The sequence below is a fragment of the Microcebus murinus genome, chromosome 5, assembly GCF_040939455.1.
Source record: "Microcebus murinus isolate Inina chromosome 5, M.murinus_Inina_mat1.0, whole genome shotgun sequence".
In the NCBI taxonomy this organism is placed as follows: domain Eukaryota; kingdom Metazoa; phylum Chordata; class Mammalia; order Primates; family Cheirogaleidae; genus Microcebus; species Microcebus murinus.
The window spans coordinates 73,502,318-73,574,406 of NC_134108.1; the positions used below are offsets into that span (position 1 = coordinate 73,502,318).

The 72,089-nt window shown below is 37.4% G+C and overlaps 2 protein-coding genes across 2 annotated transcripts; one reads left to right on the forward strand and one right to left on the reverse strand.

The window, feature by feature from the left end:
- Positions 1-5,432: 5,432 nt before the first annotated feature.
- On the forward strand, positions 5,433-37,993 carry ELOVL4 (ELOVL fatty acid elongase 4). The gene is made up of 6 exons (XM_012769128.2): positions 5,433-5,841; positions 25,926-26,113; positions 26,957-27,037; positions 31,007-31,178; positions 33,047-33,174; positions 35,913-37,993. Exons 1-6 carry the CDS (start codon positions 5,742-5,744, stop codon positions 36,186-36,188), a joined length of 945 nt encoding a protein of 314 aa, XP_012624582.1. The 5' UTR covers positions 5,433-5,741; the 3' UTR covers positions 36,189-37,993.
- LOC105873836 (small ribosomal subunit protein eS27-like) lies at positions 14,965-15,269 on the reverse strand. Its single transcript, XM_076003170.1, has one exon. It carries the CDS (start codon positions 15,267-15,269, stop codon positions 15,018-15,020), a length of 252 nt encoding a protein of 83 aa, XP_075859285.1. The 3' UTR covers positions 14,965-15,017.
- Positions 37,994-72,089: the final 34,096 nt, after the last annotated feature.

The following is a 72,089-nucleotide window of genomic DNA, read 5'->3' on the forward strand; positions in this document are numbered from 1 at the left end:
ACAGCCACAAAGAACTCTAACATTCACAGGTCAGAAAGAAGAGGAGAAGTTGGCAAACAGGGATGAGAAAGAGGGACCAGATATATAAGTCATGCTACAGAAGCCACTGTTTTCCCTCAGTTATTATTCACGTTTAGTTTTATGAATGGATTCTTCAGGGTCAAGGTAGTTTCTCCAAGGTCTTAAGGAGGTCATTCATTTTTATGTGGTTCACAATCATCTGCTGAACCCAAAATATTACAGCTCATTTACTGGCAAATTTCTTTAAGTTTATTCACATATAACCATTTTCCTTAAGAAGCATTCCCAGATCACCAGGATGGCTGGTGGATTCAGCTAAACTCTGGCCTAGAACCAACAATCTTCTGATGTCTTCTGAAGTCATTGATGTACAGCTAGTTTCTTTCCTTTATCATGGTGAGTTAATTTCCTTTCAGGGGCTCCTTTTGTCTTCTCCTACGATGAAAGCAAATTGCTCTTCAGAAATGGGAAGATAAGAACATGGTGAAGAGGTATTCCCCTTAATACTTTCAATTTATTATCAGATTTTTCAGTAAGGCTTACATCACTGGTGAAGATGGAGACATACTAGGATGTAGCAAGTGAAGGCAATGGCAACCCAGACACTATTCACTTAAGAGTGACAGAACTTTTCTTGGTATAATAAAGCCAGGAAGAACTGGCAAAGGCACCATGGTTTGGCACTCTTATCACCATGTGCTTGCATGCATGACTAGAATTGTGGTTTATGGCCTTGAAATATAGCTATGTGAAGAAAGATTGGGCCAATGGCTTTGACCTATAAAAGAAAGGATATAGACGGAGTGTACATATTGGGTGATGTGAAAATAATGAATATCCAATGCAAATAATGTGTAGTTGTGATTCTTAGGAAAGGAGTAGCATGTGTACTTTAGAAGTGCACATCAGAACTGCCAGAAGTTGTATGGGAGTTCAAAGTTTGAAAGGCCATTCTGATACATAATTCTGGTAGAGATGGTGGTGAGTAAGTCTAAATTTTTTCCAGCTTCCAATATGCCTAGTTGAAAATTATTATTACATAATAAATCTAGTAAAATATAATAAACTGGGAAAATATATTTGCAACATATACAGCAGATAAACTGTCAATAACTTTATTACATAAAGGTCACTTATAAATAAGAAAAATAGACACAACTACTGGAAAATGTGCAAGGAATGCAAGTAGGCAATTCTTTTTTTTTTTTTTTTTTTTTTTTTGAGACAGAGTCTCACTTTGTTGCCCAGGCTAGAGTGAGTGCCGTGGCGTCAGCCTAGCTCACAGCAACCTCAAACTCCTGGGCTCGAGTGATCCTTCTGCCTCAGCCTCCCAGGTAGCTGGGACTACAGGCATGCGCCACCATGCCCGGCTAATTTTTTTTTTATATATATATCAGTTGGCCAATTAATTTCTTTCTATTTATAGTAGAGACGGGGTCTCGCTCTTGCTCAGGCTGGTTTTGAACTCCTGACCTTGAGCAATCCGCCCGCCTCGGCCTCCCAAGAGCTAGGATTACAGGCGTGAGCCACAGCGCCCGGCCAGCAAGTAGGCAATTCTTAAAGATAAATTCCAATAAAAGTGATAAACTGTTAAGCAACCATGAAATATCAGTATTTACCTATATTAGATTGGTAATGATTACTATTAAAAAGAACAATTAAATTCATTAATGAGAATGAAATGTGGGGAAACATGCACACTTTCATAAATTTTGATGGAATTGTGAATTTGTACATTTCTGGAGGGTAAATGAGCATCATGTATCAAAATCTTTAAATGTAAAATCCTTTGACCCCAAAATTTCCCTTGTAGAAATGTATGCTAAGAATGATTAGACAAGTTCACAAAATTGTGTATACAGGGATACTAACAGCCAAATTAATATAATAGTTCAAATTTAAATTGAAACAATCTAAATGCTCATCTACATAGTAGTGATTAAATAATTATTGTATATCCATATAATAGAATATTAAATAGTTGATATTACCTTGAAAAGTGTGCCTGATATATTAAGCTTTTAAAAAGCAGATTATAAAAAATTATTTCATCTTCTACAGTTGTCTTAAAAAAAAAAAAAAATTATATGGGCCGGGCACGGTGGCTCATGCCTGTAATCCTAGCACTCTGGGAGGCTGAGGCGGGCGGATTGCTCAAAGTCGGGAGTTCGAAACCAGCCTGAGCAAGAGTGAGACCCCATCTCTACTATAAATAGAAAGAAATTAATTGGCCAACTAATACATATATATATATATAGAAAAAATTAGCCAGGCATGGTGGTGCATGCCTGTAGTCCCAGCTACTCGGGAGGCTGAGGCAGGAGGATTGCTTGAGCCCAGGAGTTTGAGGTTGCTGTGAGCTAGGCTGACTTCATGGCACTCACTCTAGCCTGGGCAACAAAGTGAGACTCTGTCTCAAAAAAAAAGTTAAAAAAAATTATATGGTTTATAATGGTTATTATAAAAAATAACCATTTGTGTAAAGAAAAAAAGGCATACATAAGCATGTAAAATTGTTAAGAATGGGAGATGAAATTACGGGGGGATTTCATTTTGTTTTATTGTTATTTTATCAATGCTTATGTATTACTAGGAGAATCTATATCCATTTAATAAAATAAATAATAATTGCATACAAGGTAACAAAAAAGTAAATGTCTTAAATTTAGAATGAAAGATGTCTTATGGCAAAAATTATACTTCCAAATGATCAAGCACCTGTATTATGGATACTACATATTTTTTTATCTTTATAAAGTAGGGGAGGAGTGATAAGTAGAATTTTAAAAAGACTGCGCTTAATAGCAATAAGTATTATCAAAAATTTTCTCCATTTTCTGTAAGTAGTATCCACTTAGCAAAATTTACTGCTAGCAGATTTAAAGTCTTTCTACAAGCTCTTCTTTAATCAGATTTTACTCCTGACTCAACAGGCTCCCGGTTTCACTCTTCTTTGAAAGCACAAGTTGCTGACAATATTGCCAACATGGAAAGGTGGAAACACTAGGAAAAAAATAGCTTGATTTATGTTGTTAACTCTGTATGGGCTGTAAGACATTTAAACATATTTTTCTATTTTACTAAAATATAATTTTTTATTATAATAATGTCCTCTCTTTTAGTTTTGTAGATAACTGTGAGTATCCTATTTATACTCAATCCACACCAAAGAACTCTCTGGCCTCAAAATTTTGCAGATACTATGAATGTTTGTATTTGCTTTTCTTCTGTTATGATGCCACCAAAATCTTAGACGGCTGTCATTCTAGGTAGGTGGACATGCAGGTCTCCTTTCCTTTGGACAACTAGACTAAGCACGCTTTGGTTCTGAGTAGCCACTCGTATTTATAAACCACTCGAGAATTGAGTATTGGACTGTAGTGTTCAGGCCAGGTGACAGGGCTCCAGAGTTCGTAAGTTTTACGGCTCTGGTTCTTGGTGTATATTTGGACAGCTCATAAATGTAAATAAACATTCTACTCTTCCAGGTGGAGTATAGACAAGGTGATACAGGTGTCACCGCATTACTTAGTTATCATCATTTGTCCGCAATTTTCTTATATGTGATTGGCGCCCCCTAGTGAATAGGGACTTAAGTTGGCCACCCCTGTAAAGGAGAGGCTGGGAAGACATCGGAAACTATTTTAACAAGTTCACATTGTACTAAATTAGTAAAGATGCTGAGGTTTTGCATTTGTGAATGGATATAAGGGTGGGAGTTTGCTTTCCCTAGAGAACATCCAGAATGCCACAATATAGAAGTAGTAATCAATTGTTTAGGTGAAGTTCAAACTAATTTGAACTTCGCTAGGTCATCAAGGTAAATGAGTTGATCATTATCCACACCCCAAATGGAAAGACTTGACTGGATACTTTTTATATAGCTACTAGAATCTGTCTGATACACTAATACACATAACTTCAGGGTGAGATTTGAGAAATTATTATTTCAATACAGGAAACTTTAGTTTGGCAAATACATTTGACAAATTAATAAATTACATTTTATTTGGTTAATTTCAAGAATACAGCATTTAAAGCTTGTGGTTGCTTGAGTTATACAACAAATCAGTTAGTTTTAATTACCTTCTTCTTTCCCTCCAGCTTCTGCCGCTTACAATAATCCTTATTATGCTCTGAAAGAAGTATGTGATAATTTTGGCAGCATAAATATTTATTAGTTACTATTTTTAGCACTGGGTCAGATCCTCATCAAGCAACCAAAAATAATTCTTATCCTCTAGGATGATTCCAATATAAAATATAGATAAAGGATATATAACTGGGTCAATTGGAAAATAAATCAAATAAATATGATAAAAGGTAGTATCCACAACAGAGCCAAAGGGCAGAGGCAATTTCACACTTGACTCAACGGCCTTTAAAATGTAGCATCCTAAATCAACAAGTGGAGAAAAGATTAGGAAAGAAATATGTGACAGATTTAAATAATAAATAGGTGAAAAGGTTATTGGACCATTCTCAAAGATACTGTCAAAGAAACTATCAAATTATGAATTTATGTCGTGTATTTTTGCTCCTTTTCAAGGTAGGCTCTCCTACTACATCCCACCTTCTTCTTATCTAAACAATTTTTTTTTAAAATAAAGAAATAGCTTTGTTCTCCTCTCTGGACTATATTGCCCTTTGTCTCCTGAACGATTATCCTTTTAGATTCACCTCAACCCGTTCAGATCCAGGCAGATTTCTCTACCTGGAAGACCCCTCTCTCTTCTCCCTTTTTCTCTAAAGTACTAATGGCCTAATTTAGCATCGTTTTTACCTTTTTGATCTTTCCATGCATAGTAAGATTCTACAGAACACATGCATTCGTTCAATTACACGTTAATTTGTTAATGAGTAGACCTCAAAGCTTATTTTCCATCTCTGTAGCAGGCAAGACAAATATCCTTTCATTTTTTTTTTTATAGGGACAACTCGCTCATATCCCTTCTCACGGTGAGAAGTATGTGCTGGTGAAAGAAACAGAACACACGTGCAATCAAGGTGAGTGACAGGTAAAGACCAAAGCACCTCGCCTACCTCATCTCTGCCCACAAAATACCTATTCTTCCCTGCCTTGTTTCCCAGGACTTATCGGGGCGGATGCGAGGTCACCCGTGGGAAGGCAGCTACTTCTCCGCAGGGGCCTGACGCCGGGGAGGGCGGCGCGGGGAGGATGGGGAGACTCGCGGGGAGAGGTCGCGAGGAGGGGCCAGGTGTCCGGGTCCCGCACCGCGGGAGCAGGGGTGAGGGCTGGGGCTGGGGGCGGCGCGCGCCTGCGCAGGCCGGGCTCGCGTCTCCCGCCCCCCGAGACCGCAGCACCCGTGCGCAGGGAGCACCGGCGCGGGAGGGAGCAGGGCTGCGCCGGCCCCTCCGCCCCCGCGGGCCCACGTGACGCCGGCGGAGGGGATTGGAGCGGCGGCGGCGTGCGGCGGCAGACTGGTGCAGCGCCTCGCGCTCGCGGCGAGACCTCCTCCTCTCGTCGTCGCCCTCCTCCTCCTCCTCCTCCTGGGTGCCTTGACGACACCTCTCGGCCCCGCTCGTCGCCGCCACCGCATCCCCGCCGCCGCGGCGCTCGGAGGAGGAGGGAAGACGGAGCTGGGCCGCCGCCGTTACAGGGGTCCCCGGCTGCCGCCCGTCGCCCCCGAGGTCGACCCTCTGGCGGGGTCCCCGCTTTCTCCCGCCGCCGCCGCCGCCCGCGCCTGCCTGTCGCCGCGATGGGGCTCCTGGACTCGGAGCCGGGCAGCGTCCTGAACGTGGTGTCCACGGCGCTCAACGACACCGTGGAGTTCTACCGCTGGACCTGGTCCATCGCAGGTAAAGGCGCTGGCGTCCGCATCCTCGCCTGGCCCCGCTGGCCGCGGCCTCGCGGGGGGCGCCGGCCGGCCGAGGTGTCCGGGCGCCCGGGCCCCGGCGCGCTCCGGTGTTGGGATGCTGCGGGTCGGCGGGGGTGCGGCGCGGGCGGCCCGGGCGCGCACTGGTTCATCGGATCCCAACGCGGAGGCCTCCCCCGCCGCCCCACCCGCGACGCTCGCAGGGTTTTCCTCTGAGCTTCCACCATCTCCCGTCGGCGGCTCGGATGCGGGAGCTGACATATCAGATGGAGCCTGTTCAGCCCAGAGCTCGTCGCAGGAGCCGCCCCACCCTGTCCTCCTGCCTCTCCCCAGCTCGTCCCACAGTTCCGCCTTGTGCACAGGATTAGCTTTAACATTGAGCAGTATTCTGTAGGAAGACAGGGCCGGGGAGAGTCATGGGGGCTCCAATGGTCGCTGTGTTTTTGCTGCTTTAGCCCCCTGGTTGCTTTGCCCCAATCCTGCTGGTGTTTTCTACTGCCTAGCTCACCCATCTGTCATGTCATTTGGGCTGAATAAACATTGTTTGGCTCCTTGAACGTTGAAGACTGTTAGTTTCTGAGGCGAGTTTCAGCAGCAGATGCGTTTGAAGTGATTGTCTGTAGTGGCTTGGCGCACTGCAGTGCGGTCAGGGGGAGGGGGAGGCTGAAACACCGGGGAAGAAATTAGTCTTTCCGAAGGGGGTCTCTACAGCAGCACCTAGAGGTTGTCCCAGAAGTGTACATATGCACGGTTTTCTTAAAGCAACAAACTTTTCCTTTAACTGTTGGGAGTTCCTTTGGCTGGGCTGTCAATTGGTTGAGTTATGCAGCTTTCCTGGCGCCCGGTTGTGATATTATGATATCTTTACATTTTGCCACTTATTTCTTCATTTGCTTTGTTGCTTTTAAAGCATCTACAAGTTTTTTAAATCGAAAATTAGGTTTAAAGAATTTTAGAGGTGCTCTTAAGAGGTACATTTTTCTAGTCCTTTTGCAGTTTGACACTGCGTCCCATCAGTGGAGGAAATTAACATTCCACGTTGTGACTCTGTCTTCCCTCCTTAGAAATGAAAATGTTTTCCTGTAGTTTTTGTGTTTGTCGTTGTTAGAGTAAATGAACAGTGGCTACAGTGTGAATATAATCGGATACATGGGATATGCGTACGTTTACTGGAATTCTTTTGTGTGAGACAAAATTATTCTTTGACATTGATGCTATGTTCTCACTTCTTTAGAAAGGTATATTGTTTTTCTTAAGATCTCAAATTTGTCACTGGGAAATAAGCCATTTAATAAGTCATTACAACAGTTTTTTATGGAGTTTTTCTTCAAGTTTTTATCCTCTGTACCTGCAAAAACTGGGAAAGATGTGCCCTTCTCTTCATCTGTGTGATTTGAGTTCTTTAAACATTGCATCAGGGCTTCTCATTACACAATGGTGCCAAGCTGAATATCAGGCAAGCTCTTTGCAGGTAATTGCACTTTGCATACTTAGGAGTTTTTGAGGTTCTTCAATCTCCATATAGTCAGAGCCACACCCAGTAGTTCTCAGTCCTGTCTGTCACTCCCATTCTATCTGGGAGCTTTCCCATCTCTAGAGTCTCAGAAAGAAAAATTGAGAGCAAAAGTAGAATATACTTTTCTGTGATGGTTAATTCTTTCCTAATGATGTTTGTGTAAAAAATACCACAGATGAAATAGGAAATTTTGTGCTGTTGCCTCATGTGAAAGCTTGCTACTGGTGAAGGGCATATAAAATAATATAATATTGTGGGCCAACCCTGAGAAGTGAGAGTAGCCACTGGAACACAAGTGACCTCTCAGGAGCAGGTCTGAGGGAAGGTATTTGCCCATGCTCTGACTATCCACTTACGAAACCTGACACTGCTTCCTTGCTTTCTGGAACAAGCTACCTTATGTAGGCAGATGGTATTTCTTAACCAGCAGAGAGGCTTAGTGGATATAGTCTGTTCTGCTTTACTGCTGTGTAAGGAGGAGTATTTTTTAGGCTCATACTTGAAGTCTGTGGTGTCCCATTTCCTTTTACTCCACCCCTTTGTGTGCTCTCCATGTCCCTTTTCTTTGACTCATCACTCTGCTTGGATTCCAAGGGGACATCCTCTCGGCATCATTTCATGAAAATCTGGGTTGGGGGAGCCAAAGTAGAAAAGTAGCTTATTAGATGAGGTTGAAGAAAGGTTGGTGAATCAGGGGGGAAACAGAAATGGGCAGGAGAGAAAGATGGTCTTGCGAAAATAGTGGTGAGTGTGGTGAAAGGGTGCAAATTATTGGGGGAGAGCGAGAAGTAAGCTAGGCTCCGTGCCCTTGAGTGTTTTCATTCCTAGGGCTGTAAGTTCTTTTTTTCTCTTCTATTAGTTCATTAAATGTTTTTCTCCATTGAGGTTTCCACTTGAGTGCAAGTAAACTATATCTGCTTTGCACTCTCATAAAGGAATAGTTATAAATTTGTAAAGTATATTTGATGGTCCAAGAGATTTTTGCCCTAGGCAAGCAGTTTCTGGAAAAATGTTATTTTGTGCTTTGGATACAGCATATCCAAAGCAATGTGTTAAAACTGGGTTTCTCAAAGGCACATATCTAGCAAATACAGAATATGGTGCATAATGCATTAACATGGAAAATGTTATTTTTACTATATCTTTAACACTTTGGACATTGGAATTGAAAGTTTGAAAAAGCTGTACTTTTAGAAAACAGCAAAAACAATTTTTAACTTTTCTATATTATAGTTTGATATATTTTAACAAGGAAGTTAATAGTGGTTTATGTTAGAGGAAAGTGTAGACTGATGTGGGACTTTAAACCAGTTGAGGGTATTGAATAGGTACTCTGATTGTTTTTTTCCTTCTCTTCTTTCACTTCATGGGTGCATTAAAATTATTAGGACTAGTATCCTAGACTCAAACTGTATGTCTAATTAAGAAAAGTTGTATATACATTTTTTTAAACAGATGAATCTAAATATTCTCCAGTCTATAAATACCCAAATTATCTACATTTTCCACTGCATTAATTTATTATTCTTTTAATAAGTGTATGTTATATCTTTTTATGTACCTGACCTTTAGCATAGAAACATCCTGGAAAGTTAGTAAGAATGCCTGCAATAAAGCCAGGTGTCTCCTGAGCTGCTACATTTCTTTTTGACCACATTTTTAAAAATAGCTGTTGTTCATAGGGTATGAGTACACATGTCTGTTGGATCAGGGAGGGGTTGGCATTGCCCCTCTTTCTGTTCACAGGTACAGTTCCCAAAATTTGGGTGAAAAAAATCATGTCTACTTGGTAGTTGAAGTTAGAATATAGAATGCCAGCCTAGTTGAGTCCTTGAATTCACTTAGGGGCAGGAAGAAGAAGGGATGAGTGGCACAGGAAGAGGGAGGACTCTTGCAGGATGATGACAAAATTTGGGTGCCAGGCTTAATATTCTCATTCATTCTTTCCATATTCACTTGGCATGTGCAGGCACAGTTCTGGGCTCTGGGGAAAGAAGGAAGATACGTGGTCACTGCCCTCACACAGCTTACAAAGTTTAGGGGGATCACTGTCAATCCCCTTTTCTCGGTATCATGGTCTGAAGGCAGTGTGATCTTTCAGATTCAGGCCTAAGCTAGGGCGTAAGGAAGGTCAGAAAAGTCCTTCTCTGCTCTTCTCAAATCTACTTCTCCCACCTGTACCTCACTTTTGAGTTGTGAAAGGAATATACAAGCTTCATGTTTAGAATATTTTAGCTATTTCACCGCAAGTAATTCACCCCTGCCCTTGAATGAGGAGTTGATGTGGGTACTGTGAGTATTTGGAGAGGGAGACTTAGGGCAAAGAGTGTCAACGTCAAGGAGAACAGCTTGACAGAAAAACCACTGAAACAGGGAATGTGCTCAAGGGCCAGTGAGTCATCCAGGTTTGATGAAACTGGGGCTGGTGGGAGGGGACATTTAACTCAGCTGGAATAAGCTGGAAGGAACATGGGTTTGTCTTAGGGATTGCTAGGCCCCAGAGGAGCTGAGTTTTAAATGCTGTGCAGTATGTTTATGTTAGTTTTCTAGGAGGGTAAACAATGTAGATTCTAAGATTGGTGTCAGGACACAGTTTTATACAGTTAGATTCTTTGGCTTAGGCAAAGATTTAAGAATTGTACCAATAATTATATATCACACAGTGCTTTTGTGATCTTAAGAGCCACAGAGCATTTGGTCATCCTTTTAAAATTCAATTTGTTTTCTTACTTTTTCTCAAGTCTTATGATAATGTCATCTGTGAGTGATTTAACATTATTAACATAAGTATTATTTTTCATTTATTGAGCCACTTATTTTGAATTAGGCATGTATCAGCACACAGAAATGAGCTGTGCAAAGAGTCTGTCTTTTCTCACTTCAGATGGCTTTTTTCCCCTCCTCATTATTAGGACATTTTGCCTGGTAACAAATCAAGGTGCTGTTGTTTTATTTTCCTTTAGAATGAGAATGTATTAGAATACTTATGTTTTTAAATCATACAGCTTTGGACTTTTAAAAAAGAGAGGAGAAGAAATACATGGCCTTTCAAAAACCAGTGTCCAAATTAACTTTTTAACTTGGTCCGTCAGTATTCCCCTGTCTATAGACCTGTAGCTCTCTAGCCAGCTTGGACAGTTAAGTAAAATGTGTGCATGTCCACATTTATGTTTCTCATCACACCATTCCCCTTGCCTTAACTGACCTTTCCCCTGTTTACCTCTTCAGACACCTTTCTTTCACCAGAACTCGGCACAGCAGTCCTCCTTATAAAACCTTTCTTGTCCATGGTACCCTAGAATGGTCTGTTCTCTCACATAAATCCATTGTCTTTAGTAGTTACTCACATGTTTCCTTGTGCCATTCTTTCTGTGACTTTAGTCTTAAACTCTTTAAACCTTCATTATTTTTTACCTTTTCATTTCTCTGCATTTTTCTCCCCAGCACTATCACATGTATTTGTTGATTTGATATGTATGAAGAGATGACCCCCTTAATCTGACATAATTTTGAATTATGATATATTCTGGTTACTAAACACTAATAAAGTTTTAGACCACGCTAAATTACAGAAAGCTTTTTAAAAATGATCTTTATTATCAGTTGGTCATAAATACAGTTAATGTTGAAATTTAATAAGTGAATCAAACCGTTAAATCATTTAGTAGCACAAAACAGAGATATAAAGTGAAGATTTCTAGAGATATAAAATCAGGCATAATTGTTCTTTTTTCTTCTGTGTCTATGTAGAAGTATTGCCGTGTATGTGAATGTGAGGAGGACAGTATGGTATCATGAATGTAAGGAATTCTGGACTGTTCCACAGACTCACTTAATTTTGTTAGAAAAAGAAAAAAGAAGGAAGAAAAAGTAAAAACAAAATGTTAACAAAATTTAAAATTTTTTTTAAAAAATAATAAAAAAAAGAATTCTGGACTGGGATTTATATGACCTAGGCTTTAGTCCTGAATCACTTGCTAATTAGTGTGAGAGTTTGGACAAGTTAAGTTGCTTTTCCAATTTATAATTTTTTTTCATCTGTAAATTAAGAGAGTTGAATTAGGTACTCTCTAAGGTCCTGCCTGGTTCTATAATTCTAGATATAGACACCACTTACTTTATTTTTGGAATAAGTAAAGCAGACTCAAATAAATGTACATGAATCAGGAATTCAAAAACCTCATTCTATACAATAATTCAGATATTTACCAACAAAATTGTTATCAGTATTGCACAAATAGTAAAAATTACAGATATATATTTGGTCCTTTTTTCTTTTTCTTATCTGCTCCGTAAGAAATAGGTAAAGGAATAGAGAAACAACGGATATAGATATTTAAGCATCTCCTTCGAAATAGCACTGTTTGTTGCTATAGCACTATACCTATTTAATTATCCCAATATTTCTCAAATAATCAAGAATTAACTATTTTGTCAGAAACAGTGGCAATAATATTAAAGAATAAAGTTATATCAATTATATATTACATTTATTATGTGATATGCAGCTTCTGAGGATGGCTTATTATGTGTTTTTTGGGTCTCTTATTTCTACCTGTACCATGAGAGGGGTTGAACTATATAATCTTAAGACTACTTTATTGAATCCTCAAAGTATCTCCTAAAATAATGGCTTAGATATAAATTTAAACTCAATCTTATTTAGTTTATATTTTTTCTACAGAAAATGTAAAATGTTGTACATCATTCCAAAAGGTTTTCTGTTGTAGGCACTTTATATATGTGCATTTTTGACTTAAGTTTGGAAATATGGCTTAAAATTTTCATAAAATTACTAAAAGTATATAAAGTCTCATAGAAGAAACGAGAAAATAAAAGAAAATAAATGGTTTTGGTATAAGGATATTTCTTAAATAATCAAAATATTAAGTTTTAAAGTCTTTTGTCATATAGTTTTCTTAATGGAATATTGTCATTTGTAAACAAATAGGTTGGTATAGGTGTTCTATTTATGATTATATTTTAATTAGAATATAAGCCTTGGGATTTGAAAGACAAATGCATTAATCCACTGAAGGAATCAGTTGCTCACTGTCAGGAGTAATCACATAAAAGCATTTGTGATTTTGAACTGCAGCATTCAAATGAATAAACTTTTCTCTTTTCATTTTTATTTGTTTATCAAATTAAAACCTTGGCACAGGCTGGGCACGGTGGCTCACGCTTGTAATCCTACCACTCTGGGAGTCCGAAGCAGGCGGATCGCTCAAAGTCAGGAGTTTGAATCCAGCCTGAGCCAGAGCAAGACCCCACCTCTACTAAAAAATAGAAAGAAATTAATTGGCCAATTAAGAATATATAGAAACAATTAGCTGGGCATGGTACTCAGGAGGCTGAGGCAGAAGGATTGCTTGAGCCCAGGAGTTTGAGGTTGCTGTGAGCTAGGCTGACGTCATGGCACTCTAGCCTGGGCAACAGAGTGAGACTCTGTTTCAAAAAAATAAAAATAAAAAAATAAAACCTTGGCACAGATGTGTGTTATTAAGAATTTCATATATTTTTGCATACTTATGTTCATGGCAGCATTATTCACAATAGCCACAAGGTGGAAATAACCCAAATGCCCATTGATAGATAAATGGATAAACAAAATGTGGTATATACACAAAATGGAATACTATTCAGCCTTAAAAAGGAAGGAATTTTGACATATACCACAACAAAGATGAACTTTGAGGACATTATACTAAATGAAATAATCCAGTCAAAAAAAGATAATTATATATGTGGAATTATGATTCCATTTATATGGACTCTCTAAAGTAGCCAAATTCATAGAGGCACAGGTAGAATAGTGGTTGTCAAGGGTTTGTTTAATGAGTATAGAATATCAGTATTGCAAGACAAAAAAGTTTTGGAGATTGGTTGTACAACGATGTGAATATACTTACTACTACTGGACTATATACTTAAAATGATTAGGATTATAAATTTTGTGGTTTTTACCAAATTAAAGAATTTCATATATAATTAATATAATAGCACATAAAATGAAGAAATGATCTTCAGTGTTTAAAGGTAAAACAGTTGATTATTTTATTCTTTGGAGTTTTTTTAAGCAAAGTAAAATGGTTTTATAAAGAGAATATATAGCTGTTGGCTTTAAAAAGCATCCAAGTGGTTAGAGAGTAGCAAATAACAAGGAAGACAACTTTGGCTATGTACTTTGCTTTACAGTTTTTTTTAAGAACTTCATAACAACCCTGGGAGATAGGCCTTCAAGGCATTATTTACATATATTTAAAAGTCCCTGATATTTATAGAAGTTAAATAACTTGCAGATGATTACTTAGTAGAAATGGGTGTACAGAGGTTGATTTGTCTCTAGCCCAGTGCACTTGTCTTCCCATCACACTAGCCAAGCAGGAAAGAAAGAATCAGGCCTTGACTATGTATCTCTCTTTTTTATTTTTTCTTACACTGCTACCTTATCTACAAAGTATCACCATTTACAATACTGAAAATGAACAAAGTCATACTATTACCAGAGACAGTCTAAAGAAAGACATCTGGGCCCTGCACAGTGGCTCACACCTATAATTCTAGCACTCTGGGAGGCCAAGGAAGGAGGATTGCCGGAGGTCAGGAGTTGGAGATCAGCCTGAGCAAGAGTGAGACCCCGTCTCTACTAAAAAAAGAAAGAAATTAGCTGGATAACTAAAAATATACCTAGAAAAACTTAGCCGGGCATGGTGGTGCATACCTGTAGTCCCAGCTACTCGGGAGGCTGAAGCAGGAGGATTGCTTGAGCCCAGGAGTTTGAGGTTGCTGTGAACATGGCTGATGCCATGGCACTCTAGCCTGGCAACAGAGTGAGACTGTCTCCAAAAAAAAAAAGACATCCGAAATGCTTAAAGGTACCAATAAAGGCTCATATATGACATTAAACTAGAAAGTGATATTTATTAATATTTATATACATTTATATATTTATATACCTGTACTATATGTATGAATATATATATATATAATATAATATAAAAAGTGAGAGGCTGAGAAGATGAAGTTGACTTTTTTAATATGAGGAAGTGTAAAGAAAGTATATTCAAAGTGAATTATGAAAGTGTTTGATAAATTATGTAATACAAGAACTAGAAACTATTGTTAATTAGTGAAAGAGTATTAAATTCAGGACTAATAGCATTTTACCCAGTGGATGTTCAATTTATATAACTGTTAGAGCCAAGAGAAGGTTTTGACCAAAGTTCCTATTAGCATACACGCACAACAGTCTAAAAGTATCTTCAGTCTGTGTTGCTAAAGGGAAATACCATTTCAGTTTTCAAGTTTTGATATCATTGGCAGCACGGAGTGGATATTTGGACTTGGAACTCCCAGACTAATGCAGGCAGGAAGTTTTATGACCACTTTTTTTTCTTTTTTTTTTCTGAGAAGTTCAGCAAAATGCGGGAACAGGAGAGAAGGAAACTACTTACCTGCTTTCCAGTCTTGGCTTTCAAGATATAAGGCATTATTCTTCAGATATCTCTGTTGATATATATTTTATTCCTTGGCATTGTTCCTATCTCCCCTATGAAATGGCTTTTATAAATATGGCATTTTTTAAAATATCCAAAATGTATTTATTGGGATGGTTTCCCATTCATTCAAGCAAGGCACTTTTAGTGCTGCCTCCTTCTGAAGGACCATCCTTCTGTAAGCGTTGCTTTCCCTCCTGTAGGCTGGCAGAGGACAGCGGAACAACCAACACACAAAACTAGCGTTTGTGCATGGCTAAACACCACGGTGATGTTACAGCATCCTGGGCATTTCGCATCCATGAAGTAAGAATTGGGGCTCTGCACCAGGCAATTCTTGCATTTCCTCTTTTCCTCTTCTGGAGGGGGATGAAGGAGATCCTTTGCGAGAGGCATGTTCTTGTGGGAAGGCCATCACCATCGGAAAGGGCAAATATGTCATTTTTTAAAGTCATGAATTCAATACCATCTTCACATGATGAAACTCACTACCATTTAGTGAGCTTCTAGTATAGACTATTATAGACTGAAGATGCTGTAGCAATGCAGTTTATATACCTTACATTTAATCTTCATAGCATCTCTGTAAGTTAGGTATTATTTAACCATCAGTAGATAAAGAAATAGACTTAAAACTACAAAGTTGGAAAAAAATAACAGAGCTGAAGTGGAATCAAGATCTTTCTCCTTCCCAAGACAATAACCTTTTTATAATTCAGGATAGATTACCTATTCATTTAACAAATACTGTTTTATTGACGAGTGATAATAGTGAACATTTATTGGCTGCCTACTAAATGTCAGACACTGTCTAGTATTTTATGTGTAGTATCACATTTAATTCTCATATTCCTTTGAACTGGGTACTGTTATTATTCTCATTTTCCAGGTAAGTAAACTAACTTTCCCTGGATCTGATTCACCTAATACTAACCCTCCCAAATGAAATTTCAGGGTAACCAACCTTCAGCCTGAATCACGTATTGATTCCTTCTCCTCATCTATGTTATTGTCTTTTCCCCTTTACAGCTTCTGAATCCATCCTTATTGGTCTGCTTTCTATAGGAAATTTTATAATTTCTCTCACTTTTTACCATTATTATGATCTCTCTTCAGGCAAACCTACAACCAGAATTGTTTTTTCCTCTGTTTTTTAACTCCTCCCTCCATAATTTCAGTCTGTTGGGTGACTGTTACCCGACTGAGTCAGACAAGGCATCTTTGCCCTGGTGTTTTAGCGCTGTGCTGAACTGCTCTCAGGCGGTCTGCTCCTGCATACCTCAACACACTGCAGCTTTGCCCTCCCTTGCTGGTGAAGCTCTCCGTTCCCTACTGTATGAACATCACACTCTGACCTCTTTGTCATTTTTTTAGCCCAGCCTCTGTCTTGTCTACCTCTGTAATTCTGCAAAAGCTGCCCTTTCCTCACACTCATCCAGGTGCTCTTCCAAATTCAAACCTTCCATCCTCTTTCCTGAGTACATATGGACTTAGAACAGAAGTTTCCCATTAGTCTTTCTGACTAAACAGGAAGTTGATCAGACTGTCCTTCACCTACCACCTTCAAAATCTGTGTTTTATTCCTAGAGTGTATCTCAGCTTGTTCGTTACCTGCTCCATTTTGTCCGGTTGTAGGAAGGCCCTTCTCCTCCAGTTCTGCCTTTTTCACCTCACTGATATGCAGGCTCTTACTGTGTTTCTCCCAAAATAAGACCTACCCATAAAATAAGCCCTAGCAGGATTTCTAAGCATTTGCGCAATATAAGCCCTACCCCGAAAATAAGACCTAGTGATGGGCGTGGCTACACAGCGTATCTGCACAACCCATGCATTTCATTGCAGAGCGGTAAAGAAAATGAGCAGCCCTTCTCATCTGCCCCATGAGAGCTCTATTGCTCAACATGAGAGATTGGGGCCAATTGTTCTAAAGGAAATAGAGTCACAAGAAATTCAGGATGGAATTTGCGGTCTGGAGAGTTATGATGATGTTCCAGAAGAAGATGACTTAACTATATTTGAATAAATGTGTATTATTGTACTGTACTTAAAAAAAATAACACTTCCCCTGAAAATAAGCTCTAGAGTGTCTTCTTGAGGAAAAATAAATACAAGACCCTGTCTTATTTTCAGGGAAACACGGTACTTAGCTTGAGGAATATATTAAGCATTATATTTTACATTTGAAGAAGAGGCCTTAAGGTGTTATTTAGTTTACTTTCTATCTAGAAATAAGATTTTTCTCAGTTTCTTTTTTACCACAGTCATCTACATTTTTTGTTAAGAATTTCTTTTAACAAATGTTTGAGGACTTTCATATCAGGCATTGTTATAGTGGTACAGCAGGAGATAGAGCTGTGGCCTTGGCCTTCATGCCATTTGTAATAAATGGAGGAAGACATCGACTATCTCCTTAAGACAAAGACCACAATTTCCCTTTGGGGTGCTTTTAGTGTACAAGGTGACATTACGTTATACTATTGGGTAACCTTTATTTTTGTATAGTTAGTAAATGGAAAAGGATTTTTAACAATATCACTTAGTATACTAGTGGTGATTAGTAGCCAGATATTAAAAAGGAGTTAATTTGCAACCGTTGCTTTTAATTTATTAAAGAAGGATGAATAGAGTAGTAACATATAGTACAGACTTCTTTCTTTTTTCTCTTCTTCCAACTTAGAATTATGTACAGTGTAGATTTCTGGATATCTTGGATATACTACTGAAGCTACTCAGTATTTAGGGTTTGTTACACATATGTTCTTTAGTTTATGGTAGATTAAACACATGGGATTCTGTTACAAGAAAAGGAATTGGCTGATTTATTTATGTAGAATCTAGGGACAAACCAAGCAAACTTTTATGTAACTTTTGATTACATGTTATATAAAGTAGGTTCACATTTCCGAGTAGACCTGGGCAGTACTTCTTTACTCTGTTAAGTCACTGTAGAATCTTGTTACAATGCAGATTCTGGTTCAGTAGTTCTGGGGTGAAGCCTGAGATTCTGCATTTCTTAGAAGCTTCTAGGTGATGCTTTTCTGCTGGTGCATGGACCACACTTTGAATAGCAAGGGAATAGAGTATTCCTAATTTCTTTAACAATCTACTTCTACTTACTATTAATATTATAGAAAAAGAAGAATTTTTAAATGTGCTTAAGTTATTAATTTAAAAACCAAATTAGGGCATATATTGTTATAGAACATTTAGTTGTTTTTTACCCTAACAGGGACTTTATATATATTCTAAAACCATATTATATTGATCAGTAACTAACTGTTGCTCATTTTACCTGGATCAAAAGGGCAATGATTTAGACAATCTTATTGTCATCCCTATTATGCATATGAGGAAGTGGTGGCTCAGAGTTTCAGGTTCATAGTCATAGGGCTAAAAAATGACAGAGCTAGTCCATGAAGTAGTTGTTTCCCCATTAAAAAGAAAGAGCAGAACAGTTGATTCTCCAGCCATAGATTCTGTTTTGCCCATCCTCTCCTTTTGAAAATGTCTTGCTCTCTTGGTCTCTGTGACATCATTTTCTGTTTTTCTCCCTCTCTGGCTGATTTGCTGCCATTTCACCCACTCTGTCTCAAGTGTCCCTGGTTCAATCCTTTTTCACATTGTCCTCTCTCCATGCTATTTCCCCTGTGATGTCAAACTCCAATGTGTTCTTCACTGTCACTACTTCCTCTGTATGTCCACAGCCCTGCAGCTCCCGAGCCTACTGGATGCCTCCACCTCAGTGTCCTACAGGTGGCTCAAACCTGAGACGGTTAATATCCACTGATCATTTCCTCTCAGTCCTGCTCCTCTTCCTTCATGCTCTGTCCTGGATCATGATGTACTATATGTGCTGCCAGCTAGGCCAGAAAGCTGGGACTAATCTTGAACTTTTCTTTTACTCTCACCTTTCACATCCATAAAAGTCACAAAGTCTATAGACTTCACCCTCGGAACCTTCATATCTGCCTCTCCTGTCTGTTGCCACTGCAGCCCCCAAATCCAGATTTCCATCATTCCTCACATTATAGTGAACTCTAAGTCTTGCTACCTATCAGAATCACTGGGGGAACTTCGAGATCACAGTGCCAGGCCTCACCTCTGCACAAAATCACCCGCAGCGATTTTGATTCAGCAGATCTGGGGTGGAGTCTGGGAATCTATATTTTTAAAAAGCATGTGATTCTTAATGGGCAGTCTGGATCCAACTGGTTTTCCTGCCTCTTGACATATCCCTTTCCCCTTCAGTCCACCCCACTGCCTCCACCATGATCTTTTAAAAGCCAAAATAAATCAAATATCTCCTCATTATTTACATGATAAATTCCATAGTTTGTAAGACCCCCTAAGGAATCCTCACAGTCATTTTCTGCCCTCTTGCCTTGTATATATCCTCTACTACAGGCCTGCTTAGTTTACAAAATAAGTGTTTAATTTCTTGCTTCTGGACTGATTATACATTCAGTTCTCTCAGAGTACTCAGATATTCTCATTTGCCTATCTCTTGTCATTCTACTAAGGGAACTTTTGTAGGTCTCTCTAATGTTGCTCTCTGGAAAAAGAATGCTTTTCTTCCTACCTGTCTACTTGGCAGATTCCTCCTCTTTGGAAAAAAGTTCACATGTCTCTTGTTGAAGCTTGCCTTGTTCCCTTTTCTGGTCCTACCACTGTACTAAGGACACTCCTCTGATATTGCTCTCATTATACTACATAGCAATTGAGTTATCTTATCTGTCTCTGCCTCTAATAGATAATGAGCTAAAGAGGTTAGAGACCACCATAACCTCCCCAAATCACTTAGCTGCAAAGGAGTAGAGTGTCTGACTTCAAAGTCTGTTCTATTCACTATACTGTGTGATCTTAAGATACAAATCAGACTAAGAATAAAAACTTGTTGGTGATATTTGTTCAAGGGAAAACCCATTTTAGATAGACCATCCTCCCGCGCCCCCATTAATTTACTCCTTTTAGTGAAGTTTGTGAGTTTTGACAAACACAGTTGTGTAACTATTATATGGCCTCTTAATATACATAAACTTGTATTATTGCTGACCAAATTTATGTTTGTAAACAAATCAGTCCCACTTGGCATGTACATTATGAATCAGTCAAAATATTCTCATTGGAAACTATTTCCTGAGAAAGTTAACCCTTAAGTGTCTGGAAAGGTTAAAATAACGTGTCTTAGTAATTCTCATTATTAAAATAAAATCTTTTTCCAAGCTTGATTTGCTATAATATTTGGCTTTATGTTTGCTTAAATTTAGTTTATAGGCTGGGTGCAGTGGCTCATACCTGTAGTCCTAGCACTCTTGAGAGGCCAAAGCAGCAGGATTACTTGAGGTCAAGAGTTCGAGACCAGCCTGAGCAATAGTGAGGCCCCCCCCCCCCCACAAAACAGAAAACTTAATAGGGCGTGGTGGCACATGCTTGTAGTCCCGGTTACCCAGGAGGCTGAGGCAAGAGGATCGCTTGAGCTCAGGAGTTTGAGGTTGCTGTGAGCTATGATGATGCCAGTGTATTCTAGCCAGCGTGACAAAGTGAGAATCTGTCTCTATAAAAAAAATAAATAAATTAGTTTAAAACTAGAATAGGGAAACTATTACCAAAGGAGACAGCTCCTTCTACATATAGAAGGAAAGCCAGTGGTTAGAAATTTTCTGATTTTAGGTGAAATTTACTCTCTGTATAACTTCTTCTCATTGGTTCTCATTCTACTCTCTGAAAATAAAGAATAAATCTGATTTCTCATAAGTTCTTTTAGTATTTGATGAGGCCTCTTTCTCTTTTCGAGGCCAGACATCTTTGGCTTTTTCCCCTCAGTCTGTGTCATAACTTCCAAAGCATCCATGATCCCGGCCCAGGTCTACCCAAAGCAGCACCCAGTGAACTGCGAGACTTGCTCATTTGAGTATCTCTTGTCATTTTTTCTACTGGGGGAACTCTTGAAGCTCTTTCAGGTTTTCTTTACCTTGAAGGAACAGTCTTAAAATATAACATTTGTACCTGTAATTCAGAAAGAAATTGATGGGAAATTTTCCCACTTACAATTCAAGTACATGCTGACTGAGGAGTACTAGAATAGCTGCCACTGTACAAGGGGCTCTTGCTTTACCTGCTGTGGCAAGTCTTTTAATCTCTCTGAATCTCACTTTTCAGATAAAGGGATCATTTATAAATCTAAAATTTTACAAATCTAGTTTAGACAAAGGCTTACATGATAACATGAAAGGCTTAAATGTGTTATTGTAATAACTGGGCTCAAAATAACAGCAAAAACATTAAGGCTTGAAGGTATAAACATCATGTTAATAAACATATTCATAGTATAAACTATAAAAGCAAGACAGACAAGTTTATAAATTGACAAGTCAATTTATATTTGTGCCATTTTTGATACCGCCAACAAATGCTTTCCAAAGAGGAAATTCCCAAGAATATTATTTAAAACACATTTGGATCTTTATACTCTCTGATGACAGAATTGACTTCACTGGCAGCTGGAGGGGTAGGGTTTCAATAGAATTTTTCCAGTTCTTTTCCCCTAAAAAATTCCATGGCATGAAATCCCACCAATAACTGTAGGATTAGGATATTGACAATATACTAAAAATATATTATCTTCTGTCACTCTAATATGTTTAATCTACATTTGGATTCAATGTACAGTAACCCAAATGAATTAGAGGATTTAATTTAGCTTTAAAATGTGTTTATTTAAACATTTGAGTTAATGAAACTATAGAGAATTTATTATTTTAATATATTCAAAGTTTACATAAAATACATGAAGCTTCAACATTCATGATTTCCCTTTACCGTTTTAGTTTCCCGGCATTTTTTTGGTTCTTGTTGGTAATGGTGAACTTTCATATCATTTTATGGCACTATTGTGACACAGTCAGTCCTCTTTAGAGGAAAGGAAACAAGTGTAGAATATGTAAATCTCACCAGAAGCACTAAAGGAAATGTTAATGCAAATAAATTCAGAAAGATGCATATAACTATTATAATAACAGGTCAAGACATGGAGGAATTTCATGCAAATATTAGGACATGAGTTGTTATGCTATAGTTTTGGTGCTGACAATTATTAATACTATAATTTATGTAATCATAGGAGATGAAATTTTTGAGAGCTCTCTGACTCTTGTGAACTGGAAGGGCTAATTCGAGAAGGGTATGGTGTGAAATGTGGCCTTTTATAGGATGAAAATGGGGATGTGCTAGTGGTTGTTGAATGAAGGCATGACTTGCATTGTTGGGCAAAGAAGTGAGGGCATTGCTTTTTCCCCTGGAATAAGCAATGAAATAAAAGGACATTGAGTTTTATAGTGTACACATATACTTGCTAAATACTGAGCTGAAGTGTTGTTGACTCGAAGTTAAAGTATTATGCTGACACAAAGAAGGATCTGGGAAGAGCTGTAGGGAAGGGGTAGCTGGACACTGAAGAAATCTTGAGTTTTGGTAAATGTACTGTTGGATTTGGCAGAAAGGATAGAGAATAATGGAGTAATATGAAAAAATTATCCAATTTTGATTCATCAAATAAATTTTAGGCACCTTGTTAGGCCTTGTGGTACAAGAATGAAAGACCCAGCCCCTGGCTTCAGGGAGATTACAGTTTAAAGGAAGGTCACTGGGACAGCACCATGGGTGCTGTGATGGAACAGAAACATGGGCAGAAGCTCTGGCAGTGCAAAAGGTCCTCCGACCAGTTAACATTTTATTGATCTAGTTTTTCTCATCTTTCAGCCATTCTTGCTCATAATCATTTTAAAAAGTAACAATTTTCAGAAGTTAACAGTAAACCTAAGGGATCATCTAGTTTCTTACTACTCCAAGAGCGAGATCTGTGGAATAATGGTATAGCATCAGTTGATGCTGCCTAGAAAATGCAGTGTTCTAGAAGTGGCCATTATGTTGCAAATACTCTATCAGAACTTGCATTTGAACTATGCCCCCCAGGTGATTCTTTTTCTCTGTGAAACTGGAGAAATGCCAATCTAGTTCACCTTCTCCCCCTCAGGATTTATAGGTGAAAGAAATGAAGGGAAATTATGTCCCTAAGGTCCTACACACAATAGCAGAGCTGCCATTAGAACTCAGCCAGCCTATTTACTGGTAGAGTCTTGTATGCTTTTTCTGATACCTCTGTTTTTTACTATCTAAATCCCTCCACATTTTTACTCTTCTGTTGGCCTACATTACTGTTTCATATTGTTAGCTCCTCAGCTTCTTTTTTTTTTTTTTTTTTTTTTGAGACAGAGTCTCCCTTTGTTGTCCAGGCTAGAGTGAGTGCCGTGGCGTCAGCCTAGCTCACAGCAACCTCAAACTCCTGGGCTCGAGTGATCCTTCTGCCTCAGCCTCCCGAGTAGCTGGGACTACAGGCATGCGCCACCATGCCCGGCTAATTTTTCATATACATATCAGTTGGCCAATTAATTTCTTTCTATTTATAGTAGAGACGGGGTCTCGCTCTTGCTCAGGCTGGTTTTGAACTCCTGACCTCCAGCAATCCGCCCGCCTCGGCCTCCCAGAGAGCTAGGATTACAGGCATGAGCCACCACGCCCGGCCTCAGCTTCTTATTCATGTCTCTTTCCCTCTCTTTTTGGTAATCTTTTCTTTATTTAAAATTTTTATTATTTATTTATTGGCCAGCCCAACACTCAATCTTGAAGGTAGTCCTGTCTTTAAATTTCTCTGTTGAATGAGAGAACAGTACAGTGTAGCACACTATATATCAAAGTAAATGAGTGTTTTTATTTACTCTTAATTTATGGCAAAGTTTTGGACCTATTTTTGTAATTATTTTCTACTTGCTGCCCAGAACTGTCTTTGAAGTCAATAAGAATTTTATATTGTGTAAGCATGAAATAATCCATGTTGTCAGATGTTAAAATCTCCTCGTAGGTGAATTTGTTGTCCTTTCTTTATTACATAGATTATTCCATTAACAGAGTACTTCTACTCTTTGTATCAGTCTCATGGACAAAACAGTATCTGCCTTATAGTTTGTGGAGAAGAATAGGACACCATAGCAACTCCTCTGTGACCCAGAACTGGGCTTTAGGCTTCAGGGAGTTTGTCTAAATCTTTTCTTCTATAATATAGAAAAATAAAGACCTAAGTAAATAAGCACCACATGTTTTATGGAGTATCTTTGGCATAGAAAGGTCTGGTCATAGAAGGATAATTAACATAGAAGGGCTAAAATGTCATTAAAGAAAAGCTAACCATTATTCATAAGAACATAGTGGCACAATGACTTTAACAAAAGTCAGCCATGCCTTTTTTTTTTTTTTTTTCTTTTTTAAGAGAAAAGGTCTCACTCTGTCACCCAGGCTGGAGTGCAGTGACACGATCATAGCTCACTGTAACCTCAAAATCCTGGGCTCAATGGATCTTCCCACCTCAGCCTCCTGAGTAGCTGGGACTACAAGTGCACAATACCATGCCTGGGTAATTTAAAAAAAATTTGTAGAGATGAGGTCTTGCTATGTTGCCCAGGCTGATCTCTAACACCTAGCCTCAAGCGATCTTCCTCCCTCAGCCTCTCAAAGTGCTTTGCCATCTTTTAAGTCACTTTCTTCTTGTGAGAGGTTTACTCTCTGTCCTGTCTTTCAGATATTTTACTTTAACTCTGGAATGTGTTTCATTTGAGTAATATAACTATAACCTCTATGAATGGTAGACCTACTTTGTAAACTATGAAATAAAATTAGTTTTTCTGTTTTCCTTGTTCCCATATGTGTTTTTCTTTCAAGTCACCATCTGACCTTTTTAACAACTCTGATTTCATTGAAACCAGAGTTAATGATGTCACTTCTTGACTTTGGAGATATTCAATTAAATGTTATGTTTTATGTCTTGTATCTTATTTTCTATTGACAGTATACAGAAACAGATTAATTTGTTTTTAAGTAATGTATTTTAATACCTACTTATCTAATCTAGAGCCATTTTGCATATATAGCTTTAGTAAAAATGACAGTTTAAATAGGGGGTTATTGTAAGCAGCAATTAAGTTAAATTCATTTAGGCTGGGTTTAGGAACTTGTATTTTCTTTAACTATTTTAAAAATACATTATTTTCCTCAAAATAGAACATAAAAATGTTTTTCATTGCCAAGAATAAACTAGACATTAGATTTGTAACCTTTAAATATTTAGCTTTTAGAAATGTAAAAATTAATATTAATATCTTTCTATAATATATTAAAAGATGAATTGTTATTAATTTCATTATCATGCTTGTCTTAGAAATGTTTTCCTTGTGGGAACATTCTATTATAAAATTGATTCATGGTTGCATATTTTAATATTATGGGCAATCAATTCATTTTAAATGTAATGTGTTGCATTATATATATTTACACATATGTAAGTTAAGTGATTTATAGCTTTAGAGAAAAGCACACAAATTGATTATTCATGGAGAATAAAATAGATGCATGCTCTGGATAAGAAAGAAAAATGTCTTGAATATGATTACCATTTAAATAAATGATAGAATTGTAATGAATGCTACTTAATCTCTCATGTAGAATCATCTTCTTGCCTTCAGTATCTGGTGATATTAGCAGTCGGCTTCCATTGCCCCACACTTGTCAGTCTAATTCTCGCCTGCTTTAGGAATGGACATACAGACAGCTTCCAGGCTGCACTGATAAATTTCACATGTTTAAAATGGAAAACAAGGGTTTCCTTAAATATTTATTTTCTGTCTATGAAGTCTTTCATTAACTTTTTATCCTAAGCTTAACTCCTCTATTTTTGGTGAGCTTTATTTCTTTTCTTTGTTCTCTAGTTTCTCTATAAAACATAATGTGTGACATAGGTAATGAAAGTTAATTTTCAAAAGCTACTTACAGGAGTCAGTATTGTTTCTTTGCTTTTTATACCATGTATTTTTGTTGAGACTCAAAGGATAGTGATCTGTATTTGGTCAAATAGGGAAATTTAGTGGAAACATTTTGATCCCTAAAAGTTTATTTTATAAAACATTACTATTTAATTAATTTTATGTTATTTTGTTTTTTCTGTAGATAAACGTGTGGAAAATTGGCCTCTGATGCAGTCTCCATGGCCTACCCTAAGTATAAGTACCCTTTATCTCCTGTTTGTGTGGCTGGGTCCAAAATGGATGAAGGATCGAGAACCTTTTCAGATGCGCTTAGTGCTCATTGTCTATAATTTTGGGATGGTTTTGCTTAACCTTTTTATCTTCAGAGAGGTAGGTTTATTAAGATCATTCTATAATAATTCTCCGAGGTTATTGGAAACTTTAAAAATGAAAATATATAAAACCATCATTGTAATATCATACCCTCAGATAACAGTTACTCTAAAAGTAAATTCTTGACTTAATGTCATTGTATTTTAGGTTTGAACTAAAATGAGTTAGCTGTCATACAACTGTTGCAACTAATCATTGTATGTTTTCCTGGCCACCAGCAAATTCTCCATGACATTTTGAAAGGAAATCCTAAAGGCTAGATTGACACAGCCATTTTTGAAGTTGCAAAAGTATAAGAAATTTGTTTCCTAAGAGACTTATTAAAATTCTAAATGATCCCAGAGAACTGACTGGTGATGCTAGGAAAATAAACAGTAACCGTTTTTAAAAACAAACAAACAAAAAACTTCCCTTAATTAACAACCTAGCCTACAGAATCTTACCTTCATAAAAACTTTAATTTATCTGGATACTTGTACCCAACTTGTTAGGTACAAACTACTCTGGATCAAGAATAGAAACCAGTTAAACTCTTAGATTTTTTTTTTTTAAAACTCTTAGATTTGAGTCATGGCAGTAACAATTTCTCTTGGTACAGTAGATAGAGTTGATATCTCAGTCTAAAAGTTACATTTGATTTTAATTCTAGATTTAAATTATAGAACAAGTTAACACACAGTAACTTTTAGACATTCCAGTGTATTAAATGTTTAATGCATTTGAAATTTTTAAAGAAAATATTGTTTTTGAAATAATTTTGAAGGTTTCATATTATAGCTAGTGTTTTTAATTCTGTATCTACTAAAAATTTACTCCAAATATTATTACTTCTCTTTACAGTTATTCATGGGATCCTATAATGCAGGATATAGCTATATTTGCCAGAGTGTGGATTATTCTAATAATGTTAATGAAGTCAGGGTAAGTACATTAAAAATACTGTTAATCAGTAAAAGTGGTTTAATTTTATAGGTTCTCTGTGAAATACATACTTTAATATAGTAGTGAAATTATACTGGGTTGTTTTGAGTCAATAAAGCTGTGTTGTTGTTTTTTTAATAAAGTACATAACTGATAATCTGTTTTATACCTCCAACATTCTTTTATTTGGTAGTGTGAGAGTGAATATGTATTAGATTACTATAAATAGAATGCAATACTTTAAAAAACAAAGCTCTATGGCTCACGCCTGTAATCCTAGCTCTTGGGAGGCCGAGGCGGGCGGATTGCTCAAGGTCAGGAGTTCGAAACCAGCCTGAGCAAGAGCGAGACCCCGTCTCTACTATAAATAGAAAGAAATTAATTGGCCAACTGATATATATATAAAAAATTAGCCGGGCATGGTGGCGCATGCCTGTAGTCCCAGCTACTCGGGAGGCTGAGGCAGGAGGATCGCTTGAGCCCAGGAGTTTGAGGTTGCTGTGAGCTAGGCTGACGCCACGGCACTCACTCTAGCCTGGACAACAAAGTGAGACTCTGTCTAAAAAAAAAAAAAAAAAAAAAAAAAAAAAAAACAAAGCTCTATGTTTCTTGTAAAGATATTTTAGATTTTTGTTGTTTTTGGTCAAGAATAGAAACTCATAAAGAAAGTCTAACTCAGTTGTTAAGAAAGTCTGAGGAAAGTAAATGTTTTACAATCTATATAAATATTTAGAAAATTAAGCATAGCACAATTTGTATAGATATAAATTCAGTTTACATTATATTTTCAGAAAATAAACCACTAGTAATATGTTATCATATTTTATTTTCAAGTTACCTACATTAGCAAAGTTAACATTTAGCTTAAGTGAAAGAAACAACAAATTATCCTATTCTATTAAGTATCTATTGAACTCCTCTTGTATACTGTGGTTCATATTAAAATTACATATAACATAGTATATAACATGTTTTTATATAACTTTTGTGTTATATGTAGTATATGTAGTAATAATCTAGTATGTAGTAGCTTCCCTAGAGAAAAACAGCTTTCAGGCATGTGGGTTGGACTGTATACATTTCAGTATTCATAAAGACTCAAGACCAAATCGCTCTATCGGACTTACCATTTTGTGTCCATAGCTTCATTTCCTTATTAGAAGACTTAAGGACTGATGAAAAATCACCCCTTTGGTTGTCATGTTGGTTTCATTCATTTGATATGTATCCTGTTTCCCTGAAAATAAGACAGGGTCTTCTATTTATTTTTCTTCATGAAGACACCCCACCCTATGGCTTTTTTTAAGGGGATGTGTTATTTTTCCCTCAAAGCCTCTGCTTACAGAACGCACAGGATGGCCCGGACCTGACAGGGGGAGCCGACCTCGTTGGTGGGGCTGCCCTCACCTTTCCGGTCACCTCTGGGATAGTAGCTGTCACGATGGGGCAGATGAGAAGGGCTGCTCGTCTTCTTTACCGCTCTGGGGCTAAATACATGGGTTGTGCAGATACACTGCATAGCCATGCCCATCAGTAGGTCTTGTTTTCGGGGTAGGGCTTATATTGCCCAAATGCTTAGAAATCTTGCTAGGGCTTATTTTATGGGTAGGTCTTATTTTCGGGGAAACATGGTATGGTATGTATGGAGCATCTACTATGTGCTAATACTGTGAGGGCCTCTGGGGACACCAAATGGAAAGATAAGTGCAGTCCCTTCCTCATGGAGCTGTCATTCTAGTGAGGGTGGGGAGGCAGACAGTAATCATGTCAGCAAAGGGTCAAGAAGAAAATAGACCCTGTCATGTGACTGAGAGAGAGTATTTTTTTGGCAGGGGGAGGGGCGTGCTTTCTTTACATTTTTTGGCTAGGAAATAGGGAAAAATTTTCTTCTGACAACCATTTTGCCAGAGAATCTTCTCAGTTGGGAGCTGACATCTTTGCTTGCTTTGGGGGAAGTGCCAGGGGAGTGTTTGTTTTGCTTTCTTCTTGGGAGTAAACTGAGGAAAACACCTAACATGAGGCAACATATTATTAATTGTAGGATAAAGGTTCAAAAATACCACTGTGGTCATTGTGAACCTATCTTCTTGACGTGTATAAACTTTCAGGTCTTTAAAAAATGAGCTGTTGGCCGGGCGCTGTGGCTCACGCCTGTAATCCTAGCTCTTGGGAGGCCGAGGCGGGCGGATTGCCCAAGGTCAGGAGTTCGAAACCAGCCTGAGCAAGAGCGAGACCCCGTCTCTACTATAAATAGAAAGAAATTAATTGGCCAACTAATATATATAGAAAAAATTAGCTGGGCATGGTGGCGCATGCCTGTAGTCCCAGCTACTTGGGAGGCTGAGGCAGGAGGATTGCTTGAGCCCAGGAGTTTGAGGTTGCTGTGAGCTAGGCTGACGCCACGGCACTCACTCTAGCCTGGGCATCAAGTGAGACTCTGTCTCAAAAAAAAAAAAAAAAAAAATGAGCTGTTATGAGAAGTGTAACCTAGGAGGAGAAAGAACCCAATACTTGCAACAGTTTCCACTTGAAACCTTTCTCCCTTCTCTCTAATAAATCCATGCAGTAGAATGAATGCTTTACCCAGAGATTCGTTGTTTTTTTTTTTTTTGTATTCATTGTTATGTAGCCAAGAAATATCACTTTTCACTTTGGTGTAGACTATTTAAAGATATCAAATGCATTTTGCAAATGATGAAGAAGAATTATTATTATATGTGAATTGTGGCAAATTTAAAAGCTCAGGGAGAAAAACTAAGACATTGTCTCTTTCCTTGTAGATTAAGGTTAAGGTGCCAAAATGGTGATAGTTACTTTATTTTAATAGTGAACATTAACTATAGTATACTATTTCAAGCCTATTTTCAACCAATTTTTTTTATCATTTTCAACAATAGTATTACTCAAGAAAATTCAATAAAATAATTCTCAACCTATAAATACAAGAAGTTATTTTTACATGACCTTTCTCTTTCCTCTTTCCCCAAACTTTAAAATTATGTTTTTAAAAAAGTGAAAAACAAAAACAAAACAAGAAAAAAACCCGTGACATCCATCAGATGCAGGTATAAAATGAGGAAGGGATCTTTCAACTCTAAAACAACTAAGCCTGTCTATGAATGAACCTGCCAAGCCCCTAACACACAAAGGTTTATAAATAGATTTCAGTATGTACTGCCCTTATTTGTTATTTGTACATAGAATGTTTATCATAGAAAATACTTGACATAAAAATGTTAAATTTTGGTCACTGTTATAGTAGAAGTCTTATAAAATATTATGATACATATATGCAAAGGTCACCTCTCACTGGATCCTTAATCTCAGCATGTAACGTAATCTTTCTGCACCATCTGTTGTCTTAATTAGAGCCCAGGAAAAGAAAAGACTTATTCATGTAAGCAGGATTATATTTATGACCTAGGAAATATTTGTGGGGTTTTTTTGTTCTAGTTTATCATTTTAAACATATTATCACCTAATACAAACTGCTGTGATTGGATATTTACTTTGGTGCACATGTTAAAGTGAGATAGAGACAGACAGACACTGACAGAGACCAGTTGCTGCATAAGCTTGCAAGTTTATCTAAGGTATAATTAGGCTAAGTGTGAGCAACTGAAATATCTTTACAAAGTAAACATCTTAGTTCCTCTACCAAATTGAAAAGCATGGCAACATGAATGTGTTTATAGCTCTGTATTTAGCTGCTTGACACTATGTGACATTCACCTATGTAACAGACTGAAATTGTGTCTGAATTACTGGCATCATGTAGACATAGCTCTGGACTTTCTTTTCTGTTTTTTCCCCATGGATAGATGCTTAGGTTTTAAACCTACTTAGCCATAAATGATTCCATGCCTTGGACATTTTGTGCAATGAAGATTCTTTTGGACTTACAATGAATAGAAACCCATATCATTAGTATCATTCTGGTGTTTATAACATGCTTTTCCTTTTTTATAGATAGCTGCTGCTCTGTGGTGGTACTTTGTGTCTAAAGGAGTGGAGTATTTGGACACTGTGTTTTTTATCCTGAGGAAGAAAAATAACCAAGTTTCTTTCCTTCATGTATATCATCACTGTACTATGTTTACGTTGTGGTGGATTGGAATTAAGTGGGTTGCAGGGGGACAAGGTGAGCATTTTCAGGAATGTATCTGCATGTGTTAAATTACATAAATATGTTGGGTGGAAAGTAATGAAAATCTGGAAAATTTGACTTGTTCTGTCATTTAACTTGATTACAGAGTTAATCATTTCCATATTCATTTCATTTTCTAAAAATTTGAAGACAGTAAAATTTTAGCTTTATAACCATAACTACTTTGATACCCAAAGTCTTAACTCAGAGATGAGCATAAACTAATCATAAATGTAGCAAATAATAGTTATATGGGGAACAGTTCTCAACCAAAGGATATGATGACACAACTGCTCAATCTGAACGTTCCATCTTCAGTTCAAGCCCAGAGCTCACTCCTGCTCTAATGCAGGTTGAACTTCCTTAATTGAAAATCTGAAAGCTGAAGTGCTGCAAAATATGAAACTTTCTGAGCAATGATATGACACCACAAGTGGAAAATTCCCCACCTGACCTCATGCAATGGGTCACAGTCAAAATACAGGCACATACCACACAAATTTACTCAGCATCCCCAAAGGAAAAAGACCCACCTAGCTCCCTTCAGCTGCAGTATCCCTTTTCTGCATACAGCATGATGGTGAGGTCAGACAAGTATAGATTGACCACATGGGTGGCTGAGATAGTGACACCTTTGCTTTCTGATGTTTGAGTGTACATAAACTTTTGTTTCATGCCCCAAATTATTTTAAAATAGTATAGAATTACCTTTAGGCTATGTTTAAAAGGTGTGTATGAAACATAGATGAATTTGGGTTTTAGACTTGAATCTTTTCTGCAAGGTTTTTCATTATGTATATGCAGATATTCCAAAATCTGAAAAAAATCTGAAATCTGAAACATTTCTGGTCCCAAAAATTTGAGAGAAGGGATACTCAACTTGCATAGACCTTAAGTGACCTTGTTGGTTCTTATTCAAAGGAAATATTATATAGCCTTGTTAATGTTTAAGAAGATCTGAATTATAGTTTGGCCAAGATCTGTCTCCAGTTTTTTACAATCCCTATAAATTAAGGATGATTAATATGATTGAGCTAGAAACAGACCATTTCTCTGATGAGGACCCAGGGTATAAGTCATGACAGTATAGTTTACCTTGCTGCTTTCCATTATCATATTATGGTAATTGGCAACTTAGACATTCACATTTATTAAAAATATTATTGAGGGCCCAATTAAAAGCAATACAGTTAAAGTCAACCTCAGTAATTTTAAAAGAAAATTAGTAAATCTGAATTGACCTATTAAATCATTTTGTGACAAAATTCATTATTATTACAACTATACTTTGACTTAATTAGTATTCTGAAAAGAAAGAGCACCATTGATTTAGACTGACTGGAATATAACTGTAGATTTTTATATACTAAATGGATTATTCAATGTGCTTAGTGCACATATTTAAAACTATTTAAAAACCTAAGAAATAAGTATTAGTTTGTTGTAGATGGGTAAATTGTCACATGTAAAAGCAATAATGGAGCATTTACAAATCTACTGGAACACTTAAATGCATTATCATCTTTTTTCCCCAAGAATAGTAGAATTGAAAGTAATATAGGCAATAGTTCTATGTTAGAGCCTATTTAAACTTACTGGAGTACCACTTTGAAAGTCCTTTGCATTTGAACAGCATACATTTTTATTTATATGGCTAAAAAATTCAAATCTAAATTTTAAAAATACCTACTTAATCTAAAGGTAAGGCTTTTCATTAGTACCACTTTATATCTTTTATTCCCAATTTATATTCAAGATTAGATGTTAGAAAACAATGTGGATTGCATTTATTTTATATCTCAATGGTTTTATTGCCTAATAAAATTTTCCATGTGTTGTAATTACCTCTTGTTTTTCTAAAGCATTTTTCGGAGCCCAGATGAATTCTTTTATCCATGTGATTATGTACTCATACTATGGGTTAACTGCATTTGGCCCATGGATTCAAAAGTATCTTTGGTGGAAGCGATACCTGACCATGTTGCAGCTGGTAAGTTAAATGCCTCTAGTTTCTTCTGGTAAAAGATTGAAAATGTTTGAATTTTATTAATGGTAAAGTGCTAAGTTGTTTTAAACAATTTTCTATTTCAAAATTAACTTTCTATCGTCTAGTTATAGCAGTTGAAGCTGTTTAGCTCTAACCTACCAATTCATAGACTATTGGTTACAGTCACTTGCTTTTTATAACATCCTTAAAACAACTAAACATACCATTTATCCTTCTAAGGGAAACATTCTTTAAAAGTATCTGTGGGAAGGATGATTAAGGGTCTAAACACCACACAAAATACATAGATTCGTGTATGACTAGAAAAATATTTTTTCCCCTAGGATGATTTTTTAACTTAAAATTGTCTTGCCTCTCTTCATTCTGTCCTTAAATTTTGTTTTTATTCCATTTTTCAGTCTTTGTTAGCATATCCCATATATTTAGAATATAAAGTTGAAGAGAAGGCATGGAGCCAAGGAAGGGGTGGGGTAAAGGAAGGGAATAAGGACCAGAGAACTCCTCATAATTTTCTAAAACACTGTCCTCAGAGAGCAGAGCCAGGTATTTTCAAATGCTAGGCATTATACTAGACAGTTTTCAACGCATACCCCTAGTAAGACTCCCTGTAGCATCTGGGTACGTCTATCAGTGCAACCTTGAGAGCTAGGCACTAGTCTGCAATCAAATTGAAAATCCAAAACCAACCTGGTAGCTATTCTTCAAGCTTTAGAATATATTATAATTTGTTTTAATCATAGCGTGTGCATAGTTTTATCAGTAGAATCACATTTGGAAATATTATCCATCTCTGCTTTAAGTTGCTAAACAGCTAGCTAACCAAACAGGAAGCACAACTTTTGGGACATGCTTGGTGTGAAGGATTCATCTGTAACCAAAATGCTACAGGAAGCTTCCTCCAGTTTTTGTGTAAAAGCTGTTTATACAGTCTTGTATAATTCATTTCTCTTAGTAAGTAACAAATGGTCTCAAGAAAATGAAGCAGTGTTCCAAACCATGTGAATTATTTATATATATTTTGTTGAAGCCTACACCTGGCTCTCCTTGAGAGATGCTGTACTCAATCACACCCCTATACACACCCTTTTTTGGTAATGCAGATTCTAAAAACTATTGTGAAACCAAAAGTTCTTAAAATTTGGATATTTGCCATGGAAAATTATACAAGTTGCTTAATACAGTATAAATGTCTGACGTATATGGAGTGAATTATTTTAATAATATTTAAAATAATATCAGTTATTTTAACCAATAATTTAATATTTTAAGGATAATATTATTCTTAAAAGAGAAACCATAATTGCCCATTCTAAACAGGATGTTGAGTTTGTATTTCTAAGCCAGAAGCTCTCACAAGAGTTAGTCATGTAAGTTAATTGTGTCAAAAATTAACCCTTGTTAATACCATAGAATTCATAATTCTTATGTCTCAAACCATTCATTCATTGATACATTAGAATTTAAGATTATTTCATTTTAAGCTTTTGGTTTTTCTATTTTTAAAAACTTGAAGTTGAAAGTGATTCTTTTTTTCACTTATTCTCAAATATCTACTGAGTTTTATTAAAATATTCGTTTTTAAAGGACTGTGTTCATTCAAATGCAAATTTACCTGTCTACTATCTGTAAGAAACAAATAGAGACATTTTGATAAGTTTATTTATTTATTTTTGAGGTAGGGTCTCACTTTGTTGCCCCAGCTAGAGTGCAGGAGCATTATCAGCTCGTTGCAACCTCAAACTCCTGGGCTCAAGCAATCTTCCTGCCTCAGCCTCCTGAGTAGCTGGGAATATAAAAGTGTGCTACAACTTCCAGCTAATTTTTTTATTTTGTATAGAGATCAGGTCTCTCTCTTGCTCAGGCTGGTCTTTGAACTCCTGACCTCAGTGGTCCTCCCCACCCCCCTTGGCCTTCCAAAGTGCTAGGATTACAGACATGAGCCACTGTGCCTGGCTGATAAGTTCATTGTTAAAAGTATGTTTATGTGCTTACTAACAATTAGATAGAAAGAAATCAGTCTAAAATGTGAGAGGAAAACAAAGTTGAAGATTCTACAACACTATTGCTTTATACTCTTCTATGCTATTGATTCCCTCATCAGATTACATTATCCAGCAAATATTCATTGAGTCCTGATACTGTGCCAAGGACTCAGGAATCATCAGTGAGCAAGACAGAGCCCTGCCTTCTGGAGTTATAGTCTAGTGTAAAGATAGACAATAAAGAAGTCAACAGAGGCTTATGCCTGTAATCCTAGCACTCTATGAGGCTGAGGTGGGAGGATCGCTTGAGCCCAGGAGTTTGAGGTTGCTGTGAGCTACAATGATCCCACTGCACTCTACCTAAGATGACAGGGCGAGACTATGTCTCAAAAAACAAAAACAAACAAAACCCAACAAAACAAAAAAGAAGTTAACAAATACAAAAGACAATTTCAGGTAGTTATAATTCTTCTCAAAAACAAACATAAACCAAAATCCCTTTGGTTAATGGGATTGAGAGGGTCAGTTGAAGTCATTAGGAAGCCCTTCCTGAGAAAATGGCATTTGAGCTGTAACCTGAGTGAGAAGGAGCCAGCTGTGGGAGCCAGAGTACTATTACACTTTGAATGGTGTATCAAAATTTGGGCCTATCATAGCTAGAAGATTCTGATGTTATTGTTAAAAGTTGTTTACTATTCAGATTGAATGTGTCATGTGCTGCTTTTTTTTGTTTTTCAGATTCAGTTCCATGTCACCATTGGGCACACAGCACTGTCTCTTTATACTGATTGCCCCTTCCCCAAATGGATGCACTGGGCTCTAATTGCTTATGCAATCAGCTTCATATTTCTCTTTCTTAACTTCTACGTTCGGACATACAAAGAGCCTAAGAAACCAAAAACTGGAAAAACAGCTGTGAATGGCATTTCTGCAAATGGTGTGATCAAATCAGAAAAACAGCTAGTGATAGAAAATGGAAAAAAGCAGAAAAATGGAAAAGCAAAAGGAGAGTAAATTGAACTGGGCATTAACTGTTGTTGATGGTGAGAAAACTCCTATGTCATATAAAATTTCAGGGAAAACAAGCAAAGGAGGGCTTGGGGATGGGGAGAAAAGGCAAATGTGCTCTCTCTACTAGTATCCTTTAGACTGAGTAAACTGTAAAGTATAATCCCCAGATGTTTTATTTATGAAGTTTTCATTTTAAACATTTTTTAAATTAGCCTTGATGTTGTTCAGACCAAAGCAATCATTATGTGACTTTGGAGACTTTCGCCCTGTTCACATCCAGTTGTCTAAAGGATGAGAATTTTTTTTACGTATCTTAATATTCACCTGTTCTTCAGTCTGAATTTTAGACGATCACAGAAACATAGTCTTTATGAAGTTTTTTGATAAATTAATTGCTACTGATGGAAATCAGTTACCTTGTATTTTCTTGTTATAACCTGGAAATATGGATACATTTAAATTTGTGCATTTGAATTCATTTGCTGACCAGAATGGTCAAATGTCTTCACCTCTAGTCAGAATATACCATTTTGGTTTCAATTAAATTTTAAAAATCCGCTGATCTCTGTAGAATCTTAGATGCTTGATGATGATGGTTTTGGTGAAAATAAGAAAGAATTACAGTAAAATCCTGTCTGGTAACTCAAAGGTCACCATGACTTGAGGCGCAAATCACTGTGGGGAAACAATTTTTGTGATGAAAAGGCAGCCTTTGAATACTCCTATTGCTAGCAGAAATTTATTATGAAAATTAAGATTATTGTCTGATTAAAACATGAAACAACTCATGTCTTTATTAGTAACATCATAAGATAGTTACATTTACATGCTGTTAGAGGAGAGTATGTTGATTTTTATCAGGCTTTCCTTGTTTTGATTTGTGGCTGTTACTGATTTTTCATATGTGGAAAAATACCTACCTCTTCTGTTGGAAAGAACATATAAAATTAAATAAATTTTAATGAAAAAAATCAAGGAGTCCTCTAATGTAAATTTTAATATTAACTCTCAAATCCACTAGTATTTTTTTTTTTTTTGCTTTTTTCAACAAATGGCATACACCTAACATTTCTGTGGAAACTATCCTTCTCTTTCGATATGTTTAATTTTGGAGTGATATTTTCCTTGTGACTAAGTTGCAAGATCTTATTTATTAACTATATAGAAAGTATAAACCCATTTTGGTGCAATATTCTTGACTCCTTGGTGCTAAAGATTGTTAAATTCAGTGCTTGATGTTACAAGGTGTTAATTGTTAAAATGAGTAAAAGGGAAGTGTAGTCAGAACTATAAAATTAAATTTTCTATTTACAAATGAAATATTTCATGTAATATAAATGAACAACTGGAAATAAAATAGGGAAGGGAACTTATACCATGTTTTATTACATAGGTTAATTTGTTAGGAGATGTTGCACAGGGATCATTATAGAAAGAGAAAATGTGACAAAAAAAGCATGAATATTACTAAGTATCTCACCAACATGTCAAAACTGCATGTGTAGGATGTATGCTGTTTGTACAGGAAAACTATTTCAGAACATTTTGTAAACTATAAAATATTTATTGTGCATTAAAATTATATACTTTTCCCCCAAAGGCATGCAGTCATGAGAATTATAGAAAATTTGCCACACACACAGTAGTTTGGTCTTAGAGGATTCAACACTTTTGTTTTTGCTCCTCAGTGTGTAATGACTAGAGATTTGTAAATCTTTGTGAACAATCTGTACTGGTTCCCAAGAGCTGTTCATTCCCTGCTACCTGATTTCAGCACAATAAATACACTACTGCTGTGGGAAAAATAATTTTTTTGTTAATCAGTTTATTGTAATGTAAGTTGTCTGCTATGAATAGATGTTTATTTGACTCAATTAATACTCTAAATTCTTTTCTGCTGCCAATATCATATGTAAAAAAGAAATCAAATTAGAATTTGGGTGTTTATAATTTCTGGTAAAAAGCTTTTTTTACAGTAGCATATTTTTGCTTTAAAAATTGATTGCCTTTAGAATAGCTTTTACATGCAGACATAAAACATACCATTTTCTTCTAAATTATTCTTATATAAATGTGGAAGCTCCTGTATTCTTACATTTAAATCATTCAGTCCTTACTATAAGTTTCTTTATCAAAGATGATTTTAAGATGTGATAAATAAAGCTTTTTCTAGTAGCTTTCACAATTTCTTTATCATCACAGATAAGTTGCATACCTTGTATCTAAAAATTGGTAAATAAGGATTGTGTCTCCTTTTTGGTAAAACTTTGTTACTAAATAAACATCTTACATAGAAAACAGAGAATTTATTAAATGTTTGTAATAACTAGAAATACCTGAGACGACATTTCCAATATAATCAATGACTATAGCTCTTCTTTCTCTTCTCTGTCACTCTTGACTCTGTTTTGCTGACAGATACTGACCAATGACTAATTTCAGTTTTAACATTATTCATTCATTCTTTTTTCTCCTTTTCGTTCCACACACTCTCTAGACATTCAAAAATATTTTAATACAGATTATTATGTTTGTATCTTAAAAGATGGAATCAATATTACAGAACATGTTCTTAAAAAAAAAAAAAGATGGAATCAAGCAGTGTTTTTAGTTTATTAGGAATATTTTAATTCACAAGTTTGTTTCATATATTCAGCTCAGTTATCCCATAAGTGAGAAAGAGAACCTGGAGGTAGAAGTGATTTTTGCTGTATTATCTATTTGATAATAAAACAATTCAGGCACTATATATTGTCTGTTGGGGCAGAACTTTTGAATCTCACCTCCATTAGAATACACTACCACACTGAACTGTTCACACTCTCAACACTTCCCTTGTTATATCATTAATCTCATCCAGCTGTATTCATAACACTGCCCTTACTGAGAAAAAGGCAACTACAATTATTCAGGATGTCAGCTGGGGTGCTCAGCGCAGACCTGGGTGGCTTAGATTTAGGTGTCCTCCTGAGTGGTAAATAGGGCAGTAGAGTTGAAAGGCACTGTGATGCTGAGCTATACACATAGGAACACAGCATCTGAGTAGCAGCCATCATACCTGCTGCAGGAAATTGGTCACTTGCTACTCAGCATGCAAGTGATTTGGGCAGGTGATCTCAGAAAGCAAATCCTTAATAGGGGTGCATTTTAGGATCCATGCTTAGTCTTTGGTATTCTAGGAAGATAACTTGTGAATGATAAGAATAGTTGTGAAAAGGAATAGAAGTAGAAAGATTCCTTGTTTCAAAACACTGCAAATCATGTAAGTGTTAGAAGTTGGTTTTCCTAATAATAAATTATAGAGGGAAGGCACAGCTATGAATTGAAAGGTGCAACTTTTTTTTTTTAAATTGTTTTTAATAGGAGTTTGTGAATCCTGAAGGAGATTCAAAGACTAAGTTTAAAATAATAGAAATATAGAACCATTACCACATGAGGATGTGAGAGTTTAGAATGTATCACTGAACGAGCCTTGTGACTTATGAAGAAGGTGGTCCCTAGCTGTCTTTAGATGATTAAGTGACAGGACTTTTATGTAGGTAAGGGATGATCTGAGTTACCCCTTGGCGTTCTTTCAGATTTATGTATCTAGTTTGCTATCTCCTTTGCGAAGCTAAACTTTTTTCTACCTAAAAATATAATTTAGGGGTTTTTTTAGTCTTTTTCATTTTACCACATAAAGTTGGGTTTACATAGCCACACATAAGCAATTTCTCTTCATACTGTGCTCTTTGGAGACCCATCTGGTCTTAAATAGAAACTCAACTTAGATGTATTGATTTTTTTTTCCATTCTTACATGGGGTCCTCATAGTGAATGTGTGTATTCTTGAACTATTATCTCCTTTGAGAATAAGTGCATGCTGAAACACATCACTTGATCTCTAACTATAATAATATGCAGCCAGAAGGTCACATTGTATTTGAACATCTACACAGAGAATATGTCCAATTTAAAAGCCATCCTAGGGGAGAGGGGGGCATGGGCAATATATGTAACCTTAACACTTATACCCCCATAATACACTAAAATAAAAAAAATGAGAAAAAAAAATACATGTAAAGATTAAAAAAAAAAAGCCATCCTAAATAAAAAATCTTGAAAGGTTTAAATAATACTGCCATTTCTAAAAACATAGGGTCTTAAAATGTTTTGTGTATTTCCCAATTTAAATACAAGAATGTGAATTTTAAAGAATAAGTATTTCATGAATCCATATACAAAGTCCATGTACTCTGTCTCTAGGTATCCCCGATTCCTTTTTCTGCAGTTTTAGAGAAGCCAGTTCAATCACTTGTTTTCTCAGTTAAAATTTTTTTTTCATTGAATTTGCCATGGAGAAAAAGAAAAACATCCAGTTGTAATCTCTTCTTTGTCATCCATGATGCATTATATTTAAACCAAGTTTCTCCTCCCTGTGAGGAAGCTATCCTAAGAACCAGTCTTTCAAGAATAATGATTACCTAGCTATTTGGTAATGAGAGGGTGGGTAGATTATGAATCTTGCATGATAGGTAGCATATTATGTTAGCAACAGTCTCACCTCACCTTTGAGTGTGGCTTGTGTTCTCATTAATAAATCTGGGGATCAATTACATTTATATTTTTATAAGCATGTTAAGGTTTATCAGCTGTGTTTAATACAGTTGGATTTCAAATACATTCTGATTTCAGATTTCAGTGAAAATGTAATAAAGATGTAATATGATCACAAAAGAAAAATAACTGCTCTTCAAAGCTATATTTATTCAATAATATTTAAGTGTTTTCTTTATGCTTGAATTCTTATTGTCAGCCCTTGTGAAAGTGGTATCTAATCTTCCCTTCAGAAATAAAAGCATGGAAGAACTTGGGAGGCAAAAGAGCAGCCAGATGAATTTATTGAACAAATTTCTGATTTATAATTATTATTAATATTATTTATTATTAAGATTTAGAATTTATATCCTAAAGTCTACCCTAAATATTAACTACTTAAGAAATCCAGGCCTGGCACAGTGGCTCATGCCTGTAATCCTAGCACTCTGGGAGGCCAAGGCGGTAGGATCGCTCGAGGGCAGGAGTTCAAAACCAGCCTGAGCAAGAGCGAGACCCCATCTCTACTAAAAATAGAAAGAAATTAATTAGCCAACTAAAAATATATATAGAAAAAATTAAGCCGGGCATGGTGGCACATGCCTGTAGTCCCAGCTATTCGGGAGGCTGAGGCAGTAGGATCGCTTGAGCCCAGGAGATTGAGGTTGCTGTGAGCTAGGATGCCATGACACTCACTCTAGCCTGCGCAACAAAGTGAGACTCTGTCTCAAAAAAAAAAAAAAAAAGAAAGAAAGAAAGAAATCCAGCACCATCTTAAGGTCAGTGTGCTAGATGTTTACTGGCACTATGAATCTTTTCCCATCCCTTTGAAATGTTCTCTCTTTTCCCCTCTTTCAGAATTACAGAGTCTGGAGAACTAAAAATTACATTTCTCAGATTCTCATGTGATCTTATGATTCCTTCGCAAATTTAGGTTATGTCGATGTGAGGGCACTCAATATCTGAAATTTGGGGAAGGTAGAAGGAGGTGGATGCCACCTTTCTGTAGTAGGGCGATTATATAAATGGGCTCCTACAGACAAAAGTATTAGCAACAGCTGGACCACATGTTCCACTGTCTTGGCACCAATTTTATGAGTGCAGACAGTGGCAATAGTGAGAGCAATTATGCCAGATGTGGTTGTATGAATTTGAAGTCAAAGACTAAAGGGTAGGCTCCTGACTTTCATTCCTCTAAGTTATCAGTAATTTTATGAGTATCTAATCCTTCAAATTAAAGATTTTTACTGCTTGGAATAATTTGAGTAGTATCTGTTTCACCCAGTGAACCTTACCTTTCTCAGCATTCAGCACCAAAATTTGATCAAGAAATCAGCTTTAAAAAATAATACGGGAGGCCGGCCGCGGTGGCTCACGCCTGTAATCCTAGCTCTCTGGGAGGCCGAGGCGGGTGGATCGTTGGAGCTCAGAAGTTCAAGACCAGCCTGAGCAAGAGCGAGACCCCGTCTCTACTAAAAAAATAAAAAAATAAAAAAAAATAAAAAGTTAATTGGCCAACTGAAAATGGAAAAAATAAATAAATAAATAAAGGAATAAAAAAAAAATAATACGGGATTGGTTATCTGACTTAGGTGAGTTTATAGGCAGTGATAACTTCATGACCAATGAGAAATGGGATACTGCTTTCCATATAGCACACAGCTAAATTATCACCTATGGCCACCTAAAATGGAATAGCCATTGAAGACAAGCCTTTGGCAGACCAAGTGGCTGCTGCATTGCACTATTGTGATGCAAATCAGGAATATAGAGACGTGAGTGGCAAGGCTGCTTCTGATTGCACTGCAGAGCTTGTGGAAAGAAAATTAGCTCATGTTTTAAATTCTTGGCTCAAGGTAAGGATAAAGTTACAGAGAGCTTCTATGACTACCCTGAGACCCTTTTATATCTCAAAGCTGCAGACAAGAAACATCTTAATACAAAATCCCAAACTTGCTACTGTGGGCTGCAGAATTACAGCTTAAGTTCACAGCCTCAGTAGTTCCCTATGTGAAAGTTGTGGCAATGATTGTGGAAGGATGGGACCTAAAGAACTGGAATGGAGATATTCGGGTAGCTTTGGATAAATCTGAGAACCTCGATCTCAGTTACTTTGAATATTCCTATTCATAAAAGCAGTCCCTCCTCCCTTGTCAGATGACATTAGTTCTTTGTTGCTTGAGATCCTGTCATGACCTCAACCAAGGTAGTTACCTTGCAGGGAGATGCTGACCCTCCTCCTGTCTGCCTTCTACTCTTTCACTGCCATCAAATCTGTACAAAGAATTAGATCACGGTATGCCATAGGGGGACAAGTACAAAATCTATTTAGAACGATGGGATTTGGCTAATTTCATCTGCAGCAATGTGTAGGAATAGATTCTCAGGGTGCTAAGCAAAACAGGAAGAAACATATCTTTAGAATGGATTGGAATTATTAATACAGGTATACTTACCAAAAATTCTTATTTTGGGCCATAGCTCAACAGTGAGGAACAGTTTTCATGGTTTGTAAGTTGTTTATTGAAATAGGGACCCAGTTGTGGCCTACATTAAAATGAGACATATGTTATAAATTCATTGGAAAAATGTAGAGGAAGGAATCCAAAGGCTTACAGACTTAAGAATGTCAGAGAAGATCTATCCTATGTGACCCACTTCACTACTCCCTCACTCTGTTTGAGAAATACATTAGTAAGGACCAGCAGCATCCTTGAAAAACTCTGTAGTGGCTACTGTCTATAGTTGGCGATGATGAGGGAGGGAGGACACTGTCTCCAAAATGAGTTCCCTACCATCAGAGGGGATGACAGTCTCACAGATTGGCAGAGGTTAAATGGCAGAAACAAAGTGGACATGATTACAGTCATGAGCAACAGAGCCAGAGCTGTTATTAGAATGACTTGGCCTGTGGGTATTTTGACCTAGTCCATCTCACTGTGGCCCAGTGGGTCCTCAAACATAGCCTGCCCAGTTCCTGCATGTATAGTTGGGATTAGACATACTCAACCTCTGATTGAATCCCACATTGGCTCCCTGTCTCATGGAATGAAGGCCATTATGCTATGAAGGACTAAGTTGAAGTTCCTAAAATGACCCCTCCCTATTGAAACAGTAGAACAAAAGTAATGCCCTATTTCTAGATGAATGTCAGAGTTTCATGCCACCATCCGAGGCCTGAAAGACTCAGGCATGATGGGGTTTTTTTTGTCATAACCCCATTTAACTCTCCTATTAGACCTGAGCAGAAATTGGAGAGTCTTGGAGAATGGAGAGTACTATAATTAACTTAATCATGTAACTCCAAAGTCAAAGGCTACTTCAGATGTAGTCAATTAACAGAAGCAAACCACAAAATTTTGGCACTTGATATTCAGCTATCGATCTATTAAATGTGTTTTTTTTTTCTTCTCTTCTTTCTAATAAAGAGACTACAAACAGAAGTCATTTATTTCACCTTGTAGGGTAAGCTGTATGTCTTTGCTGCCTTACCTCGGGACAATGTCAATGATCCAGTTTTCTATAATAATCTAGTTCACGGAAGTCGTGGCATAGGGTATCACTCTAGTCCACCACGTGGATAGCATTGTGCTGATTGGCTGTGGTGAGGAGGAGGTAGTATCATAATTCCTTGGTAAGGAACATGAGTGCCAGAGTGTGGGGGGACAAAATAAAACAATGTAAATTCAAGGGCCATGGCATCAGTAAAGTTTATGGCAGTCCGGCAGTCGGTAGCAGATTGAGATATTTCCTCCTCAGTGAAAGAATATTGCTACACCTTGTCCCCCACTGTTACAGAGACTCAATGATTGTTACCATCTTTCTGGACTTTTTTGTTTTTTGTTTTCTTGCCAAAGATCCCTGAAGATCGCTGGACTTTTGAAACAACATATACACGTTTGAGGGTGCTGCTTTGACCCATTTATCAAGTAACTCATAAGACTTTCAGTTTTGAATGGGGTCCAGAATAAGAGAAGGATTTGTAACTATGAGTGGCAGTTCAAGCTACTCTGCTATTTGAAACTTAAAATCCAACAGATGAAATGGTGCTTGGAGTGTTTGGCAGCAATCCTGTAGAGGGCCTCTGGCAAGCCTTGATTAGTTAGAATTATAGTGCAATCCTTTCAAGTTTTAGGTGAAGACATGACCTTGTCTTCAAGTAACTATTAAGAAACAGATCCTAGATTGCTTCTGGGCATGGTACAAGCTTGTGTATGTGAACACAGAATATAAACAGCTGCCCATCATGGACTGGGTGTTATGTCATAAACTTAGGATGTCCCTGGCAGCACTCGTCGTCAAGTGGAAAGTCATGAAGGCACAGGTAAGTGGCACGAGCAGCACCTCAGATGGCCATTGCACCTGCTCTGGCTGCACTGCTGCTTCTCCCTCAGCCCACATGGTTTTTAGTTTTTTTGTTTGTTTGTTTGTTTTTGAGACAGAGTCTCACTCTGTTGCCCAGGCTAGAGTGCCATGGAGTCAGCCTAGCTCACAGCAACCTCAAACTCCTGGGCTCTAGCAATCCTCCTGCCTCAGCCTCCCGAGTAGCTGGGACTACAGGCATGTGCCACCATGCCCAGCTAATTTTTTTTATATATTTTTAGTTGGCCAGTTAATTTCTTTCCATTTATAGTAGGGATGGGGGAGTCTCACTCTTGCTCAGGCTGGTTTCGAACTCCTGACCTTGAGTGATCCTCCCACCTCGGCCTCCCAGAGTGCTAGGATAATAGGCGTGAGCCACCGTTCCCGGCCCAGCCCACATGTTTGACCTCATGAAAGTGCCTATGAAATGTAACCTTGTTAGGTAGATAGTAAGGATCTCGGGTTCTTCTCAGGACAAAGATTCTCTGCTTTGGTGCTGTTTCCAGCAATTGTTCCACCTGGGAAGAAGGATAAGGGTGGGCACTCAATTTTGGTGTTGCTCCACCCTTAATCCTATCCCAAGAAACTGCTACACCTGGGGAAGGAGGGCATGCCTTATCAATCTGGGAATTCCCCAGCCCAGGCCTGATAGGATTTAGAAAGTGACCTAGAGTAACTTAAGGGTAATTATTATGCCATTAGCTTGAATGCATTGTGGTTCACCCCCCTGCAAGATGGGCTTTCAGAGAGGGAGCTCATATAGGCAGATGAAATTTTGAGGACACCTGTTGATCATTTGATAACATCCCTCACCTGCCAAGAGCCGTCACCCAGACTGGGCTAATCAAAGGAAACAATTTGAGAATTCAGTAAGAGAGCGGGTCAGTCAGAGAGTTGGTCTGTCTCTCTCCACTCTCTCGAAGACCCGTTTTGTTTTACAATAAAGAGCTGCCCATGCGAAACCGTGCTTCCTGCCTGAGGTTATTCTGTTGCATTGGCCCTGCTGGTGGATTTTTCCAAGCAGAAGCCAGAGGACCAGGATAATAGTGTGGACTTGACACTTTGGTGTGTCTGGTCATTTCTCAGCTAAGAACACACCAAGAAACCAGGACAGATTGCCACCTTGATGTTTTTGGTGCCATGACTTGGATTTCCCTGACAAGCTGACTGTGTTTGCACACCTCTGATCCCTTCTGTTTTGTGCCCTGAAATACATATGGACCACATCATCTTGCCTCCCTCGCCAGCTGGCTTCTAGTTGGGTCAATTGATAGGAGGTACCACGGAGGGCAGGACATTTCCATGCCCTCTCCCTACTTCAGTGTTGCATCTCTGGCCCTAGCTACCTTCCTCCACAAGCACAGCCCCTGCTGGGAAGCCCCTTCTCCATAGCTTTAATTCTCACCAAGCTACAGAAACACTTTGCTTTCCTTGTTCCTTTACTTCTAGGGATAATAACAGCATCACACTCTTGCTAGTTTCCTGGCATCTTATGATCCCTAGTTTGTTCCTTTATCCCTGCCTACCTCTCTACATGTGATCTCTTTATTAAAGGCTCTTCATTCAAACCATCTGGGACAAATTCTAATTTATGATGGGATCCTTATTGAAAAACTGAAAAAGAAAATAATTGAGCCTGGTTTACAGATTATTCCACATAATATACAACCACCAGCTGGAGATGGGCTGTGGCAGCATTACAGCTTCACTCAGCAGTGGCCCTGAAAGGGGTGTGGAAGGAAAATCCTCCCTATGAGAGGACTGTGGGCAGCACATCCAATTGCTCAATTTTTCTAGAAGGAAAAATGACCGGAGTTGTGAATTTATGTTGGTTTTGGGGTAGTTGATAATGGTTTGGCCAGATGTTCAAGGATTTGGAAGGAATGAAATGGTGGATTGGTGACAAGGAGTTCTGAGTGTAACAGTCTTTGTGTTCTGTGGAAATGCTCACAAAGGGCACCCACTGAAGAAGAGGCTCTTAAACAGAGGGGCAGGATCATCTGTTCTACAGATTTTAGTCAGCCTCTTTTCCTAGCCACCCCACGTTTGCTCAGTAGGTTTGTAAACAAAACAGGTGGGGTACAGCGTAGTGGGCTGAATTGTAGCCCCAATATATCAGGGCCTAATCCCTGGAGCCTGCAAATATGCTGTTTGAAAAGGGGGATCTTTGTAGATGTGATGAAGTTAAGGATCTTGAGATGAGGAGATAAGTTTGGGTTATCTGGGTGGGCCCTAAATGCCATTACAAGTCTTCTTATAAGAGGGAGAGGCTACACCTGCAGAGAGGAGAGGGTGACGTGAAGATGGAGGCAGAGATTGGAGTGATGCCGCTCAGGAATGCTAGTGGCCACCAGGAGCTGGAAGAGTCTCCTGGTGGAATGAGCTGGAATGGCTCCTGCCCTAGAACCTCCAGCCCTGCTGACACCTTGATTTTGGACTCCTGGCCTCCAGAACTATTATAGAAAATAAATTTCTGTTGTTTTAATTTTGTGGTATGGCTGGGTGTGGTGGTTCACGCCTGTAATCCTAGCTCCCTGGGAGGCCGAGGTGGGTGGATCATTTGAGCTCAGGAGTTCGAGACCAATCTGAGCAAGAGCAAGACCCCGTCTCTACTATAAATAGAAAGAAATTAATTGGCCAACTAATATATATAGAAAAAATTAGCTGGGCATGGTGGTGCATGCCTGTAGTCCCAGCTACTCGGGAGGCTGAGGCAGGAGGATTGCTTGAGCTCAGGAGTTTGAGGTTGCTGTGAGCTAGGCTGATGCCACGGCACTCACTCTAGCCTGGGCAACAAAGCGAGACTGTCTCAAAAAAAAAAAAATTGTGGTAATTTGTTACAGAAGCCACAGGAAAATAATACATGAATGGAAAGAGGTTGTCCATGGGCTCAACCAGTATGGACTTCTCAACAAGGCTGACGTGGCCAGCACCACTGCTGAGTGCCCAATCTGCCCACAGCAGAGCCCAGTGGTGACCTTGTGATATGGAACCCTACTGGGAATAGCCAGCCACTGTGTGGCTCCCATTATGGAGAGGGCATCAATATGTTCTTACTTGAATAACACTTATTCTGCGATGGATTTGTCAGCGACGAGAGCCATTTGTAAACTTACTGAATGCATTATTCAACACCATGGTATGCCACGGAACATTGCTTCATATCCAAAGACTCATTTTACAATAAAAAAATAAGGCAATGGTCTCACACCTGGGGGGTTTAGTTATCTTTCCATGCATTAGTCAAGATAGAATACTGTATCAAACAAACCCAAATGAAAGGGCTTAATATAATAAATATGATATAATAGGTATTAATAATTTTAAAAATTCTATTTCCATTTTCACAGTGCAGAAATCAGTAGGGCAGGGGTGGAAGGCTCTGTTCCACACTCATTCAGAGATCCCAAGTCTCCTTCCCTCAATTGGTCTTCCACATTCAGCTGCAAACACAGGGTTACAGAAAGATTTCTCAGAGCATTTCACAGAGAGAATGACCCAAGTTTGCAGAGAATGGTCATCAAATTTAGCCCACACTCTATTGACAGGAACTCATTCAAATTATTCCACTTAAGAGCAAGGGATGCCGAGAAATGTAATCTAAAATTGTTTTCAGGAAGATAGTAAATATGTGTGTGGGCTTCTAACTATTATCTGCAGCATACCATATAGTCTGTCTCCCTGAAACATGTGGCCTTTACAACAGTGAAATGTCCTATTGAAGACTGTTGTCTTGATGATGCTTTCCTATAAGATGCAATACATGCTCTGAAACCAGTTACAAATATATGGTGCTATTTCTCCCCAGGCCAGAATATTTGGGTCTGGGAACCAGGGGATAGATTTGAAAGTGGATTCTTATGCTATTATGCATACGTACAACATATTTTTGCTTTTATCTTTGCAATTTTGTGCTTTGCTGATTTAGAGATCTTAGTACCCAAAGAAAGAAGGCTTCCACTGGGGGATACAATAATGATTTCAGTACTCTTGAAGTAAAAATGGCCATCTAGAATTTAGGGATTCTTTTGCCATTGAGCAAATAGGCAAAGAAGGGAATAATAGTACCAGCTAGGGTGATTGCTAGGGTAAGGAAGAGAGGTCTATGTCTAGAATTCAGATCTTCTTTGGTGCCTCCAAGTATTTACATAGCCAGTGATAAAATTGCATGGATAACTTTAGCAGTCCCAAAAGACAAGACTAACAAGGGTTCAAACTTTTCAGGAATGAAGGTTTGGGTTTCTCTACCATGTGATGAATCTTCTCCAGTTTAAGTGATGACGGATAGAACACAAGTTTGAGGTTGCCTTTGATAAATTAAAAAAAAAAAAAAAAGAAAGAAGAAAAAAAAGTAATAACTGAGGCAAAATGCAATTAGAGTGAGCAGTGGAGAAATTAAGTTAATCATACTATTGATGGTTTTGTGATCAGTTGCAGAAATAAGGTCTGAGATGGTGCTGCATATTTTTCCCTAGTTTACTTTTATATTTGTACATATTAACCCCAAAAGTTCCCCTCTCTCTTTTCCTTCCTATTAATATTTGATACAAAGAATATTAATGATAGCAAAATTTATAATTTGGTCTTTAATTTAAAAGATATCAAGGTGGGATTATAACTGCAGTAGAAGAGAAATGAACAACATCACCATCTGGATACAGTGAATAGACTTTGGATCTTCTCTTCTAGGAGAGGGTGAGCATGTTTTTGTCTCTATGAGGGTCAGTGGTATTATGCAAGGTTGGAGTATGTTGATTTTACTCTGGTTTTTGTTTTGGGAATTAGACATGCAGAAGATTGTGGATGCCGGGTAGCTACACGGCAGATTGTGCCAGATACTGTTTATTGCACGTTGCAGGCATTCTCACCCCTTTCTCATACCCACTCCCATATCACCTATTGCAAGGGCTACTGCTAAAAACCACATTTCCAAACTTCCTTAAGGCTAGACGCCTGGATCTGGTTTATATTCTACCAATGAAATGCAATTGAGTGAGTGAGTTTTTTGGAGTGAGAGGGAAGTCAAAACAGCTGAGACAGACTTAACACTGATAGTAGCTGGATCCCATATTCCTTATCACGAACTTCATCATTGTGGGGAAACTATGTCATTGGTGGTGTTAGCAATGGCAGACGTAGTTTTCTGACCTCTGGATTCAGCCACAGTAGCAGTACCATAGGTTACAAACTACAGTGGTGGTCCCTTAACTTCTGTTTCCCCAGCATAACACTGTTATATTAGCATATATTTTCCTCTATTAAAACATTTTCTGCTTGAAAACCCTAGTCTGTCTTCTTCACTGAACACTGACTATTACAGATCAAAATCAAGAATTTCACAGACACTTAAATTAAGTACAATATAAAATAAAGTATTCTAAGAATACAACTTCCACAAGATTTTATATGGCTCCAGTATTGTAAAAATGGTCATTCTTTTTTTTTTTTTTTCTTTTGAGACAGAGTCTCACTTTGTTGCCCAGTCTAGAGTCAGTGTCGTGGCTTCAGTCTAGCTCACAGCAACCTCAAACTCCTAGGCTCAAGCAATCCTGCTGCCTCAGCCTCCCAAGTAGCTGGGACTACAAGCATGTGCCACCATGCCCGGCTAATTTTTTCTATATATATATATTTTTTAGTTGGTCAATTAATTTCTTTCTATTTTTAGTAGAGACAGGGTCTTGCTCAGGCTGGTTTTGAACTCCTGACCTCGAGCAATCCGCCCGCCTCAGCCTCCCAGAGTGCTAGTATTACAGGCGTGAGCCACCACGCCCGGCTATAAAAATGGTCATTCTTACTTTTGTCACACCTTTTCCCCTTTGCTGTGCCTGGCACTCTTTAAAAATAATTGAAGAAATGTTTCTCAGTATTTGAAGGGGTGCCAAATAATTGATCTAATTTGGGCATCCACATGTCTTAGCATAACCCTGATTCCTAGACCTCTCCTGTCTTACTTTGCATTTTTCTTAAGAGCTAAAGACAAGGTATTGGATGCAGATAGTTTATTTGAGAGTTGATTCCAGAATTTGAAGGGAGCATGTGAAGAGAATAAGAAAGGGAAAGATGGGAAGCAAATAAAGGGTCTATTTTAGGCTGGTTACCACTGTGAGCCACCGAAATATAATACAATTCTGCTGGGAACCCTCTGAGGAACCATAAAGAAATTCCCTTAGAATCTTGCATTAATATCTGGGGCATGAGAGAGACTGGCATCTATCTACAGTTTTCTGTCTCCTATTGGTTACCTGGGGAGTATTATCCCCCTTGACTCTGGGATATGCCCATTTTTGGGCTGAGAAGCCCTGAGGCAGAAAACAAAGGGAACTAGCAAAAATGAGCTTGAGCTGGGACACCACCAGTAGTCACGGAACTGTCTAGTACAGCACTGAAATGAGACGTAGGCTGAGGGAATGTGCTTCTGGGCACCAAACACTACCTCTACATCCGATTTTACTCTTAAGAAGCTTTTTTTTTTTTTTTTAAAGATGACTCTTACTCTCTGGTTTGTAGTGTAACCTCTGGTATGTATAGTTGTTTCTAGTATTCTCTAGGCACAAAATTCATTGTGTCATCCAAAGAGTTTTTTTAAGAGTCATCCAAGTCGCGTTATGATTAGCTGATTACTTAGAGAATTTTTATAGACACTATTTTATCACGAGTAATTACAAAATACAGTGGCGACAGGATTTAATACTTAAAAATTGCCAAGATATAAATGTATACTTAAAAAAAAGAATATACAGAATCTTATAACAGTCCCTTGCTCTATTCCTCTCCATCTTTGGTTCTGCTTCTCAGAAGCAATCATTTTTAACTGCTTCCAGTTTGACTTTTTTGGGTGGTCTTTTATTTATATTTCTAAATGATAAATATATGTTTCCTGCTGTTCTTACATTTGCCAGTGTGGGACATTATACTGTGTAATGTTGCTACTGTCACAGATGGAGATTCAGCTCAGTTACATCACACCTACCTTTTTAAAGTCTAAATTATATACTTACACCTCTACTTCTTTTTCCATGAGCTGTAGGAAGTGTCTTGTGATCTCACACTTTGCAAGATGTGAATATAAATGCCCCAATTTTCTTTCTTTTCATTCCCTTATCCAATTTCTCTTCTGTTTTTATTTTTAACTTTACACTGCCAATAGTAATATTTACATTCTATTCTGCTATCATAATCACCTTTCATGTTTTGGTTTCAAGTTCATTCTAGAAGTTGAAAATTCAAAAATAGGCAATTTATATTCTTTGGACTATGTGAGTTCTGTGATCTTCAGAGCTAAGTACTGTTCCACAATCGCAATTCCTTTCTTGTTTAGCTTTTGTTTTTCTTATACTTTTGGGTTGCCTTTTTGTTTTCTTCAATTTTCTCTCATATTTTCTGATGTCTCAAATATACTATTAAATCTATGAAATCTCATTTTGTCCCTAGATATTCCCCACCTTAAGGTATGCAGATTGTGTTGCATTCTAGGGCTTTTTGTACAGCTGTCATTCTAACAATTCCCTTCATTGTTTCTGGGGTTGAAACTTCTGCTCCTTGGAACAATCGATATCTCCTTCTTCCTTCGTTTATTCTTTCATTTTTCTAGATTATATCCTTTTATAAAACAAATTACATAGGTGGTATATTTTATGAATACTTTACATAATTCTAATTGTCTTTACTTCACTTTCACATGTGCTTAATAATTTGGCTGAGTACAGAATTCTAGGATGAACATCAATATTTTTTCCTTAGAAATTTTGGAAAAAAATTCCATTATCTTTTTTTTTAATCTTTAAGAAATGCCAGGACATTTTCTTTTTATAACTACTGTTGTTTAGGAAAAATCAAATATCAGTCTGAATTTCATTCCTTTGCTAATGACCTGTTCTCCCCTGTCTATCAGCTTTTCATCATCCTTAAGTTTCTGAAATTTCACAATGATTTGTTTATATTGTTATTTTTTCATTCATTCTGCTATACACCTGGAAGTCTCTTTTAATTTGAAAAATGTTTCTCTTCAACTAACAACAATTTTCTTCTATTATTCCTATAATTCCTTTCCCTTCAATCTTCTCTGTTGTTTTTTTTTTCCTGAAAATACTACTATTAATATTTGGATGTTATAGTACCTGAGTTAATACTCTATACCACTTACATTGTCATTAATAATTTGGGGTTTTTTTCTTCTATATTCTAGAAGATTTCCTTCACTCTATAGTCCAATCTTTCTATTGACTCTTTGTTTTATCAATCACATTTTAAATTTCTAAGAACTTCATATTCTCTGACTATTTATTTTCCCCATAGTATCTTATTTTATGGACACAACATATTTTCAAATATTCTTAATTCTCAACGTTCTTAATTAGAGAATTTTTCAGAATTATTTTTGTTGCCTGAATTGTCTGTTTCCTCTAGGGACAAATTTTCAGTGTACCTATCTTGGACTTTCTATCTCAAAGCTGTGTAGCCCATGTTTGTTGTTCATATTTGAACATGACACAAGACAAGGGCTGATTCAGAGCTGTGTGTTCATGGCAGAGTACATTGGCTACTAAGCTGTCCTGCGGTGTGAGCAGGCAAGCAGCTGGCCATTACACGGGGGTCTTCCAACGCCAGAATGTGGAAAACTATAATTGGAGACACCAATGCCTATACTAGTTGCCCTAGTTCTCACCATAATTCTTTTAAAAGAAAAAAACTTGCTTTTATTCAGTTCCTATATGAAGTGAAACTTAAGTGCCATGATGCTATGAATTTTGTGGATGAGGATGGTAGAAAGGAATTGGGGGTTTGACTGTTCCTATAGGTTTTTCAAAGCCGTTTTTCTCAACATGACTTCTCACCCCAGCAGTCTACCAGTCTGGCATTTTCTGGGAGCTATAGTGGGAAAGCTGATTATTTCCTTCACTAAAACTGCCTCTGCATGTGACTCGGTGGCAGTTTCCTTTACTCTGCCTCATGATTTAATAATTAACTACCTGTTTTTCATCTTCCAGAAAACTATTGAAATCTCTTATCTGCTGTGGCCTCTTAACATTCTTCCCACTGTTTCGAATTTAGACATTTTACTAATTGCTCATTATCTTTTTTTTTTTTTTTTTTTTTTTTTGAGACAGAGTCTCGCTTTCTTGCCTAGGCTAGAGTGAGTGCCATGGTGTCAGCCTAGCTCACAGCAACCTCAAACTCCTGGGCTCAAGCAATCCTCCTGCCTCAGCCTCCCAAGTAGCTGGGACTATAGGCACGAGCCACCATGCCTGGCTGATTTTTTTATATTATATATATATATTAGTTGGCCAATTAATTTCTTTCTATTTTTATGGTAGAGACGGGGTCTCACTCAGGCTGGTTTTGAACTCCTGACCTTGAGCAATCCGCCCGCCTCTGCCTCCCAGAGTGCTAGGATTACAGGCGTGAGCCACCGCGCCCGGCCTTGCTCATTATCTTTTTAAGAGAGCCTTGAGAGGGATAGAAAATAAACAGGTGAGCTTGCCCTACCATCTGAAGAAGAGTCAGAAGACTCTTCAGTGCTCCTAAAAAAAAAGAAAACATTCTTGGCTGGGTGCAGTGGCTCACGCCTGTAATCCCAATGCTTTGGGAGGCTGAGGTGGGAGGATTGCTAGAGGTAAGGAGTTGAAGATTAGCCTGGGCAACATAGTGAGACCCTCATTTACAAAAAAAAAAAAAAAGAAAGAAAAGAAGAAAATATTCTTGAAGGCATTCTTGAACCAAGGGGGATCCAAACCTAAGCTTTATCTGATATAACCTTCAACAAATTACTTAATCTTTCTCAATCTGTTTCTTTATATGTAAGGTAGGGATAATAATATCTAACTCAAATATTAATAGTTAATATGTGAGAATTAAATGAAAAATGTATACAAAGTATTTAGTACAGTGTCTAGTTCATGGAATTGCTTAATAAATGTGAATTCCTTGAATTTTTCTTGGCATCTCCTTGAAAGTCCATTCACCCTCAGATCTAGCAAAATTGTTTTATTTTTATTTCTTGATTTATTTTGTGGCAGTAATAGGGAAGATTAGGAAGTTTACAGTGTTATTATTCTTTCCACAATCATAAAAAGAAATTGAATTACCACTCTATGCTATTTTCTAGTTGTAAGTGATCCATAATGTTTTTTTTTTTTTTTTTTGAGACAGAGTCTCGCTTTGTTGCCCAGGCTAGAGTGAGTGCCGTGGCATCAGCCTAGCTCACAGCAACCTCAAACTCCTGGACTCAAGAGATCCTACTGCCTCAGCCACCCAAGTAGCTGGGACTATAGGCATGCGCCACCATGCCCGGCTAATTTTTTGTATATATATTAGTTGGCCAATTAATTTCTTTCTATTTATAGTAGAGACGGGGTCTCGCTCTTGCTCAGGATGGTTTCGAACTCCTGACCTCGAGCAATCCGCCCGCCTCGGCCTCCCAGAGAGCTAGGATTACAGGCGTGAGCCACCACGCCCAGCCGATCCATAATGTTTTTATGTTCATCTTCTATTGGGTTACATTCCCCCTCACCAAGAAACAAACTATTCATTACTTATTTATGGCAATATCATGATTTTCTTCTTGTTTTCTATTCACAGCTCAAAGCTTACTTCTAAAATGGCCTTGCTATAATTAGAAAATTGCAGAAACTTTCTTGTGAATTGATTGTATTAAGCACTGTAAGGCAACATAATACATTGTGTATATTAACCACTTAGTAAAGAATTCATGCATTGGCCGGGCGCGGTGGCTCACGCCTGTAATCCTAGCTCTCTGGGAGGCCGAGGCGGGCGGATTGCTCGAGGTCAGGAGTTCGAAACCAGCCTGAGCAAGAGCGAGACCCCGTCTCTACTATAAATAGAAAGAAACTAATTGGCCAACTAATATATATAGAAAAAATTAGCCGGGCATGGTGGCGCATGCCTGTAGTCCCAGCTACTTGGGAGGCTGAGACAGAAGGATCCCTTGAGCCCAGGAGTTTGAGGTTGCTGTGAGCTAGGCTGACGCCACGGCACTCACTCTAGCCTGGGCAACAAAAGTGAGACTCTGTCTCAAAAAAAAAAAAAAAAAAAGAATTCATGCATTGTTACTTACATAGCATAGCTAGCTTATTACAACGTATCCCAAACTAGTTACAGTGATGCTCTGAATTTGGAGCCCCTTTAGAAAATATTTATAATGAAATGTAAATAATAGGCTCCTTTGCAGAGGGAAACCCTTCAATTAAGAAGTTATTGGGACATTAATTGTACCTCTGCTGTCCTGATATTATTGATTGTGGATTAATATGCTATAATTTGAATTCATGCAAGAGAAGTTACTATAGGAAATAGCATGCTTTCTTAATCAAGTACTGAGGCACTTCAAAGTTTATTTAATACCAAAACAAATTAAAGAACTTTCTATATTAGCTCATATTGCTTTATGTTAGGAATTAATTTGCACTTGCTATAGGAAAGTGGTGGAATAGGTCTAGTTAGAATAGCAAGAGAGATAATCAGATTAAGGGCTCATGGTCAGGCACTGTGACAATAATAGAAATTAATGACTTTAAATCCAGAGGGGCTTGCCATGGATCCCTGGATTAAAGGACATTACTAATACCATGCCCATCCCTGTACACATCTATAAATCCCTTACGGTTTGAATGTAAGTGCTTCAAAAATATTTACTAATCATCTAAGTAAAGTTAAATTAAAGAAAAGCTATTGAATTATCAATGCTGCTGCTGATATGCTAATTTTTTGTCATGCTTTAAAATGTCATTATAAATCATTGACTTTTTAAAAAAATAGACTAGTTTTTAGAGCAGTTTTAAGTTCATAGCAAAATGAAGCAGAAAATAGAGAGTCCTAGATAACCCATTCGCCACCATATACATAGACTCCTCCACTATCAAGATCCTGCACCAGAATGGTACGGTCGGGACAGTGAGCTGACATGGATTTTAATAAATCAGTTATCACCCAAAGTTCATAGTTTGCATTAGGATTCATTCTTTGTGTTGTCTATATCCTATGGGTCATGACAAATGTATGACATGTATCTACCATTATAGTACCATGTAGATTAGTTAACTGCCTTAAAATTCCTCTGTGCTATCTCTATCCATCCCCCTTTCCCAGCCCCTGGCAACCACTGACCTTTTGTTGTCTTCATAGTTATACCTTTTGCAGAATATCATACATTTGGAATCATACAACATGTAGTCTTTTCAGATTGTCTTTTTTCACTTAGTAATAAGTATTTAAGGCTTCTCCATGTCTTTTCATGTCTTCATAGCTCATTTCTCTTTATCACTGAATAAAATTTTATTGTCTGAATGCATTACAGATTATCCATTCATGTATTGAAAGACATCTTGGTTGCTTCCAAGTTTTGGTAATTATGAATAAAGCTATAATAAACATCTGTGGGCTGGGTTTTTGTGTGGATATAAATTTTCAACCACTTTGGGTAAATATTAAGGAGTGTGATTTGCTGTAAGAGTATTGCTTACTTTTCTAAAAAAACTGCCAAACTGCCCTCCATATCGGCTGTTTCATTTTGCATTCCCACCAGCAATGAATAAGATTCCTTTTGCTGCATGTCCTTGTCAGCATTTGGTGTTGTCAGTGTTCTAGATTTTAGCCATTCTAATAGGTATGTAGTGGTATTTAACTGTTGTTTTAATTTGCATCTTTCTGATGACATATGATGTGGAGCATCTTTCCATATTTTTATTTGACATCTGTATCTCTCCTTTGAGGAGATGCCTATTTGAGTCTTTTGCACATTTTTCAGTTGGTTTGTTCATTTCCTTATTGTTGAGTTTTAAGAGTTCTTTGTGTATTTTAGATAACAGTTCTTTATCAGATATCTCTTTTGCAAACAATTTCTCTCAGTCTGTGGCTTGTTCTCTCATCCTTTTGATAAATCATATATTTAGATTAATTATTTCTCATTCTTTGAGCATACAAACCGGACAGAATGTGTTCCAAAATTTTGCATTATGGCATGTTAGAGACAAATTGTGATTTTATATTGTCATAATAAGCTATTATTAAGGCGATAGCACCTGTTTCTTGAAATAATCACAGATATCACTTATGTTTTTATGGTTTTCATTTAGACAATTACTTTCATTTAGACATTATTAAATGAATCATCATTTTTTATGCCATCAGTGTATTGTAGATGGACCAAGGGGAGGGGAAGGGGGAATCCTTTTTACTAATGAGAAATTTAGGTAGCTTAGCTCATCCCATATTTCATTTTTGTGTCCAAAATTCACATCCATTTGCCCACTTCTCTATCATAATAGAGTGGTCAGGGGCCAAGGTTGTTGTTATTTTTTTTTTTTTTTACAAGTATTCATCCAAGTAGTTTTTACTAGGGCCCATGAAAGAATACATTATAGATGGCAAAATATTTTAACTAGCCAATTCTTTATTATTTTAATTATTAATATATTATTAATTATAAACTACTAGGACCCTAAGCCAAGAAAATCCTCATTTATTCTATTTGTGTGTAACAAACACTGTTTATGTTCATTGATATCCATTTCCTCCCTCTCTTTCTGGCCACCACATTTCCTAGTTCCCCTACAGTAACTGAGACCTGATCAGTACGTATCAGTGGAAATAACAGACGCTAGATCCCGCTTGATTCGTGAAAGCCACCTTCACATGAATCCCACTCTCTTTCCCCTTCTGGAAGTACATGGCTAAAAATGTTGTCATGAGTATGGAACCTGGGTCCCTGACTCATCCTTCTGAAGAAATCTGCCTGCTTTTCTGAACTGAACTGTGATTAGAGCAAGAAATAAACTTTCATTGTGATAACTGCTAAGATTTGGGGTTGACTGTTAAAATGGGTATCTTGTCCTGACCAATATAAAGTAAAAAAATCCAGTTATATTGAAAATAACAGAGGAAAAGAAGAGTACACCAGGAGTAAAAAGGAAAAACAACTACTTTCTGAAGTTCAGTTACCAGTGTTATGATAGGCCTTGTTGAGTAATTAAGATGATGACATTTTCAGTTATTTAGGCAGAAATCTGGACTACAGCATGAAGATTCACATCAGATAGAAAAAAAAGTAAAGGTTATTATATGCTGTGGTATAGTTACAACCAACTGAATTTTGACAAAGCAGAGAAAACACACACACTGGGTGAAAGGATACTCTATTGACTAAATGGTGAGAAAATTGGCTAGCCACATAAGGAAGAATGAAACTGGATCCCTGTCTTTCACCATATATAAAAATTAACTCAAGATGAATTAAAGTCTTAGATATAAGACCTGAAACCATAAAAGTTCTAGAAAAAAATGTAGGAAAAATTCTTCTGAACATTGGCCTAGGCAAAGAATTTATAACTCAAAGGCAAATATAGCAACAACAAAAATAAATAAATGGGACTTAAACCAAAAAGTTTCTGCACAGCTAAGGAAATAATCAAAAGAGTAAATACACAACCTACAGAATGGGAGAAAACATTCACAAACTATACATCCGACAGGGGACTAATATCCAGAATCTACAAAAAATTCAAACAAAGCAGCAAGAAAAAAATCAAATAACCCCATCAAAAAGTGGGCAAAAGACAAGAACAGTTTTTTTTCAAAAGAAGATAGATAAATGGCCAACAAACTTATGAAAAAACACTCAAGGTCACTAATCATTAGGGAAATGCAAATTAAAACCACAATGAGATACTACCTTACCCCTATCAGAATGGCCATTATTTAAAAAATCAAAGAAACAATAGATGTTGGTGTGGATGCAGTAAAAAATGAACACTTACACACTGTTAGTGGGAATGTAAAGTATCATAACTGCTATGGAAAACAGTATGGAGATTTCTCAAAGAACTAAAAGCAGACCTACCATTTAATCCAGCAGTCTCACTACTGGGTATCTACCCAAAGGAAAGGAAGTCACTTTACAAAAAAGACAGCTGCACCTGAATGTTTATTGCAGCACAATTCACAATAGCAAAGATTATGGACTCAACCTAAGTATCCACCAATGGCTAAATGGATAAAGAAAATGTGGTGTATATGTATACCATGGAGTACTACTCGGCCACAAAAAGGAATGAAATAATGTCTTTTGCAGTAACTTGGATGGAACTGGAAACCATTATCCTAAGTGAAGTAAGTCAAGAATGGGAAAACAAACATCACATGTTCTCACTTGTACGTGGGAGATAAACAATGGGTATACATGGTCTTAAGGTGGTGTAATGGACATTGGAAACTAAGAAGAGGGGAGGTTGGCAGGGGAGTGAGTGATACAAACTTACCTATCAAGTACAATGTACACTATTCTGCTGATGGGTACATTAAAAGCACTGAATTGAGCATTATACAATTCATCCACGTAATAAAAAATACCCTCTTCATCTATTGAAATAAAAAAGCCTTATTTTTGAACAGCTTCAAAGATGATTAAAATGACAACAATTATGCAACATTTATCCTTTTCTATTCAGATTTTATATCAGAAGTCTCCTAACTGTACCTGCAATGTATATAAACATTTGGGGGACAGTAGTATAATTTTAGAACAAGATATTTCCTTGTCAAGAAGAAGGGTACGTATGCCAGAACCTAGATCATATAAAAACAGCTTTGTCTATCATTTCTATGGTAATTATACTCTCATATTACTGTTGAATGTATTCATTCAACAAATACTTTTTTTTTTTTATTTTGGCATATTATGGGGGTACAGATTTTAAGGTTTCAATAAATGCCCATTTCCCCCCCTCCCCCCAAAAGTCTGAGTCTCCATCATGACCATCCCCCAGATGGTGCACATCTCACTCATTATGTATGTATATACCCGCCCCCCTCCCCCCTCCCACCTCCCCAATACCCTATTACTGTAGCACCTATGTGTCCACTTAGGTGCTACTCAGTTAATACCAGTTTGCTGGAGAATATATCTGGTGCTTGTTTTTCCATTCTTGGGATACTTCACTTAGTAGTATGGGTTCCAGCTCTAACCAGGAAAATATAAGATGTGCTATATCACCATTGTTTCTTAGAGCTGAATAGTACTCCATGGTATACATATACCACATTTTATTAATCCATTCTTGGATTGATGGGCACTTGGGCTGTTTCCACAGCCTCATTCAACAAATACTTAATGAATTATTTGTATGTACCAATTATTATGTAAGCCTCAGAAAGATTATGATCTGTGTCCCAAACCCTTGAAGAAGTCATTGACACATGGGAAGATTGGCAAAGAAACAAATAATTATATTATAAAAGGTGCTAAAATTGAAGTCTAGACAAAGATGAGAAAAAGAACCACTTCATAAAAAGTTGGTTCTCATTTATAAACAGTGTTTATGAATATATATACACATTAATAATATATTAACCATTAATATATATTATGTGCACTCATTTCATATATATATTCCTGCCTAGACATGCATAGATTGTCATTTAACATTTCTGGTAGCCAGTGCAGTCTTAGATGTGACACCATATTGGAAACTCTTGATATAATATTAATGGAACATGCTACTTCCCTATAAACTGATTGAAGAATTCACTGAAACGTGTCTATAGAAACATGAATCTGGAAAGACATTTAATTTAAAAATCACCTTATTTTGAGTAGGTATATTTAAAATGATCAGAGCACAAAACTAGGAATAATTTGGCCATGTTCTTATAGCTAGCCAGATCCTGAACTAGAATCCAAGTTTCCTCTTTCTTAGTCTGTACTGTATTCTTTAACAATTGGAAGCCAACTGTGTATGTGGTCTATGTCAAAAAGAGATAAAATAGGCCAGGCGTGGTCATTCACGCCTGTAATCCAAGCACTTTGGCAGCTCAGGCGGAAGGATTGCTTAAAGCCAAAAGTTTGAGCCTACCCTGGGCAACACTGTGAGACTGTTCTCTACAAAAATTTTTTTTAAAAAATTAGCCGGGTGTGGTGTCGCATGGCTGTAGTGGCCCAGCTACTCGAGAGGCTGAGCCAGGAGGATCACTTGGGTCCGGGAGTTTGGGGTTCCAGTGCACTCCAGCCTGGGTGACAGAGTGAGACTTTGTCTCTAAAACAACAGCAACAAAAATTTTTTTTTAAAGATAGATAAAATAATAAACTCAAAGAAGTATGTAATTTGTGAGCTCATTTCATATCTACTGGAAATGAAGTTATGTTTTAATATAAGAACACAGTATAATTTAAAAGAACATTTAAAATCAGTACAGTGAACTTTTATTATTAGTTAGAAGTAGCTCTAATGTTTACTATTAGTTACAAGTAGATCTAATTTAGATCTAATGTTGCAGAAATAAGATTGTCGATATGATGCTGGAAAGTGCACCAAATCTTAATCCATTAGTATGTAGTTGTGCAAACAAAATGGTCAAATGCCCATTATATCACTAGAAGAGAGTATGTAATAAATGTCTATGAACAGTAAGAAAAATTTAAATATGTTGAGCTAGTTGAGACCAAGCTAAGACATGTTGTAATTATTAATTTAGGCAATAGTAACCAACTAGATGTTTGCTATCCATAAAGGATGATGACAGCATTTGCCTTGCTAAGCAAGTTTGCATTCATTGTTACTAGTTTAAATTGATACTATGTGAATTTTCCTCAGGCACATTGTGATATTACACAATGCACCTGATATCTATATAGGTAGTCTCCCAGTTATTGTTGGATTGTGTTCCAAGATTTGTTGACCATGCATTTGGTCTTGCAGCTGAAACAATGCCATACATGGGTATTAAACCTCAGGCCTACCCACAGGGCCTATTGAACTCAAAGTTCAGCTGAGATAAAAAGTTGTACTTGAAACCTAACCATCAAGTAAAATCAACAATATTTTGCAAGAAAAGGCTTTCAGAGCTCTAACTTGAAGTGTGGACATCACCACCACAGTGGCAGCAGGAAGCCACGCAGCTCTAAGCCATGGCTGATAGTGCTAAAGGTTAGGAGCAGGACCGCAGAAGGTAAGAATAGGGGATGCTGAGGCAGGCAAGAAACAGGCCAATGGGAGGAGAGAGTCTCCCCAGTGGGTTATACGTCTCTGATTGGATGGCCAATTTTTCGAGGCCTGATATGTCTCGGAATAGATGTTTAGAGTTTGGCAAAAACAGGAGTTTTAAAATAGCTGCTGTGAATAGCCTAGTAGTAGCTTAAGTCATTAATTCATAATTCATCCCAGTAGTAAATTGATACCTTGGATTGCATGCATGAACTAAAAAAAAAAAAAAATGGTGCTACATTTTGAGAAAGCTGCAGATATTAGAAATAAAATCAACATTCCCTGAAACATAATCAATAGTTGGTAAACATTAACTATTACTATTACTTCTATTGATTGGATACCTGCTGTGGCCCTCTCAACACTGCTTCTCTCCTCTGTCTATCCCAGCAATTTTGATTATCCCCATAACTTATCAGCATTTTATTTTTTAAATATCCTCAATTAATGAAAAATTTCTTTCAGTTCAAAAATATTTATTGTGCACCTCCTTGGGATAAGATGCAGTCATAAGAAATAGGTATGCCCAGCCAATAAGACTCAAAACTTTTGATTCAGGCAGGAGTGTCTTTAGCTGCAAATAATAGAAAACACAATTAATAGTAGGTTAAATGAATAGTTTCTTTTTCCTTACATAATCATAAGTCTGGAAGCAGAGAGTAAAGATTTGGTACAGTAGCCATTTTTAGCAGATTTACGATGTCATTCATATAATTCTTCAAATAATTTCTATCTTTTTTCTCTACTAATCCTGTCCTTATTCAAATTTTTGATGTTTTGTTCACCATGGAATTTTTGCATTAATTTTTACTGTTCTAAATATTGCATTAAAATATTCATCTTTTTTTCCCCATCTACTTGAAAGAGCATTTATTTTATTTATTTTTTTAATTTTTTTTTTATTTTGGCATATTATGGGGGTACAGATTTTAAGGTTTCAATAAATGCCCATTCCCCCCCCCCAAAAGTCTGAGTCTCCATCATGACCATCCCCCATAAAATATTCATCTTGATTACTAATATTTTTTGGTGTCTCCTAAAATTTTGTGCCTAACAAAAAGGCCTCATTCACTCACCACACTCCTGGCCCTGCCTATTCCAATGACTAAAATAATCTTTGTCACACACGTGTACATTGATCATTTTCTGAACCCATCCCTCGAATTGCTTTTCAGTGATCTGAAGCTACAGAATGAAGGAAGATATGTCAGAAACAAAAAAACAAACAAATTGGAGTTTGTGTTTTCAACCCTTGGAAATAAGAATAGAAGGGCCCAACCTTCTTTAAGCTGTTAGGTACTAGAGGGTCATAAGATGTGGCTGCATGGGATTGGGGACCACTTACTAACAGTGTGGCTCTTGGCCCCAGCTTCATCATTTAGAAGCTGTGAGCCAACAAGCCAGTCGCAAATCCTCTATTGGCCGCAGTTGCCCCTAAAACAAAAGTAATAAAATCTGCCTTGCCTGTCCTTCAGAATTGCTAGAAAGATCGAATGAGATCAAACCTGTGAAAAGGCTTTTTAAGTCATAAAGGTATGAAAGGGTTTTGTAAACTGTACAGCACCCATGGAGGAGGTCAGCTGGGACAGGATAAAAGTGAACAACTAAAGAATAAGAGTCGGCCGGGCGCGGTGGCTGACGCCTGTAATCCTAGCTCTTGGGAGGCCGAGGCGGGCGGATTGCTCAAGGTCAGGAGTTCAAAACCAGCCTGAGCAAGAGTGAGACCCCGTCTCTACTATAAATAGAAAGAAATTAATTGGCCAACTGATATATATATAAAAAAAATTAGCCGGGCATGGTGGCGCATGCCTGTAGTCCCAGCTACTCGGGAGGCTGAGGCAGAAGGATCGCTTGAGCCCAGGAGTTTGAGGTTGCTGTGAGCTAGGCTGACGCCATGGCACTCACTCTAGCCTGGACAACAAAGCGAGAATCTGTCTCCAAAAAAAAAAAAAAAGAATAAGAGTCATAGAATGTGGGCCATACCCCAGGCCAGCCCTGTCATTCTGATAGTGGGAACGTGGACAGGAAGCACGTACCGTGTTTCCCTCAAAAGAAGACCTACCCATAAAATAAGCCCTGGCAGGATTTCTAAGCATTTGCGCAATATAAGCCCTACCCCCAAAATAAGACCTAGTGATGGGTGTGGCTACGAGTGGCATCTGCACAACCCATGCATTTCCTGGCAGAGCGGTAAAGAAGACAAGCAGCCCTTCTCATCTGCCCCATGAGAGCTCTATTGCTCAACATGAGAGACTGGGACCAATGGTTCTAAAGGAAATAGAGTCGCAAGAAATTCAGGATGGAATTCGGGGTTTGGAGAGTTATGATGATGTTCCAGAAGAAGATGACTTAACTATATTTGAATAAATGTAGATTGTTGTACCGTTGCTTAAAAAAAATAACACATCTCCTGAAAATAAGCCCTAGGGTGTCTTCTTGAGGAAAAATAAATATAAGACCCTGTCTTATTTTCGGGAAAACATGGTACCTCTCGCCTGAGCTCAGACAGGGGAAGGAGTGGCAGAGAAGGAGCAGGACATAGGCCTTTCGATGCATGTCCTTTGTGAGAGAGGAAAATACTAGGTGCACAGGGAGAGAGAGGAAGGAGATAGGAAACTGAGATCATCTGTTGCTGAGGTGTAGATAATTTGGACTGAGACTAGCGAAACTGGCATTTCCAGGCTGCCATTGTGAGGTGTGGCTACACAAACCACAACAAGTTGGACTGACCAGGTTTTTCAATTCCAGTTGGTTTTGCCTGTGTTATATTGGCACTAGTTTAACAAAGAGGCGATGATGAAAACAGGAAAACCATGATGTAAGAATTAGTCATTTATATTTACAAATAAACAAAGTATCTCCCCCAAAATTATTTACATTAAATCGATGTGGCTCTTATAGAATAATAATTTAGAAACTAAAGAAAAACATCTGGAAAAGTACCCCTTCACCTTTTTGATAATCAACAAAACTCCTTCTCTAAATTTCTCCATTCTTACAAAACCAAAAGTTTTGCTAAGCTCCACCCAATTCTTCATTTCTGTGCTTGACTCATCAACCCAATTATTACATTTTAATAGTACAACTTATGCTCTAACGAAACAAGAGAGTTTTATTGACATTAGTCTTAGATGGGAAAAACAATTATGAAAGTTAAGAGAACCCAAATTGGGTTAAATAGCCATGTCTCACAGCACACAAGAAATGGTACAAAAATTAAAAAGATAAATGACATCACATCTCCGTTGTGAGCAATCATTTTTAAGGAAACAAAGTTCTCTGCATCTTCTCTAAGTCATGCCTAAAATTTCATTGTTCCTTGAAAGTATTTATAGCATTGCTGAAAATCACTCAAACTGTTTTCTAGTTGGCAAAAGCACTTAGCTTGTTTCTGCTGGACTCCACCCATAAGGCAAATAAAATTCTCGGGACTTGTTTGGAATAATTATGCAAGGCCTCCAGCAAAATTACCACATAACCTTAACACTACTGCATTTCCTAAAGGCTGGCTACTCCTCAGGAAAATATCAAGAATCCTACTTGAATTGTTGTGTCACAGATTAGTAGCCACTGTTCTTCATTCCTGGAAAGGGTGTGTCCACCCCATTTGAAGGGAAGTGTTGGGATCTATGTGCTACTTCTGCTGAATGGCTCATAGTCCTCTAAAATTTAAAAGAAGAGGTGCGTGTATCCTTTTCAGTCATAAAATGGGAATTTTAAATGGCTGGGTGTGGTGGATCACACCTGTAACCCTAGCACTTTGAGAGGTCAAGGCGGGAGGATAGCTTGAGGTCTGGAGTTTGAGACCAGTCTGAGCAACATAGAAAGAACCCCGTCTCTAGAAAAAATTTAAAATATTAGTGTGTAGTCCCAGCTACTCAGGAGGCTGAGGCAGGAGGATCACTTGAGCCCAGGATTTCGAGGCTACATTGTGCCATTGCAATCTAGCCCATGGGCATCAGAGTGAGACCCTGTCTCAACAACAACAAAAAAGATAATATTGTAGGAAACATATATATAGAGAGAAATTTCAACAGTACATATTTTCAGAGAAGGTAGGTTTACATAGTTGCTATAATCCTCTCTCTCTATATATATATATATGAAATAGAGGGTGTTCTGTGTAATGGACAATCTTTTTCTCTTCCTCAGAGCTTGGGAATCTAAAGCAAGAAAACTGTCACTTTGTGGAACAAATATTTAAGCCAAAATTCATACAATGTTGTTGATGGTAGTAATCTTTGGATGCCAGAGTGAGGAAGAAGGAAAGATCAAACAAACCAAGTGCAATTGAGAGAGAATCACCTGAGATTGTCATTTGCCTGGTTACCCAGTCCAGTGCTAGGTTTAAATTTTGTTTAAAAGAATTGTTTAGCTTCTTAGTTCATATGTAACAGAAAGTACAAAATGTTATTCCCTGGAAGAAATATGGAATTACACCTCCTGTGACCGCCATCCTTTCCTCCCCACCTGTACCTTTCCCTTTCCCTGTGCCTGGCTCCCTAACCTTCAAACCCCACACATCTACTGCGTAGGAAGGGAGCATTAGCCCAGTTAATGGAAAACCAATCTGGTTAGGCATTATGAGAAGCTGAGTTGTAAATGGGGGAACAGGTTAGAGCAGTGGTTCTCAAACTTTAGCCTGTATAAGAATCACCTGGAGAAGTTATTAAACACAAATGATGAGCCCCACCCTCAGAGATTCTGATTCAGTAGGAGTGGGTGGGACCCATGAATTTGCATTTTTGACAAGTTTCCAAGTGATGTTGATACTACCAATCAGCAACCCACCCTTTGTGTAGTAGTGGATTAGAGAGTCACCCCCATGACCTGGGGACTTTAATGCAGCTTAGACAGATTTGGCCATTTCTACTCTACTATTTCTTGTGCCATCATTTCATGATGACCTTTTGAGTCTTCTAGGGAGGGTCAGTTGTGACTTAGAGGATCAGGTATCTAGTGGGGAGTGCAGAGTTGCTACTGAGCATGTGAATCAAAAAGAGAAAAGAGGTCACTAGGCCAGGTCAAGTATGCTGAGCTATCTGGTGTGAGAGAGTTAGAGGAATGCTGATTTAATTATTATGGCTTTATATTTAATGTCATGTAATGCAAGCTCCTCTCATTAACTCTTTAAAAAAATATTGGCTCCTCTTTGCTCATTTACCACATTGTCTTGTAAATTGCAGTATTCAGAGTTTTTCATTATATCCATTTTCTAAACAAGATGCAATTGCAGTGCCAATTTCTATTTTGATCCAAAATTTATTTGAGTAATTTTAGATCTCTAAGAATGGATGTCTTTCTACTGTTGTTAAATATTTTGTTATTAATTTCTGACTTTTCAAATTATAATCAAAGAATGTAGTCTGAACAATTCTTATGCATTGGAATTTTCTGTCAAATTTCCATGATGTTTCCAAGTTATGTATTTTCTCCAGCACATAAATTAAACATTTATCAATCAGACATTTAATTATATTATTTAAATTCTTTGAGTTCTTGTTTATCACATATTTATTACCTCTTGATTCTGTTTCACATTTGTAGTTGTTACATTCTATTTTATCTCCTTTTGATTTTGTTTCCTCTGTTTCTTTTTCTTTTCTTGATTTTTCTTTTCATGTTCATAATGTTTAAGCATTGTATATAATTTTAAATGTGTTCTATGGAAATGGCATTTGCCTAGATTTGGTATTCTGATCTGATCTAAAAACCTTTGCTTTTTTAATAAAAGATTTTAATTCATTTATGTTTATTATCAATTTTCAAAAACATCTAAATTGGTATTTGTTGTTTCTTTTTATAATTTTGTTATTTTATGCTTTCTATTTCTATTTCCTCCTGATCTTTTCATGACTATTTTATTGTTTTAGAAGTCTAATATTTTGATAGGTGTGCTGCATAGTTTTATGAATAGTTTCAATTTTTAAAAATCTATTTACCCCTATTTTGCTTAAGTTTTTAACTTCAAGTATGAGACATAGCTAATTAGTCCTCTAGTTAAAACAAAACTTTAGGTTTAGCATACCTTCACTATCTCAAAACATTTATCATCACTTACTACTTTCCAGTATTTGTTACTAAAATCTTGGAGTTTAGATCTGGATTGTTGTTGTTAAGGTATCATGTGAAGTAACGAATGTAGTAATGAAGTGATTTTTCATTTTTTCCCCTCAAATGAATATCTAGTTGTTCCAGCAGCATTTGTTGAAAAGAGTCCCACATCTTCCATTTAATTATTTTGGCACCTATGATACAAAATAATGGAATATATACATGTGAATTTATTACTTTACTATACTCTTTATTCTATTCTATTGGTCTAAATATTTATCTTTACATCAATACCACATTGTCTTGATTATAATGTTATCTTCATAATAAGTTTTAGAATCAGATAATATTAATATATAACTTCACCTTTTTCTTTATTAAAATTCTTTTACCTATTCTAAGTCCTTTAATTTTTCCATATAAGTTTTAGATTATCTTGTCAGTTACTATAAATAATTCTGCTAGGATTTTGAGAGTGCTTTGAATCTATAGATCAAATTTAGAAGAATGTCAATTTACATCTTAATATTGAATCATCGGATACACATACATTCTATATCTCTCCCTACAAATGTGATTTTTAAGTCTTTAAGTATCAAATCAAACTTTCCTGATTTCAGAATCTAGTTTTACAAGTACAATTTTGTCTCAAAATGTGTCTCATATTTGTATTTGGGCTGGGTACGATGGCTCACACCTGTAATCCTAGCATTTTTGGAGGCTGAGGTAGGAGGATTGCCTGAGGCCAGGAGTTTCAGACCAGCCTGAGCAACATAGCGAGACCCCATCTTTACAAAAAAAAAATATACAAATTAGCCAGGAGTGTTGGTACCTGTCTGTAGTTCCAGCTACTCAGGAGGCTGAGGCAGGAGGATTGCTTAAGCCCAGGAGTTTGAGGTTGCAGTGAGCTATGACGACACCACTCCACCCTAGCCCTGGCCACAGAGTGAATGAGACCTCATCTCAAAAAAAAAAAAAAAAAAAAGTGTTTGACAAATTTTGTCTCAAATACAAATTTGTCTCAATTTTCTCTCACCCAAATTTCACAAATACAATTTTGTCACAACTCATTTTCGATTCAGGAAATTCATAAATTTTCTAAAATTGCTTCTTTTTTCTTTGAGATCTGGCTCACTAGATCACTTTATCACCACTGCTATAGTGATTGGTCTACAAAGGGGTATGAAGACCAAGCTGGGCCAAGCAGGGTCAGCCCTGTCACTTTTCGGCACTACTGGGAAAGAGGAGCTTTCTGCTAAGACTGTTCATCTGGTAGAATGTAAAGCAAGCACTGAGAGACACTCTTGCCACTCTGTAGAAAGAGGCTGCCTAAGGATGAAGTTAGCACAAAGGAATGCATTGTTGAAAGATGATGTGTTAGTCCATTTCCATTTTATGTTGCTACAACCACATACCACAGACTGGGTAGTTTATAAAGAACAGAAGTGTATATGGCTCATGGTTCTCTGGAGGATAGAAAGTCTAAAAGCATGGTGCTGGCATCTGGTAAACTCCTTCCTGCTGTATCATCCCATGGTGGAAGGCAGAAGAAAGGGCAAGAGAGCATGGGAACGAGTGAGCAAGAGAGGGCTGAACTTGCTTTTATAATAATTCCCTCTCATGATAACAAATCCATTCCCACAATGATGACAACAATCTATTGATGTGGGCAGAGCACCCATGGCCTAATCATCTCTTAATGGTCCCACCTCTTAATACCATCATTATGGCAACTAAATTTCCACTAGAGAATTGGAGGGGACGTTCAAACCACAGCAGATGGTGGTAGAGAGAAGATGCCTTGATAACATTATCTTGGATCAAGCTGTGTCTGAAGCCAGCTGCACTTTTGGCCATACCAGTTACATAAGACAACGATTTCCTTTTCTGACTTAAACATTTTCCATCAATTGCAACCAAAAGTTAGCCAAATAATACAATTTGTTTTACACAAGTGAACATGATAATGTTCAAGTATCATGCAAAACGCATTAAAGGTCTCCGGGGAAGTTGTGTCTTTATTCATTATCTTTTGCTAAGATTTAACACTGGGCTGAGAGCCAGTGTTATTCATTTGTTATCAAGGCCCATTGATAGGAAAAAGTGGTGATCTGATATTCTCAGGAGTTTGAAATAGTACAGTCCACATATGTGTGTATGTGTGTGTGTGTGTGTGTGTGCGCGCGCGCGTGCACAGGCGCACATGCATGCCCACATGCACGTGTATATGCGTGTACTTAAAAGTTTGAAACAGTCCTGGAAAGTCTATTACAGATTAGTAGCCGGAAGGGCATTCTGGCATGAGGTCTGGGATATCTAAGGTTGAAAAGAAGGGCAAAAGCATATTTCACAATTTGCCTTGAGCCAGGTATGACTATAATATAAACTTTTGAAAGGATTTCTCTTCAATAAAACTGCATCTCAAGAAATTATGCTGAAACTGTCTGCTGTCAAGGAATAAGACCTCCCCACAGATAAACCATCTACAACCACTCTCACTCTTAGAATAGCTCTATAATTTATTCCTTTCCTTCTTGGGTCCCCTCACCTCTCTTTACCAGGTACCAGCACATTGCCTTCTATGAATATCTGATGCCTTTTCCTAGGATCCTCTGGAACTTTCCAACCTGCCATTTCCAAAGCAAACACAAACTCTTTTCTTCCTGCAGGAGTATTAATATTTTGCTAGTAGACTTTGTATAAACTATAAGAAAGGAGGTTGGCTGGGCACAGTGGTTCACGCCTATAATCCTATCACTCTGGGAGGCTGAGGCCTCTGGGAGGCTGAGGCGGGCGGATTGCTCAAGGTCAGGAGTTTGAAACCAGCCTGAGCGAGACCCAGTCTCTACTATAAAAAAAATAGAAAGAAATTAATTGGCCAACTAATATATATAGAAAAAATTAGCTGGGCATGGTGGTG

Bases quoted from the DNA above. Each gene is read 5' to 3' on its own strand.
- LOC105873836 (XM_076003170.1), bottom strand. From the start codon at position 15,269: ATGCCTCTCGCAAAGGATCTCCTTCATCCCCCTCCAGAAGAGGAAAAG.
- ELOVL4 (XM_012769128.2), top strand. From the start codon at position 5,742: ATGGGGCTCCTGGACTCGGAGCCGGGCAGCGTCCTGAACGTGGTGTCC. The intron at 26,114-26,956 runs GTAGGTTTATTA...TTCTCTTTACAG, and splicing joins ACCTTTTTATCTTCAGAGAG to TTATTCATGGGATCCTATAA. The intron at 27,038-31,006 runs GTAAGTACATTA...CCTTTTTTATAG, and splicing joins ATAATGTTAATGAAGTCAGG to ATAGCTGCTGCTCTGTGGTG.